The following is a 72,089-nucleotide window of genomic DNA, read 5'->3' on the forward strand; positions in this document are numbered from 1 at the left end:
CTCCCCCCTTGATTCCTCCCATTTGCGCCTCATAATAATCCAACCATAACCAATGAACATCATCGTTGTACAAATGCGCTCTAAGCTCCTCCAATGAACACTCATTTTCTAGAAGATGCCGCCCATCTAGGAGAAGTGGACAGATCACTGGGCGCGGACCTACAGACTCCTGTCACCGGCTTGACAACGTAGACAAACTTAGACAAAAACACATCAGTGGATGAAAATAATTGCATGTAGAGTCGTCGCTTTCGGATATCAGTGCCGTCTGACATGGGGGCGAACAACAGCATGCGACGCGTCTCCTTCGAGTCGGATGAGAATGACAAGTCAACCAGCATTAGCCGGCTAGCTACCTAGCATGTAACAAGCTACCATAACGCGCGTTCAACATAGTGGACTATACTGAGCGGCTTTGCTTAAATGCAGCCGAGTGACATTTTATTATTACCTGGTTTCCCCCCATATCACCACTCGCCCATATGCCCTTCACAACGGTGATGTTGTCATACTTGGCATTCAGAATACACCTGCTGAACCCCTAGCGTTGTCGATTCGGTTCCAATGTATTGTCATCTTACAGCACAAGTACAGTACAACCAGAATACATTTGGCATACAACCAGAGTGCAAATGTAACAAGTCAAGTTGTTTTATTTAGCTATTACATTACAGTGAAATGCTTGGTTCTTTCACTGCCCAACTCAGTCCAACCTAGACCAGCCCAACCCAGTCCAACCTAGTCCAGCCCAGCCCAGCATCTTTCACTACCTAGTTCAGCCCAACCCAGTCCAGATTCCAGAATAGTGTTAATGTTCATGTTAATATGTGATATCCTAATATTTTGAAGAGTAGAGACAGTGTGATTAATACATGTTGTATGCTAATATTGTGAAGAGTAGAGACTGTTATTAATGTTTTATGCTAATAAATATTTTAAAGAGTAGAGACACGGTGTGATTTTTACTATGATTGAAAATCAATTTAGACGAAGACATACAAAGAAGTAATTATCACAATTAGCGATTTTTTTTTGGCTGGTAAAAAAAAATCAGTTTGTCTGGTAAAAAAAATCTGATACTCGCCAGTTGGCTGGTAAGCCAAAAAGTTAGTTTCCTCCCCTGGGCAGGTATATCTGTGCTGTGTGTGTGTGTGTGTGTGTATGTGAGTGTGCGTGTGCATGTGTGTGTGTGTGTGTGTGCACTAACCCAGGTGACGCTGGGCTCCTTGCTGAAGGCCTGGCTTTTAGCGGAGCTGAAGTCGTAGTCGGGTCTGAAGGACTCGTTCAGGGTGGCGATCAGATAAAACACTGTCTTCCTGCTGCAGCGGTCCCACAGAGGCCCCTCCCCCTCGTCCCCACTCTGAGACCGACTCAGCCTGAGAGAGAGAGAGAGAGAGAGAGAGGGCTGACTCCAGCAGACTGAGGAGGAGACAGGAGGAGGAGGAGGTGACGTGTTCTTACCTGCTCCCAGGGCTGACTCCAGCAGACTGAGGAGGAGACAGGAGGAGGAGGAGGTGACGTGTTCTTACCTGCTCCCAGGGCTGACTCCAGCAGACTGAGGAGGAGACAGGAGGAGGAGGAGGTGACGTGTTCTTACCTGCTCCCAGGGCTGACTCCAGCAGACTGAGGAGGAGACAGGAGGAGGTGACGTGTTCTTACCTGCTCCCAGGGCTGACTCCAGCAGACTGAGGAGGAGACAGGAGGAGGAGGAGGTGACGTGTTCTTACCTGCTCCCAGGGCTGACTCCAGCAGACTGAGGAGGAGACAGGAGGAGGAGGAGGTGACGTGTTCTTACCTGCTCCCAGGGCTGACTCCAGCAGACTGAGGAGGAGACAGGAGGAGGAGGAGGTGACGTGTTCTTACCTGCTCCCAGGGCTGACTCCAGCAGACTGAGGAGGAGACAGGGCCTCCAGGACGTGAGGAAGACCCTCCTGGCAGAACTGTTTGAAATGCTGCTTGTCCTCCCCAGCCATCTTACAAGAGTAGCTCTCGATCCTACACACACACACACGATTGGTCGGTTCACTCAACAACTACAAAGACGGCAGTGACATTAAATATACAAGTTTCAAGTTTTCAAGTTTCTTTAATAGTTGTCATACAGAAGTACAGAATACTTTTGTACAAAATGCTTCTTACTGTTGCGCTCCAGAGACTGTGCATGACAAGATAAGTATGAAATAAAAACATAGTAAAAATTAGAAGTAAAAAAAGAGGTCACAGTGTTCAGTTTAGACATATGTACAATGTTCGTAGACGTAGTTACCATACAATATACAATACTGTGCAGTGTACTAATATACAATACTAGGGGTGCACCGATATGAAAATTGGCCACCGATACCGATTGTTCAACTAACACAATCGGCCGATACCGATACCGATACCGATAATTGTGGCAAAAAATAAGTATTTTTAATTTTTTTTAATATTTTTTTTAATATTTTTTTTTTTATTTTTTTTTATTTTTTTAATGAAACTACTGTATATTTGTATGTGTGTTTGTATTTGTAGGCCTCTTTACTTACTTAAAAAAGGAAACATCAAGAAATATGTTTATGGTATCACTGATCCCTCTCCCAGTATCGTCTGGCGGCCTGCAGAGGGATACTATTTTCTCAACCAGAGCTTTCAACCAATGCAATGGAACCATTCTGGCGGCCTGCAGCGGGATACTATTCTCTCAACCAGAGCTTTCAACCAATGCAATGGAACCATTTTGATTGACAGTCGATTCGGCCAATTACGCCACACCGCTAGCACCCACCTCCTGCTTACCACCAAGCGTTTATTCATTTTTCTACTTCGGGGCATGCCGCCATTGATGATCTGCTTGCGAGAATGCGAGTCAAACTCAGAACCACAACAAGCTAATACGTTAGCTGCCCGGCAGTGCCCGCCGACCAGCGCGCTCCACAGGATGGCCAAACGAGACACAATGATTTTACTGCAACAAATGTTATAATAAAACAAAGCCTTTCTATACATTTGTCTGGTTGAAAACTTTATTAACAGATTGCAGAATGTGTAGTTGTGTACGGAATGAGCAACGGAATGTAACCGAGCTATGCACGGCTTGCTTGCTATCTTCGGGTAAATACTATGCTGATGTAATTGAACGTGTAACTAACTATAATAACGTTAATGCCACAAAACGAATGTTTGTGTCATTTTAACAGCAGATACTTTCTTAAATGCCATCCTCCCGACAGAGCGGTGTTGATGGGGAGCTCTGATGGATTCGCTTGGTTGTGTTATTACTATGCATTGAACAGCTAACCGAAAGCTAGGGTTAACTAATGTTAAAGGTTTAGCCATAACGTTACGTTGGCTAAAGTTGGGGCTATTCTTAATCCAGTAATAATGGCTGCAGACCTGCAAGCAAAGTACAGCAAGTTGGCAAAGGAGTATTCCAACGTAAATCACATTTTCACCAGTAACGTTAGTCTTCTGCCTCCCGGCTATGAACGGACTCGGAGTAATGCCTTGCTGCTATGGGTAATAATAATATGCTGATGTTATTGTCCGTGTAACACTAACTATATAACGTTAATGCCACAAAACGAATGCCTTGTTAATCATAAATAGTAACTTTGATGCAGTAGCTTGTGTGTGTGTGGGGGGGACGGCGGGCGTTGTGCAGGTGGGTCGCGAGTGAATTTTTTTTTTTTTGCCTTTTGACGCTACACAAATGGATGGTTAGTTATCGGCGACTGCTATCGGCACATTTGAGCTTATCGGCCGATAGGCCGATAGCAGTCAACAAGGCACTTATCGGCCGATACCGATACCCGACCGATATATCGGTGCACCCCTATACAATACTATATAGTGCAAGGCATAAATGGACGAGGTGCAGTTTAGGTACAATTCACAGTAGGTGTACGAGTTGTAGTGCAAATCCTTTATCAATAAATATAAAGTGTAAGTGTGTTTGTGTGATACAGTCTAGATATTATTTATTGGCTCCGCCAGTTACACCATAATACTATAGCCTACCATTATCTGAAAAGCATTATTTGAATGCATATGTACATGCACACACACATACACACCTACAGTGTAGACAGTTATGGTATTCTTGACTAAATCAACTAAAATCCTCCCAGACAGAGGTGTCTCTGGGACAAAGATCTGATGGAAAAGGTGGCTTGTTACATATCAATTAGGCCTAATGTTTCAATTGATTGTGCAACACTACTTCTACCTGTCCTTTCACACACACACACACACACACACACTAACAAACACCATGTGGTATGTATGTACATGTTTACATGTTTATAGACCCAAAACATACACACTGATAGTATACATGTAACCAACGATTAATGAATAGGACTATGTCTACTCTACACAGTGTCTCTCTTTCTCTCACACACTCTCTCTTAAGCATGTCAATTTCAATTCAACTTTATTTCAGACACTTAGAAAGGTCCATATGAAAAAAGAAAAAGACATAGCACAACAATACAATACAAAACTGTAAAAAAACAACCATCCATGGTATCAAAAATACAGTCAAAATACATAAAGGCTCTTTCGCCAATGACGCCACAAAATAGAATTGAACCTGGTTACTGTTTACATGATTAATTAAGGCCACAATAACACTGTTCAATGAGTCCTCTAACTAACCGACACATAAACCTGTACATAAGGTTTCTTAAAAGTGCCTTAAATGTAGAAACAGCTGGCTGGCACTGTGCCATCTAGGGACACGCAGGAACAGTCGTAGAGCATCATTATAAGCCACATTATCAGTCTTTGCACACTGTTTTTCCTGTAGCTGACCCACAGGTGAGCAGTATACAGCAGCGTACAATACGCTCTGACATTTTGACATCTGAATTGCACCACATATGAATAATGCATACATATCAATAAATACCATAACATATTTTTATGCATAATAATGTAAACTTTTGTACAATGTCTCGTTTTAAAAACACACAGCAGGCATACATCTTACCTCCCAATAATCTGACAGTCTCCAGTCTCTATAGTCAGTTTGCTGTTAACGGCTTCAAAGCTCGAGTTCTCCAACAGCTTCATTGCGATTCTTCTTCTGATGTATCTTCAATATCTTTTAACAGTGACCTCAGTTAACCCAGCATGATCTGAACTGTCTGGACTTCGGTTTAGTTCAGGTTCATCTCGCAACATACATTTGTCTGTCTCGGAATTCCTACTACAAGGTTAATTATTCAAGTTATTCAACGTTATTGACAATAATAATGGAAAGGCAGGCTGATATTCACACAACACACGGGTGTTTATTATTATCCAGGCCTTGGTAAATAGCTGGCTAACGGATCCTCCACCGGATTAACAAGCAGGCCGACCCGCTATTCAAACCCACCGTGATGTTATTATTAATATTAATAATTAATATTAATTAATATTATGTTGTTTGCGATTCACGGATGCGGTATTAAGGGAGATCTTTGTCGAGGGTTCAACGCACTTATATGTCTGATAAAAATGTCCTCCTGTTTACTGTGGAATTTCCAGTACCTGCCATTAAACAAACTGAAACGAGATTCCAGATTCTTCATCCCCGGCGATAAAGTGTGAGAATTTGAAGAGAGAAACTCGAAGGCTTCTGGAGAGCCTCGTTTATTTTGGGTTTCTTGTGCTATGCGCCTCAAATGTATCGGTGATAATAAATAAAAACAGTCGCGAATTTGATCGCCGTGTCTGTTGTTGTTGTTTTGGCAGAAAGCGGAAAATGCTAATGTGTTCCTCTTCCGGTCGGGTTTCTTTTCAAAATAAAAGAGTGGTTTGTTGAAAATGCTATATATTTTTCCACATAAAAACACCAAACTAAGCATTAAAACGAACCTACTGTACAGTATGCAATACATTATTGTGTTTGTGTATGATAATAACGGGTATAAAAGTCTTCATGAAGTACTTCTCACTACCTAAATGGATACATTATGTGTATTGGAGTGCACACAGGCTATAAATATTGGACACTGTACTACAGTTCTACTTTTCCATACTACTTGTGGTGTGTCCGTCCGCATGACAACTATATCATCACACCGTTCAGGAAGACCACAGCTTTCATTAGATACATAATAAATAATTAAGCAAAAGCTGCGTCCGACCAAATGTTGCTTGATCTGAATGTGCTCTGAACAGGTTAGTAGAAAAAGAGGTAACCACTGCACTCAAACAGGTGCGTAGTCCAACATTAATTAGGTCACAAAAAAGGGCACTAGAGGAAAGTCGTTGTTTTTATTTTAATATGCACAATATATAAGCACAAAACGTTTTCAGCCATCCGGCATCAGTGTGCCTCTGAACAGGTTAGACACAATATTTATTAATTAAGAGCTTCTTATGCTAAGCTAGCAGCTGCTATGTTGTCATAAGTGCTAACAAGTCGCTCGCAGTCAATCAGCACAGGTGTCTGCTAACGGTCAGCTCAGCTGGTTAATAAGGCCGTCTGTGGATCCTATGGTCCCTGGTTCAAATCCACTCTGTTACATAAGGATAGCATCTCTCGCTATAGCAGAGCAAAAAAAAAAAAAAAAAAAGATAAGCTAACGTTAGTATGTGTAGGTTGCACAGCAACCATCTCACATTAACATCACATGCAGGCAGCCTATTTCCTAGTATTTCATCTAATTAAATTGGCAATAGAACTGAAATTGTAATGCGTCTATAACTTTTCATATGGCCGGCATACTTGGTTCGACCATTTTATAAAAGCAACAGCTCACTTCAAGCTGTGGGAAACAACAGCACCACAAACAGTGTTTTGGTTGGAAAGTACACTTAGTGAAAGTAAACAACTTAACCAAAATGTGGCCTAAACAAACTGTAATAACTAATTGTGAAAATAACATTGAAGTAAGTGTAAAGTTAATCCAGTATTGGCATCACGGCATCACATTGTTGCCCATTCTCTATTGCTGGATCCAATCTGCAAAGCCTAGTTTTACAGTTTGATCTGAATTCCATGAACCAGGGAGTGCAGCCGCACAGGGGATAAGCAGCTCATTGGGCCTCATTCACCAATAATCTCTTATATATTTTAACCTTCTGTTAAGAGAAAAATAAGAAAAGCCACCGCCACATTCATCAACCCGTTCTTAACATCCAAATCTGTCCTTACCCAGGTGTGTAAATCCCACTCATTCTTAAACTGAAATGCGTGTTCGCGCTCAATTCATTAGCATACAGACACGCCCCGCTAGCTCCTTTATAAGGCGAACAAGGCGTGTGCAAGACATGTCTAGTTGCGCACTCCTGGCCACACACACACACACGTACTGTATATGTGCAAAATTAATCGTTCCAGCAAAGTAGGCGTTTGTCAAGAGCCAAACGTGCAGTAGGTTGGGAAATACCGGACCTGTCATCTACCTCTCTGAAAGGTCCCTGTATGTGCTCAGAACTTGTAGGTGTGGAGGCACAGGATTTGACCGGCGTGTGTTGTATCTGAGTTGAGGTTCCAGAGTATTGCATATAATAATAATAATAACTGGACTTTGGAGAAATCTTTATTCGGCATGCAGGCAGACACACACACACAGGAACACACACACATGCAGTTAGTTGGGTCACCAATGCGATTGAGTCTCTGCACTTGACCCATCGTCCTTCCCCCCCAAGGGCAGCCGGGAGCAGATAGGGGCGTCTGCAATCTGAAACAGTTAAGCAGCCACTCATCTGGCTCTGCAAATAGATCTAGACCATCTCTAAATATGCGTTCTATGTGTACGGCCTGGGCGGCCAGACCATCTAACTGTTTTAACAGCAATATATAATCCATTTCAGAAGCAGAACGCACACAATAAGTTATAATAATAATAATAATAATAATAATAATAATAATAATAATAATAATAATAATAATAATAATAATAATAATAATAATAATAATAATAATAATAATAATAATAATAATAATAATAATAATAATAATAATAATTATTATTATTATTATTATTATTATTATTGAAAAGTTCTGTTTTTTTTTTTTTTTTTTTTAAGATTTTTTTTTGCCGTTTTATCGCTTTATTGCTACTGGGCAGTCCAGTAGAGAGAGACAGAGGAGGAATGGGAGACACATCTATATTTATCACAGCCGAAGAGTGCGTCGCGTTTCTCTGATTGGCCATGTGACCGCGGCAGCGCGAGAGAGCGGCAGTGCGGAAATAGGCTGCATCCTCCACGTCAAGAAAGACAGACAGGCATTCTCTGTGACAAACCCTAACCTTAACCAACTCCGAAAGAATGCCTAAACTTAACCAGCGGAAGAATGCACGTTTATAGCGAGAGATGATAAACGTAAAAAAGAAAGAAAAAAAAAGTTGAAGTGATTCGAACATGTGACCAACCGCACCGCAGGCTCCACAGCACGGCAGCGTACCAGTTGAGCTAAGCATCGATGGAAAAACATCGGGGATTACGGCTACATAATGCCGCAAGCTCTGCCGCGCCGCTCCGCGGGGCGTGTCGCAGCCAATCAGGGAAAACGCGGAAGCACTCGGCAGCACTCTTCGGCTCCAATTAAAGAATAGGCATGGGAGACAGAGTGGGGGGAAGACATTCGGCAAATAACGACGGGTTTGGGAGTCGAACCCGGGTCGGCCGTGTCGCGGCTGAGCGCGCTATGTGGTTCGCCACTGGGGCGCCCCAGTTCTGCGTTTTTAAAGTTGTATTTGGGGGCAATTGACCAATTTGTTAAATTTTTTCTTATCTGGGTAAGAGTGCTCTCGGCCACTCTTAGAATTTGGTCTTGCTTAAGAGAAAAGCTAAAATAAGAAAACAGAATCCCAGAACAAAATAAGAGGAAATCTGTTCTTATATCGGTTTGTGAATGAGGCCCATTGTATTTAAAGTGGCAGGAGTCAGAACTGCCTGTTTGAGGCTGACTGAGCTCTACTGCTGAGTGACACAGCCTGTACAGCTGTAACCAGGTGCTTTTTGACCATGAAAACATGCAAATGTTTGTAAACAAGACCACGAAAATTAAAATATTAAACTGGGAAATGGTCATAATATGGGCTCGTTAAAACACATATAGGCCTGAGGCAGGGGGGGTTATGATCATGTTTTTAAATCATCCATAGGATAGAGAATATATGTTTAGTGTGTGTTGAAGATCATTCCAAGAAGTTAGCGCACTCAAATAAAAGGCTGACTTTTCCAAAAGGCCGTGCTTCAGAGACGTTAAGCATAAACCAGTCATTTGGGTCCAAAGTTGCAATTCACACACGGGGAAATGTCCCTTTTGGTCCCTGGGGTAAGCCAGGGTGTTGTCCCTTTTGGTGCAGGAGTACACACTCTGCTGCCTGGGGTAAGCCAGGGTGTTGTCCCTTTTGGTGCCGTACACACTCTGCTGCCTGGGGTAAGCCAGGGTCCCTTTCCCTCTCACTCCTCAGGGAGAACATCGGCATCTCCCACTCAGCTGCAACGGAAAGGACGTTTCCTCTGTTCATTGTGATTTTCAATGTTCTTGCTTTCCACCCGCTGTCTCTGTCTGCTCTGCCTGGGAGTCTACTATCTATCCCCCACACGAGCATGATACTCATGATACCCTAAAGAGTATAGGAAGAGGGAACTCTTTTTCTGATTTCTGTATTGCCTATATTTATGTCTTTGTTCTATTACCCTGCCCATACTGTACCTCCCCTCCCCCATGCTGCTATGACGCCAGAATCTCCCCAAGGGGATCAATCAGTGAAACTCCTCGCTGTCGGGTGAAAAGAAGCGGCTGGCGACTCCACATGTATCGGAGGAGCCATGTGGTAGTTCATCAGAATCACTGATCTCATTTATTGAAGTGGTTTATAATGTAGGACCACTACTGTTCCTAATTTATGCAAATGACATGTCGTCAGCTTGTGACTGCAACTTGTTCCTGTTTGCGGACGACTCAGCCCTGCTGGTCTCTGACAAGAACAAGTTACAGGTTGAAAAAACCCTCAGCTCGGAACTAGGCAAAATCTGCATATGGCTCGCCGACAACAAACTATCATTACACATGGGCAAAACAGAGTCCATTCTCTTCGGTTCAAATAACAAACTCAGCAAGACCGACGGCTTCTCAGTTACAGTGGGTGACAATATTGTCACAAGGAAAGATGAAATTACCTACCTGGGTTCCATCCTAGAGGCTAATCTTTCCTGTGACAAAATGGCATCCAATGTAATAAAAAAAGTCAATCAACGAACTCGATTCTTGTACCGGATCTCCTCCCTGGTAAACAAGAATACCCTGAAGACTCTGGCAGGAGCACTCATTCAAGGGTACTACGACTATGCTTGCACGGTGCACCTCATGGTACCAAAGCACCTCAAAGGCACTAAAAACCAAATTACAAACATCTCAAAACAAACTAGTCAGACTACTGCTTGACCTGACTCCTAGAACCCACCCCACCCCTGCACACTTTGCCAACCTAGGATGGCTTAGAGTAGACGACAGAGTACAGCAACTTGCAATGGGCCTGGTCTACAAGATACACTATACGACCAAGGTACCCATGTACATGTCAAAATACTTCCCAAAGGTCAGTGAATACCACGATCACAACACCAGAGGGAGCTCCACAAATCATGTAAAACCCAGATTCGGCTCAAACAAGGGACTAAACACGTTTCGCAATTATGCCACAACAATGTGGAACGCCCTACCCAAAGCTCTAAAGGAATGTGAATCACTACCCACCTTCAAAAACACTCTCAAAGAACACCTACGGGAGACTGCAATTCAAAACTGGCCCCTACAAATGTCCTAACCCAGTTGTACAATAAAGACCAAGCATGGCTTTGTCAGTATTCCAATGTACCCAACCCCCCCCCCCCCACCTCCAATGTACAGCCCCACCCAACCCCACCCCACCTACCCAACCTCCTCCAATGTACAGTTTCGATGTCAAATGTAGGTCAGTATTCCAATGTACAGTGTGTCCCCCCCCCTACCCAACCCCCCCCCCCCCCCACCTCCAATGTACAGCCCCACCTACCCAACCTCCCCCAATGCACAGTTTCTATGTCAAATGTATACACTCTTTTTCTGGATTTTTTTAGTATCACAAACAGTACTGTATTTGAAAATCTGGTATGTCATAAATGTATAGATGTAGCAGTACTGTCTATCTGTATGTCGTGTGTGTCATATGATGAATTGAAAATGGAGGACCCTGATGGAAACAAGACGAAAGTCTTTCTCAGGTCTGCATCCTCTTAACAATTGTATGTATTGAGCTGTACTGTACTGTACCCATTCTGCAATCTGTTAATAAACTTTTCAATCAATCAATCAATCAAGGTATTCGGCTGATGGTCTTATAAAGGCATATATATATATCCAGCGAGACCTACAACAGAGAAATTGTCACTGTTTGTGAAAACAGCATCAATCACAAGCAAGTGCAAGACACAAGAATACAATTAGGGGCCGGTATCTGACAAATTGAGGTACTGACTCAATCTGATACCATTTCAATTCAATATGGATTCAGTTGGTCTTGATGGCACATTGTCGAAAGATGTAATTTGGTCAGTTGAGTTTCCATTGCAGTTCAGCAGAGACTTTGTTCAGAGAGGTTATGGTTAGTTTAAGGTAACAGTGTGGTTAAGGTTAGGGTATGGGGCGATGTCTCGGTAGTCTTGAGGTAAAGGCACTTGCCTCCCATTTGAGTGTCCTGGGTTCGCTCCCCAGCAGGGGAACTCAGACATTTTCTGAAAACGTTAAAAGTTCAAATATTTTGAATGTGTTATATATGTACTTATTTGTAACACATACACATTGCACATTTACCATTGGCTATAACATAATGTACAGTATGTACCTTTTTTCCTGTGGTCAATAAGTACCTTATTGACCTATTCTAAGCGACCCGGGCTGCTCTAGCTCCTCTGTGTTCCGTGTCGAGTGAGATCTGACATCACATGGGTCACAACGCTCCTCAGGATGTGGCCGACTCCTCTTTCACAAGCCACTGCTTTGTAATCAGGCCTCTGTGACTCAAACACAAACATTAGTTCAAAATGAAGTGATATTGCACATCAAGGCCTCACCTCAGGAAGAGGACTTGGGTGAATGTGAAATACCTGTTTTATGCCCACCAGGTGGCGCAAGCCTGTATGGGACTATTTCACAACTATGCATGCTAGTCGGTAGCTAGATTGGTCACTTGGTTTCAATCATATTTAATTTAATTTAATTTCAAACCTTTATTTCAACTCGACAAGCTTATAAAACAAAGCCATAATTTATCAGCAATTTCATACCTATAGGCACAACAAGTTACAAGTTACAAATTGACATCATACTTTTAAATGCAGCAAAAGAAGGAAGAACCTTCAGCTTCAGAGTCAGTTGGAGGGCATTCCAGGTGTTGGAAGCATCAAAGAATAAAGCAAACTAGAGGAACCCTAAGAAGTCATTTGAATGTGTAGAATGGGTTCCAATATTCCATTCCAGCAGTATTGTGATGTAAGGGTTTCACCAATAAGGGCTCTAAAAATAAACAAATACCAATGATAGTTACGCCTTTCAACCAGAGAAGGCCATCCAACCTTTTCAAAAAGGACGCAGTGAGTGGTGGGTGTCATATCTGTCACCAGTAATAAATCTGAGGGTGGAATGACAGACCGAGGTATAAGAATTGAAGTTGCAGGGGCGGCTGTGTGGCGCAGCGGAGATTGCGCTCGTGACCAGTGCAAGAGACTCCGGTCTCGAATCCAGGTGTCTGCATTGCCCTCCGGCTTGGGCCGGCCGTCATACTAACTCGATTGGCTGACTTAGCGGGTGGAAGTCGATGGGTGGTAATCTGGACGTTGTGGACAGCGACTCCTACAGGTCGGTTGGGGGACACCTGCACAGCAGAGACAGGAAATGGCGGGGGTAGTGTGAGCCTACCACACGCTACACCTCGTCAATGAGAGTCCGCACTGGCAGTTGAAAGAAGCTGGACAGAAGTTTGAGCTTCTAGAGGCTTGTTCAGCCATGGGGCCCTTTGCAAGGGCCTGTCCAGTGAACTTGACTTTCAGTAGCTCGTCACAAGAAATATCATTAATGAGCGCTTCCTGCTCAGACAGTGGGAGCCTGCTACGTCATGCATAATGAACGGATCTTTGATCCAGTTGTCCAAATTGTCCGCTCTCTCTCTCCAAAACTGTTCAATAAGCCCTTCTAGTGGCTACAGATGATGGGCTTCAAATATTTTTTTTGCAACATTCTGTTCCTACAAAAAGCCATCAAGCTGATTAAATACCCCCAAATCTCAACTAAATTAAAATAAATGTGAAATAATCCTCTTCGGTCCCCCAGAAGCTGTCACCACCCTTAGCAACAGTCTTGGCAACCTGTCCTCCCTGGTCAAGCCCTATGTCAAGAACCTAGGTGTCATTTTTTATCCCCAATTTAAGTTCGACAGACAAGTGAACTTAGTGGTGAAGGCATGTTTTTTCCAGTTACGCTACATTGCTAAGCTCAAAGCCCTTCTCTCCCCTGCAGACCTTCAGAGAGTTATCTTGATCACACTTTCATTTAATCTAGATTAGACCACTGCAACTCCCTCTATATAGGCATCAACCAGTCTTCCCTGTCCCGCCTACAGCTAGTACAAAACGCCGCTGCCAGACTGTTGACCGGAACCCATAAGAGAGACCACATGACCCCTGTCCTTGCCTCCCTTCATTGGCTTCCAGTACGCTACAGAATATATTAATGGTCAGCCCCTGCTCTCAAAGTGCTGCTACCTTGCCGTGGTGGGGCAGCTTGTGTGCTTCTATGACCCTGAGAGCTATACCGGCCGGGGTTTATACCCCTGGCAGGTTCAACCAAGCCGGGCAGGTCTCAGAGGAGGGGCCAGCCAAAAAGCAGCACCTGGTCCTCCAGGTTGGGGATTGGGTGTGGGGCCAACAACCCCATCCCGTAGAAAAACAAACCGTTACAAAAACGGCGACAACAGAACAGACCTCAGCCCTGGAAGAAGAAGGATCCTCAATGAGAGGAAACATGACGCTGTGTGATGAAAGCTGTCAAGTCACAGAAGTCACAGAGTCGAAACCCCTTCTGTCAACCAGAGACATATGAATTGGAACATGGAACGTCAGGACCTTGTATGAGACCGGAAAAACCATACAAGTAGCAGCAGAAATGAAGAGGTACAAACTAGACCTTTTAGGAATTAGTGAGTCACGATGGACGCAATCTGGACAACAAAGACTGCAGAAATGAGAGCTGCTACTCTACTCTGGGCACGAAGAAGACAAAGCCCCTCACACGGAGGGGGTTGGCCTTTTGCTATCAACAACAGCAAAGAAAGCACTGATTGGATGGGAGGCACATGGATCAAGAATTATAACAGCCACCTTCAGAACCAAGAAGAGGAAAATCAAGTTGAACGTGATACTGATTGATTTAGGAAAAATCTTCAACAGAATCCTCCTCGAACGAATAAAGAAACCGATGGATCCGCAGCTAAGAGACCAGCAGGCAGGCTTCCGACCCAATAGATCATGTGTGGACCAGATTGCAACCCTCCGAATCATAGTCGAGCAATCATTGGAATGGAACTCTCCACTATACATCAACTTCGTAGACTACAAGAAGACATTTGACAGCCTCCACAGAAACACCCTCTGGAAACTGCTTCGATGGCACTATGGCATACCAGAAAAGCTTGTCAACATCATGAGGAACTCCTATGAAGGAATGACCTGCAGAGTCATACACAGTGGACAGCTCACACGAAGCTTCCAAGTGAAGACCGGAGTAAGGCAAGGCGGTATACCGTCCCCTTTCCTCTTCCTCCTGGCCATCGACTGGATATTGAAGACCACAACAGCACAGAGGAGAAACGGGATCCAGTGAACACTCACAACACAACTGGATGACCTAGACTTGGCAGACGACCTTGCCCTACTATCCCACAGTCAACAACAGATGCAGGAGAAGACTAACATACTGGCAGACACCTCAACACAACTAGGCCTCAACATCCACCAAGGAAAGACCAAAATACTCAAGATCAACACAAACAACGAAGACCCAGTAAACCTGGAGGGAACAGCACTTGAGGAAGTAGAATCCTTCACCTACCTAGGTAGCATCATAGATAAGAAGGGTGGCACGGAGGCAGATGTCAGAGCAAGAATCAGCAAGGCAAGGGCCTCATACATCCAACTAAAGAACATCTGGAGCTCCAAGGTAATCAGTCAGCAGACAAAGATCAGACTCCAAATCCAACATCAAGCCAGTACTCCTATATGGATCAGAGACGTGGAGGACAACCAAGATCACAATGACTAGAGTGCAGTCATTCATCAACAGATGCCTGAGGCGGATCCTGAACATCCACTGGCCAGATACCATCAGTAACAACAATCTCTGGCAGAGAACGGGCAAACAACCAGTGGAAGAACAAATCAAGAGAAGAAAGTGGGGATGGATCGGCCACACACTACGCAAACCAAACACCAGCGACACCAGACAGGCCCTTAGATGGAACCCCTAAGGCAAAAGGAAGAGAGGCCAGCCCAAGAACACTTGGCGCAGGGACTTGGAGACAGACATCACACAGAGCGGACTGACATGGAAACAGCTGGAAAGCAAAGCACAGGACAGAGGACCCTGGTGAACTGTTGTCGATGGCCTATGCTCCCCCAAAAGGAGCAATAGGCATAAGTAAGTAAGTAATGGTCAGGCCCCCTCCTACATCTCAGACCTCCTATCCCCCTATTCCAACACCAGGTCCCTCAGGTCAGCCGATCAGAGGCTCCTGACAGTCCGGAGGTCTAACCTTAAGCTCAGGGGGGGGGGGGGGGGGGGGCTGTGCCTTTGCTGTCACAGCCCCTGAACTGTGGAACAGCATCCCCACCTCCATTAGGCTTGCCCCCTCGATAGATGCCTTCAAATCTAGACTCAAAACCCACTTCTACCTATTAGCTTTTCCCGATGTTCACTGACTCATGACCTGTTTTCCTGTGTGTTTGCCTGTGTGCCCTCCCATAAAACGGAGATGTGATTGTTGTATACAGTATATGTTGACTTGACTTGACTTGACTATGTTGTCTAGATGTATCTATGTGTATCTACCCTCTGTACAGCACTTTGGTTGACATGTGTCATGTTAAATGTGCTATATAAATAAATCTGATTGATTGATTGATTATCAGCACATTTCTCTGCCAATGGGTTGTTTTTGTCTGCAAGGAAAATCCCTGCTTCTTCTCTGAGTTAAAAAAGGTGATTTAATATTCTGCCTCGAGATACCCACCTCACTTCAGTGTGGTATAGCAGCTGGTTAGGCACAGAGCCCATTTCATCAAGGCCAACCGGCACCACTTCTGACAACAAACCTATCCATTGCGAGTCCAGGTTACACACAAAAGACCAGACCCCCCTCCCGCAATTATACATGCGCTGGATGTAGTGAGATGTGTATTGACCTCTCTACACCACCTACACCAACATGCAACACCCTCCTCTCTACACCACCTACACCAACATGCAACACCCTCCTCTCTACACCACCTACACCAACATGCAATACCACCTCTCTACACCAACATGTATCACCATCCTCTCTACACCACCTACACCAACATGCAACACCATCCTCTCTACACCACCTACACCAACATGTAACACCATCCTATCTACACCACCTACACCAACATGTATCACCACCCTCTCTACAGTCTACACCACCTACACCAGCATGCCCACATGCCACACTACCTTTTGATGCGTTCTGCTCCACACTAGTTTTAGGTTTCTTCAAACGGAAAAAGAAAAAGGGGAAATTGAGTAAAGGTTGTTACATCAACATCCTAAATCTCTGTTGAGGAAGAGGACTTCATAATGGTGACAATTGGTAGAAGTAAAAGATTTAAAAAAAATATATAAAAAAAGGGGGAAACAAGAAATTGAGGAAGGATGGTCACCTCCAGTGACAGACTCCTGTCCACCAGTGTGTTGTAGCAGCCATGGCGGTGCGTCAGACTGGGATCCTCTGTCTCCTCTTCTTCGCAGGACCACTCCTCTCTGTTTCTGGTAAGTTCAACTGTTACAGGCTCTACCTAAGTATTTCCAAAGTATTCTTTAGTATTCAGAAAGTTTGCAACATTTCACTTCTTCTCAGATGTCTCCATGGTGAACATAGAATCCAGACAACTGTAGAAATACATCAATTGAAGTTAATGGAGATTTTTTATTTTTATTTTTTACTTAGATTACCCTTACAGTGTATTAATGACTATCATACTAAACATGTGCTTTGAATTAGTACATGAAAGCACATACAGTGCTCAGTGTATGGGTAGAAATATTTAGAAATACCTTTAACACAATGAATATACTAAGAATATACTCGGTATGCAATAGCTGCGACCTTATTGCGATAGGCCACTCCCACTTTTAGCCAATTGGCATGAACACAGACACACACACACACCGCTGACGTACATGCCCAATTTCAGCCTCTTAACCCTTTCACTACCACACTACCAAAGAGTTAACCCTTTCACTGCGACAATACAGAAGCTTAACCCGTTCACTACCACACTACAGATAGTGAAAGGGTTATGGCAAAACCTGTGGCCACTAGACGGTGGGGAATTTTCTGTGGATCAAACAACTGACCAACTGAAAAATATATTAGATTTCAACTTGGGAGTATAGGCTGTATGATAGTAATCTGTTTACCCATATCATTTATCAGATGATGTTCAGTCTGTAGCTGTAAGTCGGTTTATACCGACAGATTTAGTTTTGGTAACACTTACTTTAGGTGACACATAAGTAACAACACACTGTTGGAATGGAATCTTGGAACCTATTCTACACGTTCAAATTACTGGTTGGTTCTTAGGGTTCCTCCAGTTTGCTCTGAAAACTGCTTTTTCCTTTGATGCTTCCAACACCTGGAATGCCCTCCAAGTGACTCTGAAGCTGAAGGTTCTTCCTTCTTTTGCTGCATTTAAAAGTATGATCTCTGACCACTGTGTGTTGACTTGTAGCTGTCTTAGTCGATTCTTTATTGGTTATTCTCATTTATTGTGTATGAACCTGCTGATAACTTGTCTTGTTTTGTAAGCTCGTCGTCACTGTAAATAAGGCTAACCTCTATTTTACGAGTTGAAATAAAGGTTTGAAATTAAATTAAATGAAGCTGGAAACTAATTCAGTTGGAATAAATGTGAACAAAACATAGGAACAAGTAGGCTGTTATTGAGCCTAACTGACTATTTAACCTTTAGAATAGAACATGGGGACCTGGGACTCAAACGGATGTTTTTTTACTGAACGTGTCAAGCCAAGTACAAGTCATTGTGGAAAGATTTCCCTGGTCTGCGACTTCAGTAACGAAAAGTTATCCTATAACCTAGTTATATGAATACTGGCAGAGCGTCTCGCTCTTTGCCATTATGAGATATCTCTTATCTCCTAGCACCTACTGTGCTCACGAACAAACAATTGCAATCCATGCACGTGACCAGGCCACGTCCCCGCGTCCTGCTATATGACACCGGACATGGTCACACTCTACCTTCCTCAGAAAAAGTTTCCAACACTGAAAACCCAACCAAGGGACCTCAGGGCGCTAAGAGCGAGACGCTCTGCCAGTATTCATATAACTAGGTTATAGGATAACCTTTCGTTATATTATCATACTGGTCATCGCGTCTCGCTCTTTGCCATTATGAGATATGGGACAGAGCAGACGCGTGACCCGACAAGTGTACCCCCTGAGGGCCCGTAAGCCCCACTACCAGGGAGGAGGGGAGTCCCGTCCACCCGCCTGTCCTAACGAAGGGGGGGAGGCAGTCAACTCCACCAAAGTGCGGAAAAGGGGGAACCAGAGACCCCTGAAAATGCACAGCACAGGCGGGATCACGTGTGACACAGCACCCCGTGGCACACATCACACACCCCTGCTAGCCCACCAAATGGCGGGACGCAGGAGAGGTCCCAGACCTCAGAACCGCTTGGGAGACAGAACCCCCAGTCATGTCCACGAGGTAAAACTTAACGAAGGGACCCGGGGAGGATCAGGAGGCCGCAGCACAGATGTCCTCCACCGAGGCCCGCCCTAACAGGGCAGCAGCCCGAGGGGGGACCTGTCCAGCCAACGTGCAGCAAAAGGCAACGCCCCCGCACAACCAATTTGACAGGTGCTGCTTGGACAGTGCCTCACCCGCGCAAGGGCCACCGTAACAAACAAACAGTTGAACGGAAGCCCTGAGAGCCCGAGTCCTGAGGTAAACCCCCAGTGCACGGACAGGACATGACAGGTGAAGGCCCGCCTCCAACTCACTAGCGTGAGGAGGCGGACGAACGCCTGAACCACAATATCCCTGGAGCGAAAGAGCTCCGGATATTCTTTGGCACAAAGACTGGATTAGGCCTCAGAGTCGCACCGCTATCGGCCAAATAGACAGGCACTCAGGCCGCACAGAGAGAGCACACAGCTCACCCACGCGTTTAGCGGAGGTGATGGCCAAAAAGAACACGTCTTCAAGACAGCAGATCCAATGGCGCCTGCTCAAGAGGCTCAAACGGGGCTTCCGACAACCGGCCCAGGACCAGTTGGAGGACCCACTTGGAGACAGAGAACGTTCCACAGCCTTGAGACGCAGAGCGCCAAGCAGGACTGTTCCACGAGAGGGTGGCTGAACAATGTTCCGCCCCCACACTCGACCATACGCCACTCCCCAGCGTAAGCCGCGGTAGAGGACGGAGCGCGTGCGTACCGGATAGCGTTAACCACAGAATAGTCAAGACGCATCCCCACCAGATTCACACTGTCAGCAGCCAAGCCTAGAGGCTGCCCCAGAACAGGAGGCAGAACAGAGTTCCGCGTGCCTGAGAGAGGGCCCGCGGTGACCACGGAACAGGCCATGGCGGGGCCACCAAGAGCTGAATCAGGGCCGGGGACCACACAGCTGAGCTCTGGCCCGGCGCGACCAGGACCAAGTCCCGCACTCCCGACGTACCCGCCCCAACAGCTGAGCTATCAGGTGTAAGGGGGGGAATGCGTACAGAATCCCGGACGGCCACGGAATCAGTCCCAGACCTGCCCGACTATGTCTGGACGTAATCCCCACTCGTCAGGGTGAGGACCGCCCCGCGACACCACACCTGCACCCATATTCACCCTGCCGGGGATGTGGAGAGCCTTCAGGCAGAGCAGATGGAGAACGCCCATAGCCAGAGCCCGACCGCCGCCCGGTGCAGACGGGGGGAGCGCACTCTACCCTGTCTGATAATATACGACGCTGACGTCGTGTTGTCCGTCCTGACCAAAACATGCTTGCCCAACACAAGGTGGTCGAGCCGTTTGAGGACCAGAAGGACTGCCTTAAATTCCAACACATTGAATGTAGCATGGCAGCTTCCCCCTACTGCGTTGGCCCGACACGTCCCCCCCCATCCCATGAGGGAGGTGTCGGTAAAGACCGTGACGTGTGACAGCCTGCTGCCCACGGGGACCCCGCAGATGAGGGACCCAGCAGGTGCATTGTCCTCATGAAGAGGAGGCCAAGAGGGACCCCAGCAGCAGGCGCATCACGGACAGCGCCGTAACCGTCCTAGGACGGAACCTCCCGAGCGCGCCGAGAACCCAACCACTCGCCGCCGCTCCAAGAGGGATGCCCATATAGACCTTGAGCTTAGAAAAAGCCCAAGTACTCCACCCGTTGACTGGGAAGAGGAGAACTCTACTTCCAGTCTATAGCAAAACCCAGGCTGGTGAGACACCACCTGCCTGGTATGAGACCTGGCGATCTACCCTGACCGGCCAAGGACCAGAACGTCGTCCAGGGCAGAATACAATTCATAACCCCCGACGACGCAGAGGCCCCAGCGCGGTCTCCACACACTTGGTGAAGATGCGGGGAGCCAGAGAGTAGCCGAACGGCAGCCTCTGGTACCCGTACGCTAAGCCCTGCAAAGGAAGCGTAGGTAAGCCCTAGGATGGAAGATCAGGATGCGAATACGCATCCTACAGGTCTATGGAGGTGAACCAGGCCCCCACCTGACAGCATCTAACAGGTGGATTCGGTCAACATTCTGAACCTTCCATGGGACAGGTCCAGTATGGGTCTGACACCCCCCCCCAGATTTCTCGGGCACCAGAGAATACCGGGAAGAAACGCCACGCATTGCGTCCTCCTTTGGGACCACAACGATGGCTTGCTTCGCCAACAGAGATTGGATCTCGTCGGCCAGAGCTGTCACTGCTGTTGACCCTGACAATAGGGTCTGTACCAAACCTGAAAACGGGTGGGGTTGTGCAAACTGCAACACAAGTCCCCGCCTCAGCGTTCTCTCCATCCACCTCGACATATGACACTGCTGTAGCCATATGTGATGATAATCCCAAGCGCACCCGCCGCCACTTGGCGCTGGTCTGCCAGGAACCGTAGATAGGCGGCCCGGTCCCACCCGCTGTGCGTTGCCAACCCTGGACTCGCCAACCGCGCGAGCAGGGCGTCTCGTGGAGCTGGGATATCGCACCCTGACACTACCAACGAGGCAATCGCACCCAAGGGGGGACCCCGACAGAAAGGGCCAGTTTGATACGGGGGAAGCTGACATCGCACTGGGTTACAAAAGCTCCCCCACTGAACACCTCCCCGGCATGGATTGCTGAGGAACTGTTCTACAGCTGGACATGCAAGGCGTGAGGTCCCCACACTGCCCGATAGGGTGGGTTCCTACACACCGTAGCCCTGCAGTGATATTACTACCACCCAAATCACGCGCGCCTGACTGACCACCGCCGGTCTTCCGGCCGTGGGAGGCACTAACGTGATACCCGGCCTGGCGAGGGCGGGGCTGGGGGAACTCGCGCTGCGACCCCCTGGGCCTCGAGTTCCCCCGCTGACAACCTTCGTCGTTGACAGACACAACACCAGGCTCACCAAACACAGACACAGAACGTGTGGCGTGGGAGCCGCTTGACAGCACAGCATTCTCACGGACAGACCCAGGCCTAGCCAGCAACTGGGTGTCAGCCCCTGTCCCCATTAGAAGCGAAACGTGGGGCCGCTCGTGCTTCACTGAAGGCACGCGGCCCGCAGCCAAAGGGAACAAATCAGAGCCCGTATCCCGCTGGTGTTGGGGGGGGGAGTGACCGGAGAGCGAGCTAGACGGCAACGGTTTTTTAGGGCGTGCTCATCTAATGTAGCCGATCCCTCAGCCGCCAAGGCTGTCGGCCTTGTGATCACCTGTTGTCTTTGTGTCCAGAGTACCTCAGGCGGGGGAAAAATGGCCGCTGGTTGGGGGCCTCACCACAGCTGCTGGCGAGGCCACGCCCTCACCTCTGGCTGCGCGGTGTGAGGCGGTGTGGGGCCTAGGTCAAATACCGCCCACGCTCCTGCGGAAAGACCAAAGTCCCTCTGCGGAGAGGGGAGCCCTGAGGAGGGAAAAACCTTCTCTCCTCCTCAAGGGGAGACTGATCCAACCAAAGATGTCTGTAAACAAGCATTGACAGCATCCTAGCCCTCCCTGCGGTTACAGCTTGCGGCTAGGTCAAAACCTTGCGCGATGTTTCGACGTCGGCTGGCCCTAAGGCCCCACCACCGACACCATTTTTGACAGAAAAAACAGCAATTCGAACAATGTTGCTAGTCTCTGCTAATTCTATACCGCGGCGGTATAGGCTTTAACAGCCCACCAGCCACCTGCCGGGCCGACTCACCTCATGGCGTCGGCCGGGCGGGACACCGTTCCACCATGTCAGACGCAAAGGACTGATGCCACCTGCTTCACAAGCACGGAGCACCAGTGGTGGCTGCAGACAAAAGACTACTACTAGTGAAGCACTGCCTCACCAGTAGGCATGCAGCAACCTCCACTGTGGTGTGCACCCATGAAGGGGTAAATGAATAAATGAACGAAAACTCCACTAACACACTGCAGAATGGGCTAGCCCATACACACAATTGTTAAGGGGATGCAGACCAGAGAAAACACCAGTCCCGCACACAATTCATAGATTCACAAAAAGCACACCAGCCCTGAGCCTCAGCCGATCCACCCATGAAAATGGTAAACAAGCCCCCGTCAAAACCCCCAACATTAGACACCGATTGACCGTCAGCATGAATGGTTAAGAGGAGGGAAGACCTTTTAGTAAAGACAGCCCTCGGCGGGGAACAAAGAACGGAGACCCAGCATTGTAGCATTAGCATTAGCCGCGCGCACTAGGATAGTTGGGAAAACACCCAAAACAGAGTCATGACGACCATGTTTTCCCAAATATCCTGCCCATCGCGCCAATACATCACACGGCTGTCTCACGGGACAACGAGCAGTATTACTCATGCTAGCATCAATGCCTGACAACGCAGGCCTACCTGTGCGCGACGTAGCTCGACTGCTAACCGTCGCGCGACGTCCCTCGATCCTCTGTCACGAGATGAGGAACCCCAGGACAGGCCCGATGCGCTGTTAGGATGTGCCGAGAAGATTCCAGGGGCTGGTGAACCTCCGGCGAAAACCCAAGATTGTGTAATTTCTCCCTGCGTTTCATAATAATAATAATAATAATAAATCAAATTTATATAGCGCCTTTCATAGAACCCAAGGTCGCTTTACAATCAGGACAAAAAATAGGGCAAGGAAAGTAGGGGGGGAGGGGGAAGAGGGGATGAGGGAAAGTAGGGGATAATGGACCTAATTTAATCTAAAACTAACTGATGGGGAAAGCCTTGGTGAAGAGGTGTGTTTTTAGAGCGGATTTGAAGGTGTCCAGGGTTGGGGCGTTGCGGATTTCGGGGGGGAGAAAGTTCCAGAGGGTAGGGGACGCCACGCTGAAGGCTCTGTCCCCAAAAGTCCGTAACCTGGTGCGAGGGATGGAGAGGAGACCTAGATCAGAGGATCGTAGGTTCCGGGATGGAGTGTACTGGTGGAGGAGATCAGACAGGTACCGGGGGGCGAGGGCATGGAGGGATTTGTAGGTGAGGAGCAGGAGTTTGAAGGTGATGCTGACTGGAAGCCAGTGGAGATGGATGAGGGTGGGGGTGATGTGCTGCCAGGGCTTGGTGTGAGTGAGAACCCTGGCAGCTGAGTTCTGGACATACTGGAGCCTGTCCAGGGCTTTGCTGGGTACCCCGAACAGGACTCCATTACAATAGTCCAACCGGGAGGTGACAAATGAGTGGATCAGGGTCTCCGCCACAGAGTCTGAGAGTGAGGGTCGGAGACGGGAGATGTTCCTGAGGTGGTAGAAGGCAGACTTGGTGACAGATTTGATGTGGGAGTGAAATGAAAGTGTGGAGTCAAGGGTGACGCCCAGGTTACGGACTTCGAGAGACGGGGAGATGGAACAGCCGTCAACGTGGAGGAGGAGATCTCCAACCTTCCCGAGCAGTGCCTTGGGGGCCACAACCATGAGCTCTGTCTTTTTGCTGTTGAGTTTGAGTAATTTGGTTGCCATCCAGGTTTTTATAGCGTGGAGGCAGTTGACTACAGACTGTGGGGGGAGCTGGGAGGATGGTGAGGTGCTGATGTAGAGCTGAGTATCATCAGCATAACAGTGGAAGTTGAGTCCGTGGTGACGTATAATCTGACCGAGGGGGAGCATGTAAATAACAACAACTAGTTCACGGAGTGCACTGCAACGTCCGTGTTGGAAACAAAAAAAAGGAAGGTAGAGTGTGACCAGGTCCGGCGTCATATAGCAGGACGCGGGGGCGTGGCCTGGTCACGTGCATGGAGTGCAATTGTTTGTTCGTGAGCACAGTAGGTGCTAGGAGATAAGAGATATCTCATAATGGCAAAGAGCGAGACGCGATGACCAGTATGATAATATAACTGATGGTTCATAAAGAGTTTGCTAACATATAGTTCCTCATATGTTCCATATCTACCTTATTATTTAGCAGCTCAAGCTTTCTACATTGACTTGATATAGACATGTACATGCTCATATGCGGGCGGGCGGGCAGGCAGGTATAGGACTCATTATTTAGTTATGTATCCAAATGTTCAGATTCATCATGTATCCATTGATTGATTGATTGATTGATTGATGCAAAAACTCTTCATTTCCCATCTCTACATTTTCTACATGATGATGATTATTATTAGTAGTAGTAGTAGTATTGCTTGTATTAATATGATTGTTATTAATATTAGTTATAACTATTTATTTATGCCGTCTATTATTATCAATAACACCAATTCACAATCATATAATAAATAATAAATAACAATAACAACAACAACAACAACAACAACAACAACAACAACAACAACAACAACAACAACAACAACAACAACAACAATAATAATAATAATGATAATAATAACAACATTTACATTTACAAGGGAAAATATGCTTGTTTGTTTTTGTGAAATTGTATTGATTTAAATATTGAATTGAATTCTTTCTTTCTCTCCTGCCCTCCCTCCCCAGCGCTCGACAGCTGCCTGGCATACACAGACAGCAGTGGGCGGAACCATGCGTCCAGGAACTGCTCCACGGGGGGTGAGAGCTGCTGTGGGTCCTGCACCTCCAGATACTGCTGTAGAGACCTCGTCCAAAGCTTCTCCCAATTCGAACAGAACTTGTGCAACAGCAGAGATCAAACCCTAACCCGGTATAATAACTGATCTTTCACTTTCGCTTTATAACCTTCCACCACCACTGTTCTTAAACCTTAACCCCAACTAACTAACTAACTAACTAACTAATTGATTAATTAATTAATTAACATATACTGGTATAATAACTGATCTTTCACTTTCACTTTATAACCTTCCACCACTGTTCTTAAACCTTAACTCCAACTAACTAACTAACTAACTAACTAACTAACTAACTAACTAACTAACTAACTAACTAACTAACTAACTAACTAACTAACTAACTAACTAACTAACTAACTAACTGATTAACTAACTAACTAACTAACTGATTAACTGGAAACATATACTGGTATAATCCTTACACCACCGTAAACCTTAATCCTAACTTACTAAGTAATTGTGTTAATTACAACTAAAAGAATGCTGTAGATCAGGGGTTCTCAAACTTTTTTAATACCACGACCCCATTTTATTTATGATTCTTTTGGGGACCCCACACTTAATGTATTGCGTAATTTCAACATGGAATTAAGGAATATCAAAATAAAAGCACACGTTGTTGAACTTGATCATGCATATTTATTAGAAAATTGTATTACAGCACTATGTTATCAATACACATTTATAAAACAAGGCATATTTAGCCAAAATATGTTGCCAGAACATTCAAAGAAAATCTTACAAAAAATATTCTTTTCATCTCCATTATTTTTATTTGAGCTTTAATTAACACAAGGAATCAGTGTCCTCCAATGACATAACATGGAGGACATATTCAAACTCATTAACTCAAACGAAATCAATGTGTGCAAAACGGTTTGTGTGAAATGATGTGCAAAGTAATTCAGTAATTTTTCCCTTCAACTCCTAACAACTAACTAACTACTGTTTATATGCACATCTGTCAGCCATGGAAGATAACGTTAGGTTATGACTATAACCAAGTTCTGTTAGTTAGGGGCGATGCTTGGCATCGCTACTGCACTATCTCGCGTACGTGCACGCGTACTGAATAAACCACAAATGTACCTCTAATACCAGTATTAGTCTGACCACACCCCTCATCAGCTTACCTTCATAAGCAGGTGTGTGGTCACCTGCTCTCCTCCTTCCCAAGCTTTCACCACAAGGTGAGGACAAGGGCTGCAGCGGCGTCCGATGCCAAGCATCGCCCCTAACTAACAGAACTTGGTTATAGTCATAACCTAACGTTCTGTATCGTTAGTGGCTTAGCTTGGCATCGCTACTGCACAAGGGAGGCCAAGCGGAGCCACTTGGCTGACAAATACACCCCGCTGACAGCCCCCCAAAACCATCAGAACAGGGAGGGCCGAGCCCCCCCGACCCCCCCTAATGGAGGGTAGCCCCCCTATTAGGGACGTCACGGGAGGGCGACGGACCCGACCGTGCGAAGAGGCACTCAAGCAACTCAACGCACAGGGTGAGCAGACCGTGGCTTGACCCCACGACTACACACACGCACAACCCGCATGCCACCCGGGAACGAACGGAGGAACAACCTCGTTACTGCCCCCAGAATCACGGGGTCAAGGGCAAACCCAACCCCGTGGCAAGGCCGTAGCAGCGGAGCACGAAGGAAGACCCAGACCCACCAAAAGGACTGGACTCCCTGGAATGGGGGCCCGGAGAAGTCCATGATGCCAGCATCAAGACCCCACCAGGTGGGCACGTAGTGCCCCGCCCCCCACATCGCCAGCGTATTCGGACAAAGGCCCCTCAGTTACTGCACCTGGTATTCCCAGGCGGAACCAACCAGGCCAGAACCTGCCCAGCTTCCGAGATCGGACGAGACCGGGCGTGTTCAGGTCGGTATGGCCGTAAGCCGAGCGGGCCCCGTCCCCCCAATAGTACACCGCCTGGCACACTGACCCTGCAGAATAGGCAGTCAGCATGGCCGTAAGCACACAAAAAAGGTTAACCAACGGAAGCAGGCAGCGCACCGGGGAAAAACCAGGCAACAGGCTGTTAACCCTAGCCTGGAGACTGCGGACGAGACAGGCGCCAGAGGGGACAGCTGAACACAGCCGCCCCGGCGGAAGGAGCGTAAGCTGGCGGTGTTGCATGACCAAGCCTCCATTTAACAACCCCCACCCAGAGGGGTCGAGGCAGAGAAGGCTGACACGATTGGCAGACGTCATGAACGTGCAGGGGCACCCTCAAACGGTGAACCCGGGAGTTGACACTGCTCCAACACACCAGGGAATCAACCACCTCGGTGTTACCCAATGCGGTGGTTGTTCCTATAACCCCTCAAGAAAAAACTCCAAAACACACCTGCGGGTATACACCGGCTATACCGCAGTACAAGTGTTTCAGTTTCCAAAAAGGGTTAACCCAGGCCTACGGGTCGCAAACATCACTTCGGACCGGGCCTGGCGGTACGGGAAGCACAGGGTCACCAGAGGAGGTCAAAAAACCACCCCCACAGGCCCCTCTTCGCCATGCGTGAGAGAGGAGCGAAAAATAATGGAGAACCAGCCCCTAAGCACACCGTACCTGGTATTCCCCGGCGGTCTCCCAACCAAGTACTAACCAGGACCAACCTGTGTAGCGGCCGAGATCCGACGAGATCGAGCGCGTACAGAATGGCATGGCTGTAAGCCATGACGACAGTGCTGAGTAAAAACATACCCAACCAGGGTCTCCATAGCGCTTAACCCTGTGACACCCAGACCGACCTGGCATTTTTCCCCCTGAAAAAAGCCCAAGTCCCTCAGGGTACCAGAACAGCAGATCTGCATCCCCGGCGGACAACGGGTTCAACTGATCTGGACCAGCGTGACCAGAACCAGTCCCGTGCCCTAACCACGCCGACATGCCTACTCCAGGAGAAGGGCAGATATGCGTGTTGATCTTAACATGAAAAGAAGGCGCCACCCAGACGTCGGGACGAACCGCGCCTGGTGGCCCACCCCAAGGGCGTGAGACCCCACTACATATGTTCAGATCCATCCCGTCATCATCCCCCAGACATGAACGAGAATCCGTCGACAACCCACCCAGGTCATGGGATGTGGTCGCCGGAAGAGGAAAAACCCCCATCTCAGTTGCTTTATAAAAACGCTGTTTCAACCACAAGCAACTAAGGCGTGCCAGTCAATCGCCTGTTTACAGCGAGCTAGCACTATACGTGCGTCGGGACACACCCCCATCAATGAACAGGCTATTTAGACCTGTCATTGAATCCCCAAGGCGCCCAGGGGAACGACAAGAGGGGTGTGACACTCCCTAACTCCAACACTTCTGGAATAGAAAGAAGGAAGCATCAACAGTATGTATCCCAGTCTACACAGCCGGGGTAAAAAATGTTCACATTTTTACATCCCACCACCCTCCCATAGGAAAGAGACGGGGATCCCCAGAGAGACTTCCCACGCGAGCTGTACAGATTGAAAAGAATATATTGCACCTTGAGCCATGTAAAAAACTGGTTTTAGGGCCTCCGGGGAAGAGGCACCGAACCCATACACACTCAATAAACAAATTGAATCGAATATACATACAATAGAAAAGGACCCTTCTAGAGGGTCCACTCACTTTGACAATCTGAGGAGGAAGGCTCTGTACTCTGATGGAGGCTTCCTCACATGGAAGAAGGAGTCCGAACTCACAGAAGGCCTGAGCAGGCGCTTGGTGAGGAGGAGCCCTGACCACCCCCCCTGAAAACAGATCCATCACATGGACCTGAACAGCACACGGAAGTCCTACCAACAGAGACGCGCACGGTGACGTACTCTATGGCGGGGGAATTCCTGCGGTGCACACGCCCAATATACCAGGCCGTGGGACCAGGAACTCCCTCCCCCCCCCCCCCCCCCCCCCCCGTAACGTGCCGAACCGCCACGTGACGGGAACCTTGAAGGACAGGGGGTGTACCCCTGACCGACAGAACAATGGGGAGAGGAAAGGTTACCAGTTCACCCCTTTACGACCCCACACCCATGATACGACGTAACGACAAAAAGAGAATATGACACAGTCATAGTCAGCTCTATGAAGCGTTTCACAGCTCCACACAGCGCACGAGCTAACCTGCTATCTGATTTTTACTAAGGAAAAACACAGAATAGAGAGGGCTCTAAGAACCCCGGTCCAACATACACATGTGCTTCTGTGGCCAGTACAACCCAGTTGTAGGTCACATGACACACACAACCCATCATCACCTACAAAAAATGGCAAACACAAATGGGAAACACAATCCTCCTATTTTACCCTCAATACGGCCAGTTAAAACAGGAAAACCTGTTAATGTGTGAACTCACTGTTCATTGTCATTACAGTCTGAGAAAGAACATTCTTTTACTCACTCGTCACCAAGCATAGCTTCATAGGTTAGTTGCCTTAGTAGTGAGTACACGGTACATAAACACCATGATGTTTCTCACACAACAACCAGATCAATACATCACGACCTGCACGGAGAAGCTAACTGCCAGTGACAAAAACAGCTCACACACAACCCGCAACGTATCTCAAATGCATTGCAACAACACACGTTTTGGGAAAAAACACCGTTATTCACAATACATTTAGCAAGGTAAAACCAGAAGACGTGTTATGAGGTCTGGCCAACCCCGTACCTGCCCGGAACGCAGATCAGCGAAGTGCAGTCACAAGCCACCGTAGAACACAGCCGTCCCGTGTTGTTCGATCCGGGCAGCGTCGCCGCTCCACCAGTCGCTACAGTCCTCTTTGTTGACGCAATCCCCGTCTAGGCTCAGGCAGGGTCGACGAACATCCCCTGTCAAGGATGACGTCGTGGTCAAGAGTGTAAAACATGTTAAAAATCAAAGCACGTTCAACAGAATAGCATCAAGCTAACGGCTGCTCCAACCGTTCGGGTGCTATTGCTTCCGCTCGCGAGACGCCGATCTACGACGCACGCGATCAGGAGCGAGCTCCCGGCGGCGCGCGAGAAGCCAAGCTACCCCGCGCCAGGCCACCGACCGGCTAACCGTAAGCTATGAACATGTAAACAATGACATAACACTCACCCAGACAGGCCGCCGTTCTGAACCCTCCTCACTTTTTAAGAGAAAAGAGAAAACGGGGGCGGAGCTGAGCGATCATGGAGTAGACGTGTTTCACAGGAGCTCCCTTCTACCGTGCTGAATATACGTTTCTCCCCATTAGTCTTTATTTTATTTTTATTTGTTTTTTATCTGTTTGCTAGGTCGTCGTGTTTAGTATACATTCACCAACTTTTTTCGACTTTCTACGATGGCGGGGGTGGAAACCAGAGCCATGAAAGAATTAGGCACGACACCGACACCGCCGAGCATGGCCGCACCGTCTCCCGCTGTCGGGGAGTTAAGCGAAGCTGTACTCTTGGTCATGACCAAGCTACACGCAGACTCTGAGACACGCATCGCTGAAGCACAGAAGAAAGTACACGCAGAATCTGAGGCACGCATCGCTGAAGCACAGAAGAAAGTGTTGGCGGATTTCTGTATCAGCCTCCGTCGTGAGATATCAGAAGAAATACGGCTGGCGGTAGTCCCGCTGACAGACAAGATGGAGACGATTCACGCTGCCTCATCGGCTAATGCTAACGAACTAGCCATGCTAACGACGGAGGTATCATCACAGTGTGAGAAGATGGCGGGTCTTGAATCCGCCCTGCTGGCTAGGCAGGCTGAAGTCAACAAACTACAGTCGGCGATGGAGGAGATGCAGTCCCGGGATAGACGCCACAACGTCAGGATTGTTGGAGTACCGGAGACCAGCGGTGAAGGCCGTCTCTCTGAGACCATGCCCGAACTGCTGCAGAAGATACTAGGGACGGACGTCCTCCCCTCGCCTCCTATCTGTGAGTCGGCCTACAGAGCGGGCAGGTTTTCTCCCGGCGTGAACAAAGAACCGAGGCCCATCATAGTCAAGCTGAACAGACTCCAACAGAGAGAAATCATCATGCGGTCGGCTCGTACCAGAAGGGGTACTCTGAGGATTGGCGATCACAAAGTGGCCATTTTCGAGGACTTTACACCGGAGGTTCAAGCTCAGAGAGCCGAGTACAAGGTGGTCCTGACTAAGCTATGGAAACTAGGCCTGAGGCCCACGTTATTCGCTCCCGCGAAACTATCTGTGTTGGAGAAGGTCGGTGGTCAGCGTTTGTTTTGGTCGTTGGCTAAAGCGAAGGAATATCTCGCGGAGACACCCGAGTCTGTTGCTTGATATCTATGGAGGGTGAGTGACTTGGCGGTTTGGGCCTATATACATTGATTAGGTCGACTATTCACAAACACTTGCTGTCATGCCCAGACATGCTAACTGTCCTCTGCCCATCCAACTAGCGGGGCTTCCCAATGACTTCTGTTACTTGCTAAAGCTGACCTCATGGTCGTACTTGTGTATCGCCTCTTTGGAAGCTAACGAGCTAGCTGAACAATGTACATAGTAGGCTAACGTGCTATCCGGATTCGTCACTAGCTTACGCGCTAGCCTCGGGCTAGCCAGCGGGCTTCGACTATGGTCTGCGCTGAGACATTCGTTAATGGTTACGTATTTTGGTTGCTGTTGCTGCTCAAAGGGACATTGGTTTGCACAGTTCAAGAGTGACCGAGTCCCTAACTAACTTCTGGTATGCTTTTTATTTTTATATCCAGGTTGTTTTGAGCTTTGGTGATCCAAAGTAGATGCCAAGGTCGGTTGAATATGCATATACAATATTTGATAACAGGTTGGGTCGGGTATGGCTTGCACTTCATGGCTATATGGTTATATGGCTTGCACTCTAGCCATTACCCTCTCTTCCTTTCTTTTTTCTTTCCTATTGTCGCTGTTTTATGTCATCTATATGCGCGATTTAAATGTGATCCGGTTCTACCTTGGACTAACTGCTGACTCGCCTTAATTTTGTTTTGAATTTTCCGTGAGGCACTTATGCTATAAAGTTGATACATTAATATGCAGACTCCAAGGTAGATGGTTACAGGTTGATGCTGAGTAATTATATAATAATTATCGTCGCTGTTTTAATGGCATTTGAATGAGCAATTTAACTGTGATCCGATCCTACCTTGGACTAACTGCTAATCCGCCTTAAATGTGTTTTGAACTTTCCGTGATCCACTTATGCTATAACGTTGCGACATTAATATGCAGACTCCAAGGTAGTTGGTTACAGGGTTGAGGCTGAGTAATTGTATAATAATTAGTGTCGCTGTTTTAAGGGCATTTGAATGAGCAATTTAACTGTGATTCGATCCTACCTTGGACTAACTGCTCCGACCGATATCTTTATTGAAACAATGTATGATGACAGGTGGTGTCAGGTGTTGCCTATTACCATCCCCGGATTGATTAATGAATGATTGTGTTTAATTCTATTCTTACATAGGTTAGGTCATTTCAGCCGTTGTGCCTGATCAGAGGGACGGCTAAAGGGGTGCACTTTGACCATAACCTTTTTTTCCCTTCCTCCTTTTTTTTTGTCATTGTTTAATTGACACTGTTCACACAATTTTGCACAATTAACCTGTGACCCGAACCTGCCTTAGACTATCGGCTGGGATGCTTTAATTTAATTTTGTATTGAATTTTCCTATTCCTTTTTGGGCTATAACAATGTGATGTTGAAGCGCAGATTCGGAAATAGAGGGCTGCAGGTTGATGCGGAGTTATTATTTAATAATGGCTATTTTTACCATTATGGTTGTCTCATGTTGGGGCCAGGGCTCAGGTGGTTTTCGACCGATATCTTTATTGAATTTTATTTTATAATATTTGTGTTTATTGGACTAGTGGGGGTTTACTTAGGGGTTTATCTAGAGGGGGGTGGGAGTGGGAAGCGTCTTATTGATCCATGTCTCTAGTGGGAAGTGATAGGAAGATGACCATCCTCAGTGGATGGGGCATAGGGTGGGGATTGGAGAGTGGGTATAGAGGAACTTATAGTAGGACGGGTGGGTTAGGGTTTAGAGTAGAAGGAGGGGGGGCTGTAGCTGGGGTGGTATTTTTATGTGTTCTATGTACTGTTGTCTTATATATGTGTAAGTGTTCCTCCTCTGAACTCCTGGGATTGACCGTCCGGGCCCGCCGGGATCGGCACCTCTGTACTCAGCCTGGCTGCACGGGTATGTTCTCTACGCACTTATACAAGCTCGACCATGGCTAAATTGAATATTTTAATTTGGAACGCAGGAGGGCTTAACGCCCCACACAAGCGTGCCAGTGTCCTTTGGCTATTGAAGAGGAGAAATATTGACCTTGCTCTCCTTAGTGAGACGCATTTAATGGTAGGTGACGTGTCAAGACTGGCAAATCGGCAATATCACGTTATCTCCTCATCCTCAGCCGATGATAAGACGAAAGGAGTAGTCATAGTTACAAGACGTAACCTTGATATCAAAGTCCTGAATGTATGGTCGGACACGGAGGGAAGGATTACTATAGCAAAAGTTGAATTCTTGCATAGGAAGATGGCTATAATAGCATTGTATGCTCCTAACACATTTGATTCAGCGTTCTATAATACAATCACGAAGAATATGTTGGAACTTAATGGATACGCTCTCATTGTGGGTGGCGATTTTAATGCGTGCTGGGATGCGGAGATGGATAGGTCCGGGACCTCTGAAACGAGCGACCAGAAACGGGCCTCTGAGGCCCTCAGGATGTGGGCCAAAGACACGGGGCTCACAGACCTCTGGCGCTTATGCAACCCCACCCTCAGAGATTACTCTCACCTGTCAGCCAGACACAAAAGCTTCTCTCGAATTGACTATGCATTCGCGTCCCCTAATATGTTTGATAGTTTCGATGTCTCATTGGTTCCCTTGGCTCTCTCAGACCACAAGGGGATTTTCCTTACGGCAACCTTTGGCAGGCTCTCCGCAAGAGCCCCCAGATGGCGTTTTAATTCGACCTTGCTAAAGAACGATGACTTCTGTTCTGAGTTCAGGAGTAAACTAGCTGAATTTTTGCAGATCAACGTTGGCACAGTAGAAGACCCTAGGGTCCTGTGGAACGCATTGAAAGGATTCATCAGGGGTCATGTCACACTATTTGCCTCCAATTTGCGAAAATCCCGGTCAAAAAAGCTAGAAGGACTGGAATCATTATATGCGGACCTATACGCATCCTTGCAAACTGACTATAATGAACGACTAAACACACAACGTAAGATAGTCAAAAAAGAAATAAACTCCATACTTAAACAACAGTCTGAGTTTTTGATACATAGGACAAGACAAAATTACTATTTTCACGGCTCCAGACCTAGCCATCTATTGGCAATGAAAATACGCTCAAATGATCATTTCTCAGATATCCCCTCGATTAGGACGAGCCAGGGTGCAGTCACTACTGATTCGAAAAAGATCAATGACACTTTTAAAGAGTTTTACTCACAGTTATATAGCTCAGAGGGTAATCTGGATGACTCTAGATTTGAATCGTTCATTGGCGGGCTTGAGATACCCCACATTTCTGAGGAAGAGGCCAAGGAACTGGGGAGACCGATTACTCTCGTAGAATTGAGGGAGACTATTGTTGAAATGCAGAGGGGTAGGGCGCCAGGCTGGGATGGTATTCCACCCGAAGTGTATTTAGCTTTCTGGGACCAACTGGGTCCATTGATGCTCGATATGATCAATTACGCTATCGAACAAGGGGAGTTCTCAAGAGATGTCAATATGGCGTTGATTTCTTTACTTCTCAAAAAGGACAAAGATCCCAATGATTGTGGTAGCTATAGACCCTTGAGTCTTCTCGGGGCCGATTTAAAGGTGTTTGCCAAGGTGCTGGCCCGTCGCCTGCAGAGATTTATGTCTGTATTGGTACACTGCGATCAAACTGGTTTTATCCCGGGGCGTCTGGCTGCAGATAATCTTAGGAGGCTGTTGCATGTAATCGATAACAGCAAAGACAATACAACTCCATCCACAGTTCTGTCTTTGGATGCCATGAAGGCGTTTGACAGACTTGAGTGGTCATACCTGTGGAAGGTACTTGAGGTCATGGGTCTTGGAAAGAGTTTTATTCATATGATTAAAGTCCTGTATGCCTCGCCGTCTGCGATGATACTGACAGGCAAAAACTGTTCCACACTCTTTCCAGTCTCCAGATCTTCTAGACAGGGTTGCCCTCTGAGCCCGGGACTGTTCGCGCTTTCCCTCGAACCTTTGGCCCAATTTATTAGGCAATCGGAGGACATCGTCCCCATAATGGTCAACAATACTCCACACAAAATTGCTCTCTATGCGGATGACCTGCTGATTTTCATGGACGACCCCTCCCGGTCGGCCACAAAATTATTGAGGATAATCGACGACTTTGGTAAATTGTCAGGTTTTAAGATTAACTGGAACAAATCAGCCTGCCTACCTCTTAATGAACTGGCCAAGGCGGTACGACTACCAGCTGATATCCCCATAGTAGAACATTTTAAATACTTGGGCATAGAGATATTCCCCACGCTGAACCAAACTACTAAGTACAACTTCACGGGTACTTATGATAAAATACGCCAGGATCTAGACAGGTGGTCGTCCCTTCCTAACTCCTTACAAGCCCGGGCTTCCATAATCAAAATGAACATCCTGCCTAGGATAAATTTTATTAGCTCAATGCTCCCCCTGCCCCCTCCAATAGACCACTGGCGCAAGGTACAATCGATGGTATCTAAGTTTGTCTGGAATAACAAACGCCCGAGAATCAAAAGGGCTACTACTCAACGTAGGAAACAAGATGGGGGCCTTGCAATCCCTGATTTTAAACTTTATTTCTGGTCCTTTTCACTGAGACCTCTGATGTGCTGGCTAGACCCTGTAGAGGCTGTATCGTGGCGCTCCTTAGAAGCGGCGGCGGTGTCTCCGCTAAGATTGCAGGATGTAGTGTACTCCACTGTCTCTATTGCGAAATGCCGGCTGAGGTATGGACCGATCATAACTCACGTGATCCAAACGTGGCGTAATGTACAGAGGTCGTGTGGGGTTAAATGCCCTTGGCACCTGGACTCTCCAATTTTTAATAACCAGCAATTACTTGTTGGACACAAGCCGGTTAATATTCCTCAATGGCAAAGGAGGGGAGTGCATACTCTGGAGGATATTTATGATAAGAACGGCCTCCGTGCGTTTCAGGACTTAAGAGAATTTTATGATCTTCCCGGCGAGTCCTTCTTTCTTTACCTTCAACTAAGGTCAGCACTGAGGGCGCATGGCGTACCGTGGGCTCAAGCCTTGCACCCACACCCCTTCCTCAGGCTCATAGTGGACAGGACGACATCCAGAGGGTTTGTCTCCGACTTTTATACGCTCTTAATTCAATCCACGTATAAAAATTTATCATTGGATACAATCTGGCGTGTGGATATCCCGGAGTTGGACCCCGAGTTTGACTGGGATGATGTTTGGGCAAATGTGGCATTATCTTCCCGCAACCCCAATCACCAGCAAATAAATTTTAATTATATTCATAGGACCTATCTTACACCTAGGAAGCTATTTGCTATGGGACTGATAACCGACTCTCGGTGCACTTTGTGCTCTCAAAAGGCCACAGGCACTTATATGCATATGTATTGGGATTGCCCACCAGTGGCCCGCTTCTGGAGGTCAATAACGGACAAACTTTCAGATCTGTGTGGCTTAACTATCCCATTCACAGCTGTTACGCTACTCCTGAACGATATAACGACACTACCCGCTTCCGTACAACTGAAAAGGGTTGTCCTAGCGGGCGTCACAGCAGCGAAGAAGCTGATAGCAATGAGATGGAAGGAGCCTGAGAAGCTTACAATGATTAACTGGTCCCTAACTCTATTGGATGTGATTTATCTTGAGATATCCACAGCCCGGGTGATTGGGGTGGGGCAGGCTGGAATTGACCTGTGGTTCGCAGCAGCTGAGAGGGTAAAGACCGCAGTGTGCGGCTGAGCGGGGTTGGGGTGCGTGTTCGGGTGAGTCCGGCGGTCTCTTGGGAGGGGGAGGAGGAAATGTTTTTGTCTGTCTTGTCCCTTGTCTTGTCATCTTGAGTTTAGCTGGGGATATTATGGGGGGGCAGCTATTTAACTAGTTCTTCACTGTTTGGCCACTTTTACACGGTCTCTGTGAGTCTATGGAACACCTACAGGTTTTTGTTTTTTCATGAAGGTTCATTGCTCTGGTTTCAGGTCGTGTTCCCCCCCAAAAAATGGTCCTTGTGGTGGATTGGAGATGTACGTTTTATTAATATAGGGTCACACGGCCGGGAATCGGGACTGAACACTGGGAAAGACCATTTATTAGATAGTACCCCTTGGAATTAATTTAGTAGGTTGAACTCTGGTTTCTTTTCTTTTGTCTGTATAATTGTTAGTCATTATTATTATTGTTTTTGTTATTTTCTTGTGAAGTTCTATGTATTGTGATTGTGGTTAATGTGTTGTCTTGTTTTGTGAGAATGTCAATAAAAAAATTTGATCAAAAAAAAAAGAGAAAAGAGAAAACAAGACGTCAACACCGCTTCACAACGGTGACAGTAACACGTCCGGCGGAATCAGCACAGTACCAACTGGCCTGTATAGCTGACTTCGAACATGAATCTGCCGCTATCGCACATTACATGCACATATCCCCTCGTGAAGGAATACTCTCATTTGGATATGAAAGATGGGGTCTTAACACGGTGACAGAGAGAATCCACTCGTCCAGAACACACAGGGATCACCAGTGTCAATGGTCGCGGCCCACTAGTTAAAACTATAATGGTCGCCAGACCAAGGCCTTCTGTCGCCTAGACGGCTAAACAAAGGACCCTAGCCTGGGGCCGGTTTCCATAAACTTTGTCAAGTAGCCCCCATAGCACTAACAGACAAGTGGAGCCCGCCAGCAAACACTACTCACCCAACCTGGAACGCACCGCTCCTCACAACAGCGGCATGTCCGACAGTTCAGCTGTGGCCTGACAGGTTTCACCCCAACAAACACAGCAAGGAACTGCAGTTGAGAAGCATGCAGCGGCGTGCTCCCAATACGAAAACCGGTGGAGGGTTTGTAGAATGATCATCATCTTCTAGACACTCCAGTACGAAGACAATATCGCCGTATTTTCTCGAAAATAGTGAGAGAGAAAATAAAGATATGATGTCAACGTATCCTTGTTTCCCAAGCTGTTCCTAATCCAATTTCTTCCATCATGGTGTCAAGTGTGGGGATCTACCGAGGCACCTCTTCCTTGTGGTGAAAGCGAGAAGGAGGAGAGCAGGTGACCACACACCTGCTTATGAAGGTAAGCTGATGAGGGGTGTGGTCAGACTAATACTGGTATTAGAGGTACATTTGTGGTTTATTCAGTACGCGTGCACGTACGCGAGATAGTGCAGTAGCGATGCCAAGCTAAGCCACTAACGATACAGAACAACATTTACTAACACTAACCAACCAACCAACCAACCAACCAACCAACCAACCAACCAACCAACCAACCAACCAACCAACCAACCAACCAACCAACCAACCAACCAACCAACCAACCAACCAACCAACCAACCAACCAACCAACCAACCAACTAACTAACTAACTAACTAACTAACTAACTAACTAACTAACTAACTAACCAACCCTAACTAACGAACTACTCTCTATTATGCACATCTGGCAGCAGTGAAAGGTAACAACACATTTTACTAACCCTAACAACACCGTCCTTAAGCTTGAACCCTAACTAACTAATTCATTCATTTACTCTGGTACCAGGCCATCATTGTGAATAAGAATCTGTTCTTAACTGGCTTGCCTGATTAAATAAAGGTTAAAATAAAGAAATACTGCACTTAAAGGGCAAGTCCACCCTAAAACTGAATGTACGTTGTACTGTTCCAATTTCCTCAGATTTAGGCGTGGAGGGCTGATCTCTGGCATGGTCAGCTCAACTTTCTTAATCATCATGATCATCCTCTGCTGTTTATGCCGTCCAGGCTGCCCCATCTATCAGATGCGCAGTAAGTCACATTGCATGCTTCTGATATGAGTTAGGAAGTCATATTGAATGCTTTATGAGTTAATAAGTCATATTGAATGCTTCTGATATGAGTTAATAAGTCATATTGAATGCTTTATGAGTTAATAAGTCATATTGAATGCTTCTGATATGAGTTAGGAAGTCATATTGAATGCTTCTGATATGAGTTAATAAGTCATATTGAATGCTTCTGATATGAGTTAGTAAGTCACATTGAATGCTTCTGATATGAGTTAGTAAGTCATATTGAATGCTTCTGATATGATTTAGGAAGTCATATTGAATGCTTCTGATATGAGTTAGTAAGTCATATTGAATGCTTCTGATATGAGTTAGTGAGTCATATTGAATGCTTCTGATATGAGTTAGTAAGTCACATTGAATGCTTCTGATATGAGTTAGTAAGTCATATTGAATGCTTCTGATATGAGTTAGTAAGTCACATTGAATGCTTCTGATATGAGTTAGTAAGTCATATTGAATGCTTCTGATATGAGTTAGTAAGTCACATTGAATGCTTCTGATATGAGTTAATAAGTCATATTGAATGCTTCTGATATGAGTTAGTAAGTCACATTGAATGCTTCTGATATGAGTTAGTAAGTCACATTGAATGCTTCTGATATGAGTTAGTACGTCATATTGAATGCTTCTGATATGAGTTCGTAAGTCACATTGAATGCTTCTGATATGAGTTAGTAAGTCATATTGAATGCTTCTGATATGAGTTAGTAAGTCACATTGCATGCTTCTGATATGAGTTAGGAAGTCATGTACCTTTTTCCCTGTGGTCGATAAGTACTTTATTTACATATTGGAAGTGAGATGGGGCTGAATTAATGTATGGGGGCGTTGGAAGCGGTGTGCCCCAGGGAGCTAGATAGTGTCTGTCTAGCTTCCCCCTGGATTTCAATCTGCATGAGGAAACACTTCCCATGTTCTGTACAATATAAACATCCTCTCTTCCTCTGCACAGTGGACAGAAGAGCCAGCGATACCGTTGTCGTGATCCACACTCAAGGCAACGAGCCGACTCCTTATCAGGGTCCCCCCCCGCATGCATCTCCCTACCCTGGAGCCCCCCCTGCCGAAGGTGATTCAAGATGGAGGGACCAGGCTTTTTATCCTTATCTCTGGTTTTAAAGCAGACATGACTTGATCGTTTATATAAAATATGCTAGGGCTGTCAAAATTAATGCTTTAACTTTGGAGATACATTTAAATGATTTAAAGCATTAAAATAAATGTATCTAGATTAATCTATGGAGTGAAAAATCTTCAATCTTAGCGCTGCAGATATAAGAAAGAGGTCTAGCTGAGTCAATGTTGATGGTTTTGTTGAACATTTGTATTTCACAGGAGAGAAACTGTATTCAAAGAAAGCTATTAAAATAGTCTTTGAATCTAAATATACTTTCTTTGTGTTGATTTTACATTAATTCCATGATTTTACTCAAGTAAATATCGGTTACAAGTTTCGGTCTTAAGTAGAAAAATTCTATTTTTAATCTAGATTAATCTAGATTAATTACAGAAAATTGTGAGATTAATTAGTAAAAAAAATGTAATCTATTGACAGCACTAAAATATCATATCAATGGTTTACATTTATTTTATGCTGAAATAGACGGGTATTTCATTGTTCCACATCAGGCTTGGGTGTGAAGAAGCGGCTAATCGAGTCCACAGGAGTAATGCTATTCTGTTTGTTAACTCATTAACCAGACGTGTTGTTATTACAGGCATTGCTTTTATTCTGTCTATTCTATGCTCATTTTATGCCTATTTCTATTTTATGTCTATTTTACTGTTGTGAAGCACTTTGGGCTGCAAATCTGGTATGAAAGGTCATATTATTTCATTGCCCAATCTTACTCTTTGTGTCTGTGTTTCTAGTGTACCCTCCTCCAGGCGAGAAGTTCTACAGCCAGCCTGCGTTTGCTCCTGGTCAGCCAGCGTACCCCTCCCCAGCCCCAGCTTACCCCCCCCAGCCCGGCTACAACGAGCCCCCGCCTCCCTACCCCACGTCCTAAGTGGTTAGATGCAAAAGGTGTCTTACAGGGGGGGTGTCAGTGTCTCAGGAGGTAGAGCGGTCGTCTGGCAATCTGAAGGTTCCTGGTTCGATTCTGGCTCCTCCCAGCAGCTTGTCAAAGTGTCCTTGAGCAAGACGCTTAACCCCTAACTGCTCCCGATGAGCAGGTTTGCATGGCTGCCTCTGTCGTCGGTGTGTGAATGTGTGAGTGAATGGGTGAATGTGAGGCATAAGTTGTAAATCGCTTTGGATAAAAGCACTATATAAAGGCGGATCATTACAATCTACTACTGGTTTATTGAAGGTTTCCAGCAACAGCCAAAAGAAAATCAGGGATGTAGCCTTTGATAATTACGCACCAAAGCTATGTAACACCTTGCTTATGGACATTAAAGAGGCTAGCTCAATAAATGTTTTCAAAAGTAAGCTAAAAACGTATCTCTTCACCTTAGCCTTTTAATACCTTCTTCCACTTAGACTCATTACATCCACACTGTGATTATTGTACTGTAAATGAGAGCTATTTTATTGCACTGCTTTTATTCTGTCAATTATGTCTATTTTTACTGCATTTTATGTCTATTTTTATGTTTATTTTTACTGCCGTGAAGCACTTTGGGCTGAAATTCTTGTATGAAAGGTGGTAAGAACTAATTCCAGATAAGAAACCATTCAGGAATGCCAGAATTGTCCCAGGAACTTTGTAAGTGGAGTTAAGTTGATTTCTTCGTAACCTTTTCGTAAGTGTGTTCGAGAATGAGGTCCATTGTCTTTATGGATCATGCAGTGGATTTGCAGTGTCATTTTCCAAGCCCGGTTTCTGGGTCCATCGGGCCAGTGAAGTAAATCCTATCTTGATGTTGGTTCTGAAATGGAACAACGTGTCTTATCTAATGAATTACTGCTTGAATATATCAGTCCAGTAATTGACATGTGTTTTTTGTCTGATATGAATATGGTTGTTTCACCAGAAGGAACGGGCCAGCATGGTCCTCTATGACCTCTAATACTGATTGAATGGGAGCCATAGAGGTCAACATCACATTTAACCCTTTCACTGCCACACGACAGAAGGTTAACCCTTTACTATCACACAACCGACGGTCGCCGCGCGGCAGTGAAAGGGTTAACCTTCTGTGTATTGCTGCAGTGAAAGGGTTAACCGTTTGGTAGTGCGGCGTTGAAAGGGTTAACATGTTGGTCAAAGCCATCCTTTACGCTAAAATCAAGGTTTAGTTCACCAATCAGAATAGTATTTTCCAGGCATTCTAGAGTAGCATATACAGTACATGCATATTGTGAGTGTTCTCCTTTCAAAGTTACTAATACTTCAGTTCTACTGGTGTTGATTGACATCCTCAGAGCTCTTTGATGTGGTTACTTTGTTTCAGTCACGTGCACATTGTTAAGCCATTCAGAAGCCACTTCATCGTCAGAAATAAAGCTAACCCTACAAAACAATAAGTGTGTTTATGTAAGGAGGTTGAAGCCTTGCAGTAGTAACATGTTTGTGTAAACATTCTCTTAAGTTAAATATCCTGTTTGTTTCATTTTAACTGATGTCATGCGGTTTGAAATGGTCATGGCGTGGTGTTGTGATTACCAGAGAAACAAACCATGTGTTTCACTTTCTCCTGGTGCTTAGACCCATCGGACCATCTGAATATCACATAAACTATCCTTTTAATTAAATATTTTCACAACTCTGATCATGAATGCAGCTTTTAGTAAATGTCACAATGAAAGCAAGTGTTGTCATTTTTTTTTTTTTATTATTTGTATACATTCCACAACATTTCTGTGCTAAATATATCTTAGTCATCATCCATGTCATAGATAAGAAAACTTTCATCAACATAAAAAAGTATCATAGAATTGACAAAAAAAAAAGTCAGGCACATTGGTAAACAATCAGAATCATTTCCAGTCATTCTAGAGTAGCATATACATGAATATTGTGAGTGTTCTCCTTTAAAAGTTACTAATACTTAATAGTATAATAATACTAATAGTCCTACTGTTGATTGACATCCTCCGAGCTCTTTGTTTTATCTACTGAGTGAGTTAAGCCATTCAGAACACTTTATCATCTATTTCCAATAATCAATATCTGCTGCTATAGATCCACTAAGACTGTATGACATTCCCTTGTAAACATCCCTCATTCTTATGTTCAATATTATTGAACTTAAAGCAACATTTATATTTAGCAAAACGTTTTATTGATTTAACCTTAAAGGTGCTCCACATAAAATGTTTATGTAGAGTAATTTATTTTAAATAAAACATCCACAGAGCTTTTAGAAAGGTGCGGAATAAAAGTATTGCTTTCCCCCCAAAAAAATATATGAATGAATTTATCATTTAGAAAACGTTTGCAGGTCCAAATTAATGAATGTTGTCGTTTACATGTTGAGTGCATGTATCCCCTCCCCACTTCCCATTTCCCCAGGTGGAATGCAGCTGATTGGATAAATGGCTGATATATATAGGGTAGATGAGTCACACATCACACTCCATATATTAAACTACTGCCACAGAGACTAAAAACCTTATGTTCCTTGATTCATGCATGGCTTTCAAACCCAGCGGACGTACTTCCTAATAATACTTCCTGGTAGAAAGGAATGCATCTCTAAAGATATATATTAGAATATACAGAATCAAATATGTATTTTATATATTTTCCTGAATATATAGAATCTTCAAAGCGATTCAATTACAGCTGTTCATATTCACTGTTTCCTCAACATTGCTTCCTCAGTGGTCCGGCAACACAGCTAGAACATTGACACCACTGGTACAGAAAGTGCCATAATGAAAAGACATGCTATCATTTAGCTCCTTTTCCTTAAAAAACACAAATGTGGGCCAAGGTTAAAGGGAAGGTCCACCCAGAAAAACAGACAGTATAGTTCTAACTAGCAGTAGGTAACACCTGCCAGACTAACTAGTTGTAACTAGCAGTAGTTAACATCTGTCAGAAAGTATCTAGTTTTAACTAGAACCCGACGTACATTTGCCGCATGTCTTTCATCCCCCCACATGTTCTCCCGACCTTCCTCTCTCTGCTCTGTTGGTCATGCCTGACCAGGGGGGAAAAAGCTGTATAAAATAATCTAAAAAAAATGTTTAATAAAAAAACTCGACACAACAACTCTTCAGTGCATTGTACAATATAATATATATCATATAGTAACATTCATAATTTCCTGGCATAGTTCATTGTCTTCATAATCTTTAACTATGAAGGTACACAACTGCTATTTAATTTTACTATGAAAGTACACAGCCTCTACTATCCTTACCTATGAAAGTACACAAATTCTACCATCTTTAAATATGAAAATATGCAACATTCTACTGTCTAACTAAACGAAAGTACACAAACACTATACTGTCTTTAGCTATGAAAGTACACAGCCTCTATCTTTAACTATGACATAATACAAATTCTAATGTCTTTAACTATGAAAGTACACAAACTCTACTGTCTATGGACGTACACAAACACTATACTTCCTTTAACTATGTAAGTATTGTACACCAACTTTACTGTCTTTAACTATGGACGTATATAAATTCTACTCTCTTTAACTATGAAAGTATGCAACATTCCAACTTTAGATAATGGCATCTGAAAACGTATAATTGTTCTTCATCTTATAACTTCAAACATAAACTATATTACAATAAAACAAATTAGATAACACTGATCTGAATTCAGTCAAGGCTCTATTTAGAAGTGGTTGAATAAGTAATAGTTGGTTTTATTCAGAAAGTGCTCATTTCTAAGAGGCAATAAAGCAGCAGAGTGGAAATGTCTTTGACATCATCTCTATAGCATTTAAGATTTGTAATCACAAACATTTGAAGGCACTATACAAGGTGATGGTCTGGCATAGCCTTAGTGTTAGAATGGTCTGTGGTGTTTATATATTGTATGTAGGGATGCTCGATATTGGCTTTTTTACCGATACCGATATTCCGATATTGTCCAACTCTTAATTGCCGATACCGATATCAACCGATATCAACCGATACCGATATATGCAGGGTTTCCCCGTCCAAAAAACGTTATAATTTCAGGTAACTAATAATTTCACTGGATATATATATAACAAATATTGTTATTGTTTTTTTTGTTTTTTTTAACCGATACCGATATTTTCCGATATCACATTTTACTGCCGATATCGGCCGATAATATTGGTCGGCCGATAATATCGGACATCCCTAATTGTATGTATGGTAAGGGTTAGGTTTATAATTAACATTATGGGAAATGGGCTTACAGTCTTCTCCAGAGTCAGACAAGAAGAGATACCAGAGGAAACTGGCATCTATCTACTTGTCTGACTCTGGAGAAGACGGTAAGCGCATGTCCCATACTGTTGTTGTGTTCCTTTGACGTGGTGAAGGTTGTGTCAGCTTTACGTTTGATTAGAAGAGCCCTGGAAAGACCTAGATAGTCACAGAGAGGTTGTCAGATAGGTTTAGGAGCTTTAATCCAAGCCAGACAATGACCTCACAGTCTGTGTGATGTAATCAGACTTTACGCCTGTGACAAAAAAAACATTACTCATAGTAAGAAATAATAACATAGAAGCCGTGGTGGACGAAGTACACAATTCCTTTACTTAAAAGAACATGCCAACATTTGGGGAAATTAGCTTATCGTCTTCTCCAGAGAGAGACAAGTAGATACCAGTTTCCTCTCTGCGTTCAGTAGAAACGCTGCACGTTTCTGGCTGCACATTAGCCTAGCTTAGCACAATGAATGGAAGCGGACATGACCGGTTAGCCTTCGGGAGAGGTGTTAGTTGGACAATGCCTAGGCTAACCGGTAAAAGTAGAGAAGTATTTGCTATTGAATGTACTTAAGTATCTAAAGTAAAAGTATGCATTCTACATGACGTTTGTGTATCCCAGTGCTTGTGATCATTCAACCCTCAGTCAATTGACCTCTAAAGGTTATGTTAAAGTGGTATGTGATCCCGTTACGGTGCTCTGATTAAAGGTTATATTAAAGTGGTATGGTCCAGTTATGCTGCTCTGATTAAAGGTTATGTTAAAGTGGTATGTGGTCCAGTTATGCTGCTCTGATTATGTCCTCTTGAAGTTGACAGGCTTCAGATTTGAAAGTACATAATCTTCATATATTTTTGCCATGTTTTCTATGCAAAATCCTTTTCTTCAACGTAACTAGTAACTGATGGGTTCAGATAGATGTAGTGGAGTAAAAAGTACAATATCTCCTTTGAAATGTAGTGAAGTAAAAGTATAAAGTTCCCTAAAATGTAAATACTCAAGTAAAGTACAAGTAGCTCATAATTGTAGTACAGTACTTGAGTAAAAATACTTTCCACCACTGCATAGAAGAGTAAAGTATTGCTTGTTCTTCTCCCCCTGCAGCTTAGTGATAGGGGACATAATTCAGAGTTGTATAAACACACTCCACTGGCTGAAAGCCATACTTTAACACTTTCAGTGCCAGATCCGAGGATAGTCAGGTTAACTCGCCAGCGGTTGAGCACCATACCCGAGTATAGTCGGGTTTTCATCGTTATTTCTTTTATTTGATTTTTTTTTATTAATTTCAGGTTCACAGACCTCTGTGTTACCATAGGAAATCATTCTGAGATCGCTAGAGTGCAATACCGGCCGCATCCTGCTAGGTGGCAGTATCACCCACCCTTTGAAACCTTATTGCACACCGTGTGTTACATCTAAACCCCTCCGGGTGCAGCATTTTGGTTGAGGCAAGTCTAGCGGTTCACCCGATCACATTGAAACGCGTCCAATGCCCCTCGATGCACGTGTTGTGCCGGATTATGTCGGGGACCCAATGGACACCAATACTGGAAATCGCAATCAGACAATTGGAATATTCTTTTTGGGATACCTCCTAGTAAAGGTAAGGACTATATGACATCAATCCTACTTTGATCCAACCATGATTTCACATCGATCGCAACGATCATATGTAACATACTCCAAAACGTATGCCGTTGCTGACGAGAAAAGCATCAAAAAACGACCCCCCCCCCCCTTTCATGCATTCATGATGAAACATAATACTTATTATATACCTTTGAATTGGAAATAATAGCGTGTCCAGGCGAGCAACGCCAACGCTTTTAGCTAAATTCACGTATTGCTCAATAGCGCCGTTTTCAGGAATTAGCCAGGATCACTCTGAAACTATACAATATTCACCACGGTATAGCACGCAAACGTATACATGAAAGAAAATTCACATGTTGAACGATGGATAGTTGATGTCAAATGAGCAATAGTATTGTCTCCATAGCTATAATATAGAATATAGATATAGCCCTGCAAACACCGCCACGCATCCCTATCTCTTAAAGCGGTGGCCCAAGTGTTAAGGTGCTATAGATCAAAGGTTTATGTAGACTAATGATTACAAAAATAATAATAATAATAATAATAATAATAATAATAATAATAATAATAATAATAATAATAATAATAATAATAATAATAATAATAATAATAATAATAATAATACATCCACAGAGATTTTAGAAAGGTGCAGAATAAAAGTATTGTCTTTTCCCTAGTCTCACATAGCCAGGCCTCTCTCCACACTACATTAGAGAGCTCTGGCGGAACAGATTATCATTCTGCTGTAAGGGAAAAAACACTCTGGCTTGTTTGTATTTCTTTAAAGTAATCACAATCATCCTGGGCGGTGTTAAGCCCGGTGCCACGGTGTCCTTGCCAAATAATGTTACAGATAGCAGAAGGGGAAGAGAATCGCAACTCAAACAGTTGAACAATGGCAGCTTATATACCCACAGTCTACATCCTGTGATTCAGAGACAACTTTTACCCCAAATAAATTCTTAATTTATGAATTTCTCATTATACATTATACAAATTCATGTGGTTTGAGAGTTACGAGTTAAAGAATTAAGATGTATGATGTCATTATGATGTAAATTATTCCAGCAGGTAATAAATACATCTCAGTGAGATAATGAAAATGATAAACATCAAAGCCTTAGTGAGTGATCGAAACTGTAAGGCATAATGCAAAGACCTTGATATATATTTTCATAATTTCACTGTGACATATTCATTACTTCCTGGAATAATATACATTTAATGACATCACACATCTTAACCCTTTAACTCAATAACTCAAATTAATTTGTACAGGACGGTTTTTAGTTTTGGGTGATACCTGTATGCCGTGACAATTAAAACTCTTGACTTGACTTGACTTGACTTGACAATTTTTGGGTGGAGTGTTCCTTTAACATTACGTGTCTTCATCATTGTTTATGATCTGAGCCACGCTACCAGTTGATTAAAGAATGCAAATGAGCAGTAAACCAACTCCAGCGGCTGACCTGGCAAGTTTTTTTCTCATGCTTCTCTCCTGTGCTGCGCAGCTGGTGACCAATCAGAACTCTGTGTAGGCGTTTCATTGACATGAATATGAGGTACAGTATAGTAGGAAGGTGGTTCTTTTGACGGTTGATTGCGGTCTTGTGTTTCAAACTGTGAGAGCTCATGTATGGATGCTCAAGGCCTGGCACTCAGGTTGATTAAAACATACCATTATTCGTGCTTTCACAGTCAATCAGAAAGACCCATGTGACGTCTAACCACTTAGGACGGAGGGTAGGGCAGGGGGAAGGCATGTGGCTGTGGGGGGTAGTCCAGCCCATCAGGAGCATACCCAGGCTGGCTGTAGGGCACCGTGCCTGGGGGAGGGTACACTAGAAACACAAAGAGGGAACGAGAAGACTGGTTTGAGCATATTGTTTTATATATTTTCTTCCTGTTTTAAGCTATTGTCACTGACGCCTGCAAAGACATTGAGCAAATGAGGAAGGGATTGGGCATAATTTAATATGGCATCAGCATGAAGTGATATGAAGTGAGAGGTGTTACATATTAAAATGTAACACAGATTGCCTGATAACTTCAGCTACTTCGGGACTGGAAGAGGAGGAGATAGCTCACCTGGCTGAGACTGTCCTGGGGGTCCGTATGGTGCAGAGGCAGGGGGGGCAGAAGGGGGCAGGGCTGGGTTGTAGTCTATGCTGGGAGGGTAGCCGGGACCCATGGGCTGGGGTCCAGGATAGGAAGGGGCTAGGAGCAGGAAACAAAGGTGGAAGTTAATTATATAGTTTAAATAGCTGAAAGAAGATGAATGGCATACTGATGTAGATAGTAAATGTATTGAGAGTGATACATATAGTCTGTCTATAGACCTGGGGAGTGAGGTTCCACTGCGATTTAAATAGCTGGGGAGTGAGGTTCCACTGTAATCTATAGACCTGGTGAGTGAGGTTCCACTGTGGTTTAAATAGCTGGGGAGTGAGGTTCCACTGTAATCTATAGACCTGGTGAGTGAGGTTCCACTGTGGTTTAAATAGCTGGGGAGTGAGGTTCCACTGTAATCTATAGACCTGGGGAGTGAGGTTCCACTGTATAGACCTAATTGTGTGTATTGAGCCGTACTGGATTGTACCCATTCTGCAATCTGTTAATAAAATTTTCATTCAATCAATCAGACCAGAGAAAGACTTTCGTCTTGTTTACATCAGGGTCCCCCATTTTCAATTCATAATGAATTATAAGTAAGGGTGCAACTTGCTCCGTGCAATCCATTCTTTGTGGATGGTCTTTTGAGGACATGAGTTGAAGAGGTCTTTTCAGGACAGGAAGGAGGTGATGGGGAGAATGGGAGGAGATGTGTCTATTTGGTTGTCCATCCTCTTTATGACTAACTTTATGAGTTTGTTTTGGTTGTACTATAAATAACAATGACCACATCTATTGTGCAAATCTTTCCTTCCTGCAGATGGGAATCTATCGCCATAACTCTTTTTGTTAGTTCAAAAGTGTTCAAATAAGATTCCGTCTCAGCTGACTCCGGTTGATGAGAAACATTGACCCCCTCCCACAACATTTTTCGAAATAAAGATTTAATTAAATTCAAACGTCATGTTTTTAACTATAGAGCTATTTTGTTTGTGTTTCAGCTAGGGCTGACCTTCAAAGCTTTTTTTGGCCGTCAAAGCTTCGGGGCCGAGATTCGATTTTAATTCGAAGCTTCAAGATAAAAAAAATGAAATATATATATATAATTGAAATTTAAAAGAAAATGTATCTTATGTTGTGGGACTTGTACAGCACTTTGGTTAACTTTGTTGTTTTTAAATGTGCTCTATAAATAAAGTGGATTGGATTGGATTAATTAATTAAATTAATAATGAGTCGGGAGCTGCGCTGCCTGGGCGCAGCCAACACATTACATTACATAATTATGTTGCAACCTTCGTATAATAAAGCAAACAATTATATACATATTTATATGTAGTTAATAGAGACAAAGGCAGAATTCGACTGAATCTTTTATTAAGACATGTTTTTATTTGGGTCGGGACACTATAAAAAATACTATAAAGAATTGTCAGTGCTGTAAAGTTTAAACCTTTTTAAATCTTAGACAAACGAAACACTTTGCTTTTATGAAATATTGTAAGCCGTCATTTGAGGCTTTATAAAAGCAGCACAATGAACACAAGTCTGTCAGTGCCGAGCCTGACCTTATCTTAAATAACAAACGGCATTGCTTTTTGTAGTTAACAAAGAGAGGCAGAGTTGATGAGGCGTATGACGTTCGTTGCATTGGAGGCGCACGATTTTTCAGGTGGGAGGGGGGATAAAAAAATAAAAATAAAATAAAGAATCTGAATCTTTTTTTTTTTTTTTTTTTTTTTATATTCAAATTTTATTTTCCCGTTCGAATCCCATGCCCATCGAACAAAGCTTTGAAGCTTCAAAGTATTTAAGACAGCCCTAGTTTCAGCACATGCTTGCATCTTGTTTTCTCAGTGGATTTTCAGAGTATGACTCGTTGCTCTCCGTCTCCATTGGTTGATATACTGCAGGTAGTACTACATGTTTAGAGTGACACATTACTGTAGTCACTGTGCTTTTGTTGTACTGAAGAATTTCCTAAATGAGACTGTCAGGATCTAGCAGGGTTTTTGCTAATATAAAATAGCTGTGTTCTAAAATTATTGTAATCCAATCCTACCTAGCTGACCAATACCTGTTCTCTATTTGGTCTTGTGTCCAAGAGACCAAGTCCTGCACATTCATAGTATCTGGTGAGTAAAGTATGAGGCAATAGCTGCAGTCAGCCTCGTTCTACCCTACATGGCGTTACTTCAGGTCCTTCCCTCTTGAGTTACCTTGGGCAGGGGGGCCCCCAGGGTAGGGAGCTCCAGACTGGGGACCAAGATAAGGAGCCGGCTGGTTCCCTGGATACGTGTGGATCACAGCGCCAGCGTTGTGGCGGGTTTTCGCCTCTGCAGAGAGAGGAGTCAGGTTTGTTTAAGTTTAACAATGAATTGATACATGTGGTGTAATTTTCAGATCACTGTTTAATGTGTTTATACAAGCTAACTAGCTACTAGCTGCTATATGTCTTGCCTGCCCATCTGCGTTCAAACCGTTTATTAATAATACAATACAAAATAGTTGTGACCCAAGTTATACTATGGAACTACAAACTAAGACTGTAGAACATGGTTTATAAACAGTTATACTATGAAACTACAAACTAAGACTGTAGAACATGGTATATACATAGTTATACTATGAAACTACAAACTAAGACTGTAGAACATGGTATATACATAGTTATGAAACTACAAACTAAGACTGTAGAACATGGTATATACATAGTTATACTATGTAACTATAAACTAAGACTAAGACAAATCTAAATTATTTGTTTTTTACTACTATGTCCATCCTGTCCCCGCTCCTCTTGTTCATCCACATCCTCCATTCACTCATGGACAGTTCCCTCTTCACCCACCTGCTGGACAATTCCCATCATTACCTCTTGGACTCATTGTACATTTATGTCTTGTTAAATTATCCATGTTCCTGAGTGTTCTCCCCATCTTGTTGTCTCTCCCAGTTTCCTTGTTGCTTTTTGTATTCCCTTGTCTTGTTTAGTGTTTGTCTCCAGTGTGTTAGTGTATTTGTTATCAGTCTTGTCTTGTATTAGTGTCTCTTTAGGCCTTGTCCAGACTAAAACGATTTTGATCTGTTTAGTTTTCGTTTCGTTTTAAGGTTTCCGTATAAACAAAAACGTCTCAAGATAATAAGTGCATGCCACACATTTACAAAATAAATGTCTTTCCTGTTTTTTTATTTTGAAAACCCCCGACTGGAAGTGTTATAGTGTCTGTTGCTAGCAGCTTAACTTGTGTCGGCCGGTTCTGTGCTTTTCGAGCTAACGTAACGTCATTAGTTTCCAAAGGAGAGGAGAGTTTGATTGATTGAAAGACCGCGGCTCACATGCAGCTCAAACTACCTGTTGGAATTAATTAATTAATTGATGTTTAACTTGTCCCTGTGTGTGTCCAGTCATTTCGACTAGCAAACGTTGTATTTAACGCTACCTCAGGATACCACTGACTATTGTATTTAGTTGGTTAGCTATTTAGCTAATGTGGATAGCATTTTGAATAGCATCAATGCTAGCTGGCTGGCTACAGTTTTTATTTACTAAATTATGGAGGCTTTTAATCGTCAAGGTAAGAGAGGATTTGTCATGATCAACTGAAGGTGTATGCTATGGAACAATATGTGCTTGGGTTTTCAGAAAAAGGCCAGCTATGTGACGCTAATTATTTAGCTAATATTGATAGCATAGCTTGCTGGCTACAGCTCAACACCATGCCATGGGGATACTATTTACAAAATTATGGAGGCTTTTTAATCGTCAAGGTAAGAGAGGATTTGTCATGATCAACTGAAGGGGTATACTATGGAACAGTATGCTTGGCTACTACTTGGGTTTTCAGAAAAAGTACATTTAGCTGTAAAAGCCCGATCAAGCTCTGTAACACTGTTAACACTTTCAGTGCCAGCAGGGGGCGCACGATTTAGTGCTTGAATGCCCACCATCCACTTCAATGATAGCGTTAATAACGCCTAATCTATGTTTTAAATTATGGCTATGTGTCTAATCTGCCCGTCGCTTATCAATGATTCGTTTTCCAGTCAACATTGTCGAAGCGGATTGTTTTTTTATCGGTTCATTTTCGTTTGATAGCATTTTGAAAAGCCCTCGTTTTCAAGGAAAATAAAAAGATTCCATGATAAAAGACGTTTACTGGAATATTCTAATCTAGAATACACAAAAACGTTGTCATTTTTCGGCCTATTTATTAATCGTTTTCAAATAAACGCTAGATTATCGATAGTATATGTGTACGTATGCACGCTGGGGCCGCAAGCTGAAAATCGATTCTCCGATTTCCTCAAAGCAATCGCGCACACACACACACACACATAGGGGACACGTTGATATCTCAGCGAATACAACTCTGATTATCCCAAGACTGGTCAAATAGATTCCTTACCTCAGATCAGATGTTCTCCAAAAAGATCATTCCAATTCCTGATCGCCATTCCAAAAATCTATCACTACTGTCTACTATCGATTGGCTACTGTGAATATATATTCCAGGCTGATTCCCGTCCCGCGATCACTTCCATGTTCATCAGGCGGCTTGCCAGCTCAGGGAGCCAGTTGGCCCCGCCTCTACATATCACTGATCCCAGGTCAGTCTAAGCGACTGACGTGCAGTTTTCAGGGATAGACGATAGGGGGCGCTTTTTTCCATTCTGAGCTGCTGATGGGGCTGGTGTACCAACGGGAGACTCGGTTGATGAAATATGAATTCAGATCGCTAATAAAAAAATAAAACGATAATTGTCGTCGTGGGCATTCAGACATTGGGCTGATAAAACGTCATATGACGTGATGGGCACTGAAAGTGTTAAGGGAGATGTCAATCTGTTGTCGACGGTGGTTGGTGATGTTTGGCTGAATTTGCACATGCGGGTAAGGGAGAGGTGGGCTATGCGTCAGCGGTTCAGGAGAAGACGCGTATCGCTTGTAAAGATGGTGACACAGTGGGGGGGCGTCTTCAGAATTGCGCACTCTGGGAACTGGTATCAGAGAGTACCGTCTTCAGGCTGCCAGAACGCAGTTCCGTGTGGCAGAATGATCAAATACACAATCAAATACTTTGCCTCAAACAACCAAAATCGTTTGTCTGGACATGGCCTTAGTCTGTCCCCTCCCAGGTGTGTCTCATTGTTAATCAGTCCTCATGTGTCAATTACCTGGTGAAGTTCTGTTTCCTTGTCTCCTTGTGCGTTTATTGTTTCCTGTCGTGGTCGTTGTTCATGTTACTGTCATATGCTATCGTTCCTGGTCTCCTGTTCCTCGTGTTAGTAAGTGTTTCCCCGTGGTAGTTTTGTGCCTTGTGTTACGTTTTCCCCTCTTCCTGTTTTTACTGAGAGGTTTTTGTTTTCGTGTTTGAAGTTTGTTTGTTTATAGTGGTTTTGTTTGTGGTGCTTTAGTTCTCATGTTTTAAGTAAAACTCTTTACTTAGTCTCTACCCGCCGTGTCCTGCCTGCTTCCCCACTGTTTTGTCTGCTACTGGGTCCTATCACCATCTCCACACCCCAAACCTAACATTAGTAGTATTATAATATACAGTGTGACTTACTGCGCATCTTATACATCGGGCAGCCTGGACGGAAAGCGCAGACGATCATGGTGATGACAATCGAGACAACTACAATCGCAAAGATTATGAGAAAGACTTGTCCTCCGCTCCTGTAACACACACACATACATACATGTAAACTGACTGTCATTCACACCATCAGCAGACAGTGTTGGGATTTGGCTGATGCTCACAGTGTGGGCTGCAACACGTACATACTGCCCTTCTTGCAGTTATCCTGTTTGATGCCACCTAAGGCTTTGGAGAGTTCACCACAGCAGTATCTATTGGTGCAGGTGCCACAGCAGTATTGGTCACACTCCTGGGATACATGATGGTCACCTTTATCATCTGTATAGTCTGAACAGGTACTGAATAAGCCTGCTGGAGGGAAGGGAGGGAGAAAGGAAGAAAGAAAAAAAGAATGCATTTCCAATCAATTGTTTCAAGTTTGTTTATTATTTGTCACAACAAAATACTTTTTGATGAAATGCTTGTTTCTGTATGAGCCCCTGAGAGTATGCTACATACAGTAAAAAAAAAGTAATTAAGAATTAAAAAGTAAGTAAAGTCAATATACATATATACAATACAGAGTAAAATTAGTAACAGTGAGGTACAATGCAGAAATTAGATGAGGTAGAAAACTTAGGGTAGGGTGCAAATGAGGTATGAATGTAGTGCAAATCTCTTTAATAATAGATAAATATAAAGTGTGTTAAAGTGTCTAAAGTGAGTGGTAATGTGAGTGTTTGTTTAAAGTGAGTGTGGATGTGTGTGCAGTGAGTGTAGATGATGGGTTGTTACAGTGTCATTGTCAAGTTGCTTACCCGTGGTATAGTACATTCATTGATAAAGAAAAATAATGTCCACAGCCGCTCCGGTGTAAAACAAAGATATCCAAATGGTTTATTTCTCTTCGACAGCAAAGTCTTTCTTTACAGAAGTGATCCTAAAGCTATTTTCCTAAACTAAAACTTGTTTGGCTGTTTACTGCCACGAAATATTCACGTCACTATACTACAAGGTGCTGTATACACTATTATGTACTATATACTATTATATATACTATTATATACTGCAGGTATACTAAAAAAAAAGAAATAATAATAATAATAATAATTATAGCTGTAATGAGTCAGTTAGTAATGATTTAAGACTAGTCAGAAAAGGCACTCTGGTGGTGAGATTAAGAACACAAACGTCTTTAAATACTATTTTAAATAACGCTAATCATGATTGTAGACAATGATGATATGACACTGTCAATTCTGTACATTAAATGGCAAAGTAATCATAAAGTAATCTGTTTACATTACTGTGTTTGAGTAATCCAATTGATTATGTTACTAATTACTGGTAGCCTAGGTAATCGGTAACCTATAACCTTTCCTTCCCAACCCTGCCTATCAGTTAGGCTAAATCATAATTGTTCCTATGTGTTGTTAACATACATTTACATTCAGTCATTAGTTCCCACTCTATCATTATCTGTGCATCCTAAAGTAAATTGTAACTAAACATAGACCTATTCAACTAAGTTAACCCAAACTAAGTTAACCCAAACAATTTCAATGACCCAAAGACGCTGACAAAACAAGGCAAAACAAAGAACAAAGAACAGAGAAACATAGAACCACAGGGAAAAAAGCAACAGTATGAAATATGAATACACAAGAACATAAAACCACAAGTAACAAACAACAACGACAGAAGCCAGTAGGGGAGACAATCAGGGAAGTATGTAAGGGAAACCGAGGGGAGGGAGGGAGGGGGGGAGGGGGGGTGTGTGGGAGGGGCAGGAGATGGAGAGAAATGAAATGTTAAATGATGGTTTGAATAATACAGGAAAATAACATACATACATACTATCATACAGCTGGTAACAGTTAAACTTACCAGAAACACATGAGAGGAGTGGCCCTACCAACAGAAGACCGAAGACTGCAGTCTGACCCACCGCCATGGCTGCTGGTGGACAGACAGACGATCCTTCCTCCACCACCTCCCACAGTACATTCCATCCTCCCTCTCCACATTGGTTTCCTGTCTCCTCCCGCCCTCTTCCTCCGTTTTCTACTGGCTCTCTTGAGTAGGGTATATCTGCAGAGCCACAGAGCCCAACGTCTGGGCGGGGCTTCGTGGCTTGGACTAGGTTTGAGGCGGGGCTTCGTGGCGTGGACTAGGTTTGACTGTGCGGGGGGCGGGGCTTCGTGGCGTGGACCTTGTTTTGCACTACTGCGCATGCGGATGAGGGGGAGGGGGGGGGCTCTCTCGCTCGCTCTCTCTCTCTCTCCTTGTTTACGACATACACAACTTTCGTCTTGTTTACATCAGGGTCCCCCATTTTCAATTCATCATAACATTTATGACATACCAGATCTACAAATATACTAGACATTTATGACATACCAGATCTACATATATACTAGACATTTATGACATACCAGATCTACAAATATACTAGACATTTATGACATACCAGATCTACATATATACTAGACATTTATGACATACCAGATCTACATATATACAGCACTGTTTGTGATACAAAAATAGTCTAAAAGATTTGAGGGGGAAGAAACTGTACATTGGAAGAGGTTGGGTAGGTGGGGAAAACTGTACATTGGAGGGGGTTGGGAGGGGGGGATTGTGCATTGGAGGGATACAAGATATGCAAATATGGTTAGAGTTACATTGATGGAGAGACTGTTAATTAACTGGTTAGAGTTACATCAGAATCAGTAAATAAGAGGTTGAATAAAATTATATGGGATATAAACTAAATTAAATATAGCACACATACAGTAGACCCCCCCAGTACTTTGGGAGGCCCGTCTGTGGACCTGATGATGAGTACAGTACCGGTCTTCTCCTCAGACATATAAAATCAGTTTTTCACATTAGGATCTAACATCCCAACAGGCCACCTTGTTTATGGTTTGATTCAGTTTTAGTAGAATGTGAAAGACAAGAATGACATTGATGTGACATACTATAAAATCAGTTTCTTTACAGTGCAATGAAATAGTTCTGGATTACTGTTACTGTACAGTTCAAAGTCATCTTTACCTTCTGTTTGGTATCCAGTTTAAACCCTGACATTGATTGATTGAAAAGTTTATTAACAGATTGCAGAATGGGTACAGTACAGTACAGCTCAATACATACAATTGTTAAGGGGATGCAGACCAGAGAAAGACTTTCGTCTTGTTTACATCAGGGTCCTCCATTTTCAATTCATCATAACATATATGACATACATGACATACAGATAGTCAGTACTGCTACATCTATACATTTATGACATATCAGATTTGCAAATACAGTACTGTTTGTGATACAAAAAGTGTCCAGAAAAAGAGTGTATATACATTTGACGTAGAAACTGTACATTGGAGGAGGTTGGGTGGGTGGGGTGGGGTTGGTGGGTGGGGGCTGTACATTGGAGGTGGGGGGGGGGGGGGGGGGGTTGGGGTAGGGGGGGGACACTGTACACACCCACTTGTCTGACACCCACTCTTATATGGTATATATCAGTAAACACAATGGGGTTGATAATCAACCATGTGAGAAAGGACTGTATATCAAGTGCAATGCTGCATATTTCCATCTCTAGATTCCACATACTATAAATACTGCCAACAATGTAGAATGCATTACAGTTACCAGGAATGGAAAGATTGTCTACACAACTTCAACGACATTGATCTACCCTTGTGCCTTTACTTTAGGAATGTTACAGGTTAGAAACTGGCTGACAACTTATTAAATGTACATGGAAATTTGAGGCTCTTACAGATTGAAACTTTATTAACAGATACAGAATACAATACAGTACGACTCAAGACACAGAACATTAGTATGCAAAATAAAAAATGAACACAGATTTGAGGGCGAATAGAGTTACAAGGTTTAGACAGATGATCTGTTTAACCCTTTCCCATTAGGGGTGTAAAGGTACACATATCCGTACCGAACCGTTTCAGTGTGTAACGTACCGAACAAATACAACGGTATGTTAACCACTAATGATTGACCGCCCATCTGGTTTTTTTCACAATCCAATATAATTTAGATAATAAGAGAGAAAGAGGGGGAAAAGAGAGAGAGAGAGAAAGAGAGCCAGTTCGAAAATGGGGGACCCTGATGTAAACAAGACGAAAGTTGTGTATGTCGTAAACAAAGAGAGAGAGAGAGAGAGAGAGGGAGAGAGAGAGAGAGAGAGAGAGAGAGAGAGAGAGAGAGAGAGCCCCCCCCCCCCCTCATGCGCAGTAGTGCAAAACAAGGTCCACGCCACGAAGCCCCGCCCACGCACAGTCAAACCTAGTCCACGCCACAAAGCCCCACCTTTGATGACGAGGTGAGGTGCTACTCCTCTCCAGATGCAGTATGGATTACTAGCAATAACATTGAGCCTTTGTTTCCCTTTCTGGAGTGGTCTTTGCGTGGGACCGGTGGAGGTTGCCAGCAGGGGGCGGTGTGCAGTGGTGGCAGGTGGAGCAGTGGAGAGAGGCAAGCAACGAGGAAGAGGGAATCACCTGGAGGTGAGGGGAACAGGAAGTTCTCTTCGGCGTTGGATTTGGCCGTGAACGGTCGCAGCTACAACGGGAGGTGCTTTGGAATAGCCCCGTTGAAGAAGTGAAGCCAGAGAGCCCCGCCGGAGCGAGCGACGGGTGATGAGACATACTTGCTAGTGACGGGTTATCCTAGAAGTATCCGTGATAGTGTGTGAGTAAGAGAAACTGAACCCAAGGACTAACGTCTAAGCTAACGAGACTAACGTCTAACGTTATCGGGGTTATAGTAGTTACTGTGTGCGGTATAGTAGCATGCCACTAACGGCTCCGTCTGACTTGAGTAGACTACCGGGCGCGAGGCGCTGAAGAGACCAGTGGTGTAGCCAGCCACGTTGCGTTAACAGTATAACCGAATAGCAGGAGGGTGCGCCGAGACCCAAAGCTTAGCTGTGTTTAAGGTAGCCCAAGTATTAGCTCGCGCGACGGAAGCAAGCCAGCAACAGCAGCGGTGGACGTTTCCCAGACGGTACAGAGGACGCCTCTTCCAACCAGCAGAGGACGCCATACAGCAAGCTCTGCCCGCTAACCACTGCCTGCTGTTCGCCCAACCTGCTGGCTGTGCTCGCGGATTGCAGACGCCATCTTGTCATTCGGACTAGTGGTGACAAGAGTGGGTCCGCCATCTTGGCTAAGTACTAACAGTACCACGTGTGTATCAACAGCAACGTCCATTGAAGTGAACGCTAATCACCAGTGTCTAAGGGGTACCCCAAACAATTTAAGCCAGCTTAGGTTAGGTTTTCTTTGATAACGTGGGCCCACATTTATTGGTTATTTTTGTTATTGGTTTATTTGACTGTTTGATTCTGAGACTCCCAATGTGTCTACGTTCTATGCCTGGGTTCCCCCAGTACAAGCGGGGTGGTTTAATGTATTGAGCACTCGGTGCCTATGGTGGGAAGAGCTTCCCCTACATTGATAACAAGAGCACCCGGTGCCATATGAGTAAGCATTAACGTTGTAATGTATAATCTGCCCAGGCTTCACTAAACGTAGATTTAATTGGGATCATTGTGTGTGTCTCTTTCTTTGAGTTCCATTTGCTATTTTATTCTCTGGGTAAATATTGTGATGGCATAATTATTTAACCCTTACACCCCATTTACAGAATAGCATTTGAAGGGTCTATACAGGTGGTCAAGGAAGGGTACTGCTTAAAGGGAAGCCCAATAATACTATTGAACTGACAGTCACTGGGTGTGGGAGGGCTGTCGGAGGTACTGAGGGAGTGAGGGTGGGGAGCTACTGCTGACCGCCTTGGAAGGCGAGGTAGACCAGAGTACCAGTCCCCAGGTTAGTCATTCCTGGGCCCCATCCACTCCAGCTGCAAGCCCTCCAGTACGACGTTCCGGGCCAAAGACGGGGGTACTTATAGGTCCAATACTATAGTATCCTACTACCCAGTGTCTGTGTACTACTACTCCCACAAGCAGGGATAATCCACCCTTCTACATTTGGCGTCACGAACAGGATCAACATCCTACTCCACTTCCTTGATAGACCAGTAGAGAGACCAAGATGTCCGACGAAGGGACCAGGGCCGCGCAGGAGATGGCGGCGAAGATGGAGGAGCTGCAGGAGAGGTGCCGGACGCAGGCGGCACTCCTAAAGCAGCAGGCCGACACAGTGAAGGAGTTGACCGAGCAGGCGCTACAAGAGAAGCGGTACGCGCAGGAGGCTCTGCGGGAGCAAAGAGACAGCTCAGAGGCCGCCACCGAAGTAAAGAAGGAGGGCACGGAGGCCATGGAGGAGCTGACCGCCCAAGTGAGGGCCCTGGAGGACAGAGCTCGTCGACAAGCAGGTCTTCTAGACCACCAGGCGCTGGCCCTGGAACAGACACAAGCCGCCCTCAGCCAGGAGGGCCGTGAAGCCGGCTCGCCCCCCCTCACAGACTGTGTATGTCCAGCGGGACCGGAAATGCAGCGAGTTTGGAGGAGGAAGGGAGAGAGGAGAGTCGCCGGTGGAGGACTGGATCCGGGAGATGAAGGCCCATCTCCGGACCAGCAGAGTGCCTGGTGAGGAACAGGCGGAGTGCATACAGCAGCACTTAAAGGGCGAGGCCAGGCGGACGGTGCGCTTCGTCCTGGGAGGAACCGCTCCAGGGCCGGAGGCCCTGTTTCGCGTACTACAGGAGACGTACGGAGACAAGACCCCAGTCAGTGTCCGCCTGGGAGAGTTCCTCGACCGCCGACAAGCTGATGGGGAGAGCATACAGGAGTTTGCATATGACCTGCAGGAGCGGATGCGACGCATTCAGGACAGAGACCCCCGACAGGTCCCCGACCCTGCAGTCCGGCTGCGGGAGCAGTTCGCGCTCGGCCTGAGAGACGAGGCGCTGAGACGGGAGATGAGGAGGCGCGAGAGAGGGGACGGGGAACGGACGTTTATCGACCTGATGACGGAGGCGATAGACTGGTCCGAAGAAGAGATGGTCCTGGGCCCCGCGAGGAATCCCGCCCGAGGCATGATTCAGGCCGCCGCCGCAGAGGGACGCAAAACCCCTCCCCTCACCGACCCCTTCCAGGAGTCGATCAGACAGCTGTTCGCCGGCCAAGAGCGGTTGAGCGCGCGTCAGGAACAGCTGTTTCAGTCCTTGCAACAGGTGCGAGAGGCGCCGCTGGGCGGCGACCTAGGCGAGACGGGCCCGCAACCTCGCGTGGTATGCCCAGGCGAGACGAGGTCGGGAGGTTGATATGCTATGCCTGCGAACAGCCGGGTCATATCGCCAGAGATTGTCCCGGCCCCGTCGGTAGGCCCCGCCCCGGCCCTGACCCTGCCACCGAAGCACCGGGCCCGCAGGCGCTCCGACCTGGGCCGCCAAGGGTGATCGACGCCGTCGCGACGAACACCGTCGACCCAGCCGCCGAGAGCTTGGAGAAGCAGAAGGTACACAGGGTGTGCTTTACCCTGGATGTACGCATAGATGGCTTGGATACCCGTTGCCTGGTCGACACCGGAGCCGAGGTAACGACGGTGTCGGAGAGCCATTTCAAGCAGAACTTCCAAAAAAGCGGCAGCTGACCTCCGCCGACTGGATCACTCTCACAGCCGCCAACGGTTTGGAGATCCCTGTGGTGGGGTGCCTGTACGCAGAGGTGAAGTGTCTGGAGATGACGTTCACAGACAAGTGTATCTTCATCGTCAAGGATGACCAGAGGTGAAGTGTCTGGAGATGACGTTCACAGACAAGTGTATCTTCATCGTCAAGGACGACCCCCTCCGAGGACTCGCGAGAGACGCGATCCAGGGACTGCTGGGGATGAATGTGCTCGGCGGAGTGGACGGTCTCTTCCACGGGATGAAGGGGATGCGCCCCACCCGTAGTTATCGCCCAGACTCCGCAGATGTCGCCCTTAGCCACGTTGTGGTAGTCCACCACCAACCCGGCGGGGTCAGCCGGGAGGCCGACGCCCCGTTGGGCACGACAAGGAGGTCGGAACCGGAGGTGGAGTACTCGCCAGTCGCCCCCGGACGGATGGGGGTCCAGAAGAGGAACCACGGGTACGACGGGGTGGAGAGGCGGCGACTTCAGGTGGAAGGGTCCCAGCTGAAACCAGTGGGGCGGATAGCGGTCCGAGCGGACCCCGTCTTGATCGGCAACGGGGGAAGACAGGGCCTGACAGGAGAGAGCCTGAAGAGAACGAGCCTGACCAGAGAGAGCCGGGGAGAGAGCCCGACAGGAGGGGGTCTGAAGAGAGAAGGGCCGACCAGAGGGGGCCTGAGGGGAGAGAGCCCAACAGGAGAGAGCCCAGCAGGAGAGAGTCCAACGGGAGAGGGGCTAACCAGAGAGAGCCGGACCAGAGGGGGTCTGAAACAAGAAAGGCCGACCAGAGGGGGTCTGAACAGAGAGAGCCCGAGCGGAGAGGGTCCCACAAGAGAGAGCCTGGGAAGAAGGAGCCGGACCCGAGAGAGCAGGAGAGGGAGCCGGACCGGAGGGGGTCTGAACGGAGAGAGCCCGAACGGAGAGGGCCGGACAGGAGAAGGGCCGACCAGAGGGGGTCCGAACAGAGAGAGCCCAACAGGAGAGAGCCTGACAGAAGAGGGCCTGAGGAGAGAGAGCCCCACAGGAGGGAGCCTAACAGGAGAAAGTCCGACAGGAGGAGGTCCGAGGGGAGAGAGTCCGACCAGAGGGGGTCTGAGAGGAGAGAGTGTGACGGGGTAGACCGGGATCTCCAGAGACAGAACTACCACGAGGTTTCCGACCCAGGGGTTTCAGACGCAGACGCAGGGGAGGTTGAATGAACCCGGCCCCAGAGGAGCACCAGAGGTCGGCTACCCGCTCGGGACCGCCGGGACGACGTGCTGAAGAGGATGGTTGTAGAGCAGTGTGTGAAACTAATGGAACAATGTGTGAAACTGTGGGTCTAAGGACCGTTTTCATGTCATTAAGCGGGTTTCAGTTTTTAAGTTGCAGTTAATTACAGCAAATAGCTTCTTTATTGCATTTCTTTGCCTCCCAGCCCCCCACTATGAAATGAAAATGGGGGACCCTGATGTAAACAAGACAAAAGTCTTTCTCTGGTCTGCATCCCCTTAACAAAGCCTCCAAGTCTCAACCAAAGCAGGTGCCATGCCAGAGATGGCCAGCAGGCCACCAGCAGGTGAACATGGTGTGACAGGAGGGGCGCTCAGTAAGCCCCGGGCGACATCAGAGGCACAGAGTGCCCACCCTGTCAACTCTGGGGGTCCCTGCCCCTGATCAAGTGGGCCTTCCACAGGGTTCAAGACCCAAGAGTGATCATCCATCATAATGTCATAATGACTTTACAACTACCGAAGAAGGGACTAAGAATTGTCCATCTAAATATTTGTTGTCTAAAAGACAAGGTACAAGAACTGAGTTCTGTCCTATTTGAAAATGCTTTACATATTACAGCCCTATCTGAGACACATCAATAGATGACAATCAGGTTGCAATACAGGGGTATAATTTATACAGGCTTGATAGAAATAAGCATGGAGGAGGTGTTGCTTTTTATATTCAAGAACATATGCCTGTTAAAGTACGAATAGATCTAAGTGCACCTGGTGTGGAAATGCTATGGCTACAGGTTCATCTACCTCACCTTAAACTAGTTCTAATAGGCTGCTGCTATAGACCAGTGGTTCCCAAAGTCGGGGTCGCGACCCAAAGGTGGGCCGCGAGCAGCCACGGATGGGCCGCGAGATGATTTTAAAAAAAATTAAAAAAAACGTTTTTTTTATTTTAATTTTTTGTCAGGCCACTGAACTTAGAAGCAGGCCAGGACAGTGTTTCTAGTTGTATTCTAAAATTATATTCTATTGTATTCTAAAATGTGACTATATGGTTTTATATTAACTTAATAAATAAACAAAAACGAAAAATCTACTTATTTCAACGAACATTTCAAACTAAATAACAGATTATGCACATAAAACGCTGAAAACAACCGAAGCAACAATAGTATTTTAATGAGGCTATTATTATTATCATTATTATTTTGCAACAAGTTAGCCCTCTCATAAATAGCACATATAAATGAATAACTAACTTGAACTAACTTAATAGGATTGAAGTGATATTTGGCTTAAAAAATCGGTCGCCTGGCAAAAAGAAAAAGAAAAAAAAGCCTGACGATGTGCATTGGGCCGCGGCTCTCTGACGCCTTATTTTCTGGGCCCCGGCCTGAAATGTTTGGGAACCCCTGCTCTACCTCACCTGAAACCAGTTCTAATAGGCTGCTGCTTCAGACCACCGGGCTCAAACATACAGTACCTTGAAGATATATGCAAGATGCTACAAATAGTCACTGATATTGACAGAGAAATATATTTTGTTGGAGACCTTAATATTGACTGGTTCTCCAAAACATGTACATTAAAAAAGAAATTACGTGATGTGGCCAATGTGTGCAATCTATCACAGATTGTGAATGCACCAACCAGAGTTAACATCAGGTGCACAGGAAGATCTTCAACTTGCATTGATCACATTTTCACAAACTCTGTGGAGATGTGTTCAAAAGTAGTATCTGTGCCAGTAGGCTTTAGTGATCATAACATCATTGCAGTAGCAAGGAAAACTAAGATGCCAAAAGCTGGGCCTAAAGTTATATACAAGAGAATGTACAATAATTTCAATGAAAATGTGTTTGTTGAAGACTTGAACGAGATACAATGGGATAATGTGACTGAACTAACGAGTACAGAGAATGCCTTACAATTATTTATGAAACTGTTCTCATCCATCTGTGACAAACACGCCCCTATGAGGAAATTAACGGTCAAAACAACTAAAGCCTCTTGGCTTGATTTGGAGTTGAGAATCTGTATGAAAGAGAGGGATCAATTGAAAAAGGATGCTATTGCATCCGGTGGCTCGGATGATTGGCAGGCCTACCGTTTTCTGAGAAACAAAGTCACGAAAATGAATACACAGAAGAAAAAACAATACTATAAATCCAAGTTTGAAGAAATGAAAGGTGACAGCAAAAAGTTATGGAGAACCTTAAATGAGGTCATGGGAAAGAATAAAACAAATACGATGCCCTCGTTTATAGAAGCAGCTGGTGGATTTATTACCAAACCTCGAGATATAGCCAATCATTTTAATGATTATTTTATTGATAAGGTGGAGATGATATGGAATCAAATGCTGCCAGTGGATGGTAAGCTGTCTGAATCAATAATTAAACAGCATATTATGCATACAAAAAGATGTGAATTTGATTTTATGGATATAAATCTAGAGCAAATGGAAAAGCTTCTCTTGTCCATACAGTGTGACAAACCTTGTGGTCATGATAACTTAGATGGTAAACTGCTCCAGCTGGCAGCCAGAATTGTAGCAAAGCCACTGTGTCATATTTTTTATCTATGTCTAAGTGAGGGTGTTTTTCCTCAAATGTGGAAGGTAGCTAAGGTCACTCCACTTCCAAAAAATGCTAAACAGCCTTTTAATGGAGCAAATAGTCGACCTATTAGTATCTTGCCAGTTTTAAGCAAAATCATGGAAGGTGTTGTTTTTAAACAGATTCAGCATTACCTCTCAGAAAACAGTATCAATTCTCAATTCCAACATGCATATAAGGAGGGTTATTCTACATGTACAGCTTTAACACAATTAACAGATGACTGGCTACAACAAATTGACAGGAAGCGAATGGTGGGTACTGTACTACTGGATTTCAGTGCAGCTTTTGACCTCATAGATCACGAGTTGCTGCTCATAAAACTAACTGCATATGGATTCAGAACTGCAGCTGTTAACTGTATAAAAAGCTATCTATGTAACAGACAGCAATGTGTTGTGTTTAATGGTACCCTGTCCAACTTTAAATCCCTACAGTGTGGAATTCCACAGGGAAGCTGTCTGGGGCCCCTCTTCTACGCCATTTTTACAAATGATTTGCCATGGGTATTAGAAAATACATGTATGGTTATGTACGCCGATGATACTACAATGTATGCATCATCAGACAAGACAGAAGAGCTTAATGAAGTCCTTCAGAGAGATTTGAACTTAGTGTCCACTTGGGTGTCTGAAAACAGGCTGAAGTTAAACATCTAAAAACCAAGAGCCTAATATTGGGATCCAAGCATACTATAAGAAAAGACGTGAAGCTAAGTATATCTTCAGACGGAACAGCTATTGAGCAAGTTAGAGAGGCAAAGCTGTTGGGTGTCACACTTGATGGAACACTCTCATGGTCAACTCACACCAACAATGTGGTTGCCAAAATGAGCAGAGGTATTTCAATTATCAGAAGGTGTAGGTCTTTTCTAGCCGATCTGATATTGAAGCAAGTGATAGTCATTAGTTCTTTCTCACCTTGACTACTGTCCAGCTGTCTGGTCTAATGCCTCAAGACAAGAGCTCAATAAGATCCAGCTCACTCAGAACAGAGCGGCCCGTCTGGCCCTGAACTGCTCAATGAGAAACAATGTGGAGGGGATGCATACCAAGCTGTCGTGGTTGAAGGTGGAAGACAGACTGGATTGCAGCCTGATCTTGTTCATGAGGAATATATATATCTCAAGAGAACCTATCTGTTTGTATTCACAGCTAACATGTACACATGATCGACATAAGTATAATACTAGGCATGCCTGTAGGGAAACGTTCACACTGCTACTACCAAAAACCAATGCAGCAAAGAAAACTGTGTTATATAGAGCCATGTCATATTGGAATAAACTGCCAGTACATCTTACTCAGATAACCAGTAAGATAAGTTTTAAAAATAATTTGAAAAGAGCATTGAGAGAAAAAGAAATTAGTTTACATTAAAGAAAAACACAGATACTGTAGTTTACACTGTAAAGATATGACTGAGAGTTTAATCCCTTTTATTGTATTTTCTGTGATCTGATACTCTGTTTGTGTACTGTAATGCTATTTGGAAATATTTGTATATTTTTATATGTAGGAATATTGGAATATATTTTTAAATGTATGCTACTATAATGTTATGTATGTATGTACTGTTTTTGTTGTGTGTGGACCCCAGGAAGACTAGTTGTTGCTGCGGTGATGACTAATGGGGATCCGTAATAAAGATAAAGATGTATTGAGCCGTACTGTATTGTACCCATTCTGCAATCTGTTAATAAAGTTTTCATTCATTCATTCCCTCCGGACAACCCCCTAGTTGGGACTCCATCTTGTTCGTAAATCCTGGGGAAAGCCCTGCATATACAGTAGTATATAGAATAATGAATTACATTATCCTATCATATTAGATGTAGAAAAATAAATTTAATTATCCTACCTTAACACTTTGATTACCAGCCATGTGGTGCGCCTTACCCCCGTTAAATGCTAGCACCCATAGATATCTATAGAACACTAGATAGCTTAAGGTGGAGTCACCAGCGTCACTGAACCGCCGCCATCTTGCTCCAGTTAGCCTTGAGTGAGAGTGAGTGAGCTGCACAGACAAAAATACTCATAACTCGCTGAAATATTGACGGATTTACAAACGGGTTGGTTTGCTATAAATATCAAAGATGTAGTTATGATACTGCATACTTATAAAAAAAAATAAAGATGTTTTTTACAAACCGCTTGAATCATAGCCACGTTAATAATGCTTGTAATAAACCAAACCGTTTGTAAATCCGTCAATATTTCAGCGAGTTATGAGTATTTTTGTCTGTGCAGCTCACTCACTCTCACTCAAGGCTAACTGGAGCAAGATGGCGGCGGTTCAGTGACGTCGCTCTCCATTGGCCGGCAGCGCGGGCAAGCTATCTAGTGTTCTATATATATCTATGCTAGCACCCACTTCAATGATAGCGTTGTGAACACATAATCTCTGTCTTAAATTATGGCTATGTGTCTAATCTGCCCGTCGCTTATCAATGACTTGTTTGCAGTCAACATTGTCGAAACGGATTGTTTTTTTTAATCGGTTAATTTCCGTTTTATAGCATTTTGAAAAGCCCTCGTTTTCAAGGAAAATATAAAGATTCTGTGATAATCTGCATTTACTGGAATATTCTGGAATACACAAAAACGTTGTAATTTTTCGGCCTATTTATGAATCGTTTTCAAATAAACGCTAGATTATCGATAGTATGTGTACTTATGCACGCTATAGAAGCGGGCTGAAATATCGATTCTCTCATTTCCTCATCAGCGATCACAGCCACACACACACACACACACACACACACACACACACACACACATAGGGCAAACGCTGATACCGGTATATAGGTGAAAATAGCTCTGATTATCCTAAGACTGGTCAAATAAATTCCTTATTTCAGATCAGATGTTATCCAAAAAGATTATTCCAATTCCTGATCGCCATTCCAAATATCGATCACGTTTATTGATTCAACGTTGGGTACTGTAAATACATAATCCACGCGTTTTCCGGGCCGGCGATCACAATGGATTCTTCAGATGCCTTGTCGGAAAAGTTAAATGAGGAAACTGGCCCCCCCCCCCCTTCATCAGTCTAAAGTAATGGGGTGCAGTTACACAGGGAGAGACGATAGGGGGCGTTATCTTCCCAATTGAGCTCAGAGAGAGTCTGCAACACTAACTTGAGGCTCGATTGATGAAATATGAATTCAAATCGCCAATAAAAAAAATACGACAAACAAACACTATATAGCGTTGGCGGGCACTCAACGGTCGGCATGAACTAACGACAAAACGCGTAATTAACTTTTTTGTATGAACTTATTTGTACTATCATGTATTTCAGTCCTCTCCCCACCTGAGGAGAGTGATGTCATGGTGAGACTGAACTGGGAGGTACGCGTTATTTATTTTCGTAGCCGCATTTTGCGGAGACGCTCTCTGATTGGCCACTGACATGTGCGCCCAATCGCGTGACGAGCTGTGTCTTTGCCCATTTCCGGGTCTAACAGCCTGCAAACTATCTAACGCCTAGTTTATCACTGGTTAAGCTTAGGCGACTCTTTCGAAGTTGGTTAAGGTTAGAGTTTGGAATCAGGGCTGGTGTTCTATCGCCCTGCTCTAAGACAAACTCTAACCTTAACCAACTTTGAAAGAGTGCCTAAGCTTAACCGGTGTAGAAACAGGCGTCACACGATTGGGCGCACATGTCACATGAAGTGGCCAATCAGAGAGCGTCTCCGCAAAATGCGGCTACGAAAAAAAATAACGTGGGAGGTACGACACATTCTCAGTACTCGGGTTTAGGCTCTGGTGACGACACGTCCTCTCCTCGTTTCTCCTCCCAGCTCAGACAGAAACATCACAGTACCTCCCTCGTCGTTTTGACTTGATTGATTGATTGGAAATTGTATTAACAGATTGCAGAATGGGTACAATACAGTACAGCTCAATATACACAATTGTTAAGGGGATGCAGACCAGAGAAAGACTTTCGTCTTGTTTACATCAGGGTCCCCCATTTTCAATTCATCATAACATACAGGTAGACAGTACTGTTGCATCTAGACATTTATGACATACCAGATCTACAAATATACAGTAGTTTGTGTGTACAAAAGGAGTCTGAAAAGAGAGTATATACATTTGAGGGGGAAGAAACTGTACATTGGAGGAGGTTGGGTAGGTGGGGGGGGGATACTGTACATTGGAGGGGGTTGGGTTTGGACATTTACAGGGGCCAGTTTCGAATTGCAGTCTCCCGTAGGTGCTCTCGGAGAGTGGTTTTGAAAGGGGGTAGTGATTCGCATTCCTTTACGGCTGTGGGTAGGCCGTTCCACATTGTTGTGGCATAATTGCTAAACGTGTTTAGTCCCTTGTTTGAGCCGAATCTGGGTTTAACATGATTTGTGGAGCTCCCTCTGGTGTTGTGGTCGTGGTATTCACTGACCTTTGGGAAGTATTTTGACATGTACATGGGTACCTTAGTTGTGTAGTGTATCTTGTAGACCAGACCCATTGCAAGTTGCTGTACTCTGTCGTCTACTCTAAGCCATCCTAGGTTGTCAAAGTGGGCAGGGGTGAGGTGGGTTCTAGGAGTAAGGTCAAGCAGTAGAAAGCACTTCACAGAAAGACCTCCAGTCTCTGGGCCAAATTCAGTCTGGCTCCCTGTTCCTCTGGCTGTGTTCAAATACTATCAAACCCTCTGTCTACTGGCTGTGTTCAAATATCAAACCCTCTGTCTACTGGCTGTGTTCAAATACTATCAAACCCTCGGTCTACTGGCTGTTCAAATACTATCAAACCCTCTGCCTGCTCTGGTAGAGCCCACAACTCTAACTCCGTAATGAGGTTTTGCATTGCATTGGAAACCGGATGATTTAGACGTGAGGAAATGACGCCATCATGAAATTGTTGTAGTCCTAAGAAAGAGTAAGGCGTGGGAGGCTCACGCTGCCCCCGTTGCTTCCTGATTCTGCTGTACAGGCGCACCAACCGACCTGTAGAAGTCGCTGTCCACAACGTCCGCTCCCCACCCACCGGCTTTCCCACCCCCTAATACTGCCAATTGTATTAGTATGAACGACCAGCCAAGCCGGAAGCAACGCAGAGAGCTGGGCTCGAACCCAGCATCTCCTGTGTTAGTGGCGAGCGCCTTGCCCACTGCGCCACTTAGCCGCCCTGGATGTCGACATTTCATAGAACTACACTACCCAACTCACCAGCCGCTGTCAAAGCTGCAGCCGGCTGACGTGAAAAGAAAATATTGACGTTATTTTCGTTATTATATCTCACGGGTCGAACAAACCTGAACGGTATTGCCATAAAATACAACGTATAGTTTCTTTACCTGTGAACGTGTAGGAAAAAAACGTATTGCAATCTGGTGAAAAATGGCAGAGCTATGGACATTATACAAAAGTAACTGTACTTAGAGTAGATTTCATTCAGTCTTTGCTGCCCTTTAATGGGCGCCTGGTGGTGAATGAATGAATGAAAACT

The 72,089-nt window shown here is 44.9% G+C and overlaps 3 protein-coding genes across 4 annotated transcripts in view; 1 reads left to right on the forward strand and 2 right to left on the reverse strand.

The window, feature by feature from the left end:
• maf1a (MAF1 homolog, negative regulator of RNA polymerase III a) overlaps positions 1-5,710 on the reverse strand; it is a 14,969-nt gene extending 9,259 nt beyond the window's left edge. Inside the window, exons 1-3 of the mRNA XM_084316799.1 lie at positions 4,973-5,710; positions 1,864-1,995; positions 1,208-1,376 (exon numbers count right to left, since the gene is read on the reverse strand). Coding sequence (XP_084172925.1) covers positions 1,208-1,376; positions 1,864-1,995; positions 4,973-5,055 — 384 coding nt within the window. The 5' untranslated portion in view covers positions 5,056-5,710. The remainder of the gene's footprint in view (positions 1-1,207; positions 1,377-1,863; positions 1,996-4,972) is intronic.
• An 11,195-nt stretch (positions 5,711-16,905) lies between these two features.
• Positions 16,906-43,289, forward strand: LOC311230672 (protein shisa-4-like). The gene is made up of 5 exons (XM_084317036.1): positions 16,906-17,035; positions 25,407-25,590; positions 39,419-39,528; positions 40,525-40,641; positions 41,445-43,289. Exons 1-5 carry the CDS (start codon positions 16,969-16,971, stop codon positions 41,579-41,581), a joined length of 615 nt encoding a protein of 204 aa, XP_084173162.1. The 5' UTR covers positions 16,906-16,968; the 3' UTR covers positions 41,582-43,289.
• Positions 43,290-43,338: 49 nt separating this feature from the next.
• LOC311230671 (protein shisa-4-like) lies at positions 43,339-57,180 on the reverse strand. Of its 2 annotated transcripts, none has more exons than XM_084317034.1 (7): positions 57,072-57,180; positions 55,367-55,556; positions 55,173-55,282; positions 51,825-51,941; positions 49,582-49,710; positions 49,172-49,334; positions 43,339-44,685 (listed from the first exon to the last, which is right to left on the reverse strand). In XM_084317034.1, the coding sequence occupies exons 1-6, from the start codon at positions 57,136-57,138 to the stop codon at positions 49,225-49,227; spliced, it is 723 nt and encodes a 240-aa protein (XP_084173160.1). In that variant the 5' UTR covers positions 57,139-57,180; the 3' UTR covers positions 43,339-44,685; positions 49,172-49,224. The 2 variants fall into 2 exon arrangements, with proteins under 2 accessions (XP_084173160.1, XP_084173161.1); XM_084317035.1 differs by having other exon boundaries at positions 43,342-44,685; positions 55,388-55,556.
• Positions 57,181-72,089: the final 14,909 nt, after the last annotated feature.

This window comes from Notolepis coatsorum (assembly GCF_963971535.1).
Source record: "Notolepis coatsorum genome assembly, chromosome: 6".
NCBI classification, from domain to species: Eukaryota; Metazoa; Chordata; class Actinopteri; order Aulopiformes; family Paralepididae; genus Notolepis; species Notolepis coatsorum.

Bases quoted from the DNA above. Each gene is read 5' to 3' on its own strand.
- LOC311230671 (XM_084317034.1), bottom strand. From the start codon at position 57,138: ATGGCGGTGGGTCAGACTGCAGTCTTCGGTCTTCTGTTGGTAGGGCCA. The intron at 55,283-55,366 runs GTGAGCATCAGC...TGTGTGTTACAG, and splicing joins TACGTGTTGCAGCCCACACT to GAGCGGAGGACAAGTCTTTC. The intron at 51,942-55,172 runs GTAAGTCACACT...CTCTCTCTGCAG, and splicing joins CCCGATGTATAAGATGCGCA to AGGCGAAAACCCGCCACAAC.
- LOC311230672 (XM_084317036.1), top strand. From the start codon at position 16,969: ATGGCGGTGCGTCAGACTGGGATCCTCTGTCTCCTCTTCTTCGCAGGA. The intron at 25,591-39,418 runs GTATAATAACTG...CAATTTCCTCAG, and splicing joins AGAGATCAAACCCTAACCCG to ATTTAGGCGTGGAGGGCTGA. The intron at 39,529-40,524 runs GTAAGTCACATT...TCCTCTGCACAG, and splicing joins CCCCATCTATCAGATGCGCA to TGGACAGAAGAGCCAGCGAT.